Here is a 72089-nt window from a genome sequence, read left to right on the forward strand (position 1 = left end):
AAAAAAATGAACTTACTATATTTAAAAATCTGATTAGAGTAGAAATATCTCCTAATTTCTCAACTACAACATGACGTGATCAAATTCCGAAATAGATGAAGTATGGGAGAGAAAATGAAAAAAAAATAAATTAGGAGAGTGAGAAAGAAAGTTGCGTGAAAGTTTGCTCTTTGTTTTTTTTTTTTTCACACCGTTACTATTAACACTATTTTGGTTTCCCATGAATGTATTTTTTCATTAGAAGTTAGAAGTGTGTGGGATAAATAAAATTTTTAGTTTCACGAGAATTTAAGTTGAGAATGTTTTATTTATGTTTTAAAAAATAACATTCTAAAAATGTATTCGTGGGAAATGTTTTTCTAGTCAAGTTTTTAAAAAAATTGTGCAATGGAAGAAGAAAAATCTAAGTTGTCTAAACTGATTTTTTTTTCTCATAATATAATATCATATTACTCTTTTTAAATTTAAAGTGACAAATATTCTCTGGATATAGTTTTCTTTTAAACATTCTCAAACACTATGTATAAAAATAAAAAATATTTATCTATGACGGGATTCACTTTTTTAGTGTACACATTTTATTTTCTAATATAATATTAAAATTTAATATATTTAATAATTATTTATATTGTATTGAAAATTTGAATTTTAAAACATTTAGTGAAATTTGAATTTGAAAAAAAAAAATCTATTTTCTCACAATTTTACTCTTTAAATATCTAATTTTTTATATTCAAATACTTCTTCCCAATAAAAAAAATCACCTATAAATAAAATAAAATTACATACAACAAAATTAGAAAAAATATTTATTTTTCTAATAATTTTTAATAAAAGATATCCTTATAATTTAATAATATATTTTTATTTCAATAATTACTTTAATAATAATAATTTTTTGTCAAAAATGTCATTATTGATCTTTTGAAAAAATAAATTATTTAATTATTTAATTAAATAAATAAATAATTATTTTTATTTCAAAATAATTAAATAACATCCCTTTCGATTACATCTATAATAATATATAAGCGTGCGATAAAATATTATGCAAAAAAAAAAATAATAAGGCAGATTCTTCCTGCACCATATCATTTTAAACTACACCCAATATATATAAAGAAAAATACTAAAATATCCTTAATAAAATAAAAATTAGGATTTTTTTTAAATGTACACCCATTTTTGTTTAGAAGCAATTTGTTCCACATTATGCAATCTTTATTTTTTATTGTTAATTTTATTTATTTTTTTTGGAATGAAGCTTCTATATTTTAAATATTTGATATATATAAAATAAAATAAAATTAATAATCATTATGTTAAGCAAGTGAGGGATATATTACTGAAGCAAATTTGGACTGGATGCAGCGCAGAGATACATACTATTTTGCTTGCAAAAACTAGTTGTAGTTGTGATAATGGTTCCAATATTAATTTTACACCGCCAATGAAAATTGGGCAAAAGTTGCATATTTATTCATATTGGCTGCAGACTCTACCTATATGTCACAGAACCTTTTTACCAACTACCTCTGGTGGCTTCAATCCTTCTCCGGCGACTTCAATCCTTCTTCAGTGGCTTCGTCTTCTTCTCCGGCGGCTTCAATCCTTCTCCGGTAGCTTCGTCTCCTTCTCCGACGGCTTCTATCCTTCTCCAGTGGCTTCGTCTCCTTCTCGGCGCATTGCCCCACAGTCTTCTCCGCACGCGGCCTCCTCACACTGATACAGAAAAAAGGGTGCAATGTTGTTGGGTTGGGTGAATTGGATGTGGGTTGGGTGCACATTTTAAAAAATCCTAATTTTCATTTCATTAAGGGTATTTTAGTCTTTTTCTTTATGTGGGTTGGGTGCACATTTTAAAAAACCCTAATTTTCATTTCATTAAGGGTATTTTAGTCTTTTTCTTTATGTATATTGGGTGTAGTTTAAAATGATATGGTGCAGGAAGAATCTGCCAAATAATAAAAGGAGTTTTTTATATATTAAAATCACCGTATCCCGTTAATTTTTCAAGTATATTTCTATATATATAAAAAGATTCCAATTTTATCCTTGAAATTTGTTTTCTGTATCCGCATTTGTGTGCAAACTGGTGTATCTTTTCCTTGAGAAAATAATTATTGTAGGATACCGGCCATACGACCAACATTCACCGATCAACACAATCAAAATTGTTACGTCTAAACAAGATTAATAAGACAAATCAATGTTCAAATGTTAGATAATACATTCTTAAGTATAACCCAACTTCCTAATGCGCACCAATAACAAAGAGTTCATGTTAATTATATAAATAGGCAAAAATTCCAAGAATCAGGTACGTCATCATACAATATTAATAGCATCGAGTGTCGAATACTGAGTTCTCACTTGAGCGTCGGAGTGCCTTTTGCAGGTACCATCCGAGTCTGGAGTTCACGTAAATGAAAGGAGAGTGAGGAGCCCGCTTTGAGAGGAACGAAGGAAAAGTTGACCGACCGACCGAGGAGTGTTTGAATCGTTCTCGGTCTTCGTCTTCAACTTCCTCGGCAGAAGTCCACGACACCACATTCTTCAAGGCTTCTAGGACGTCAAAGGGCACTAGTCGACCCTCATAAACGTCTTTAGTAGCGTCAAATGTACCGACTGGTGGTGGCTCGTTGTAGAACAGGTGGGCATGTTGGACGGCCTGGTCGAAGCTTTCGCCCAACATCACCAAGGTATCATCTTGGATCTTGTCAAGCTCGACTTCCACAGAGGCTTTCTCGGTCTCCAGCACCGAGATCCTCGCTTTGGACTCCTCTAGGGATTTCTTCAGTTCGGCCACCTCAACCGTCTTCTCTCTTTCTATCCTCTCCAGCTTGGCCGCCCTAGCCTCGGCCAACTTGAGTTCGGCCCCAGCTTTAGCCATTATGGACTCGAAGGCCGAGACCGCCTCCAAATATGACTTTAGTGAGCTGGAGGTCTCGGTCAGCTCATGTTCAAGTCGCAAGATCAACTCGACCCTCCGGCCTTGGACGTTAGTGGCCAGTCAGATCGACGAGACCAGTGCATTGCATCTCAATGCCGGCCAAGAGCAAATCCTCCTCGGGGACGGTCTCTAGAAGGTTTTTAGCAGTCGAAGACAGACCGACCTGGACACTCCTTGAGAATTGGAGATCGCCCCCAAGAAGAGCCAAGGGGGCCATGGGAGCTTCGGGGGTAGGAGCGACGACAACAGCATGACCGAAAACACCGATTGGTGAAGTGGACCCCAGGCGAATGGGAAAGCGAGGAGGCGGACGCCTCGGGGTAGCACTGTTGGAGCCTTCCTTCCTCTTTCTTTTTCTACCCTGTCGGCAGCAGTTGAAGGACCAACTCCGAAAGAGGAGGGGTTGTTGACCGCAACTGTTTCAATACTGCCTTTGCCTCGACCCCTCTCGAGGGATTTGGCACGAAAGGCAACCACAGTATTGCCCGACTGAGGAACCTCTTTAGTCATAATATCTACATTAAGAAAATATACATAACTTAAGGACCATTCACCAACTGAGACAAAAAACAATGTAAACACACCCTGATAGTCCGTCTATCGTTGAGACGACATGTACACAGTTAACAACTTTCGTGTGGGAAGCCTTCGAGGGAACTTGTCAAAAAGAGAATAAATATCTTGCTCCTCAAAACTCGGAGTTGAACAAGGTCACTCCTTATACCGGGTAGGGTTCCTTGTCCAATATAAAGGGAACTTGGACTTACCGGCTTCATCAAAGAAAAGCCCCATGCCCTCGGGCTCAACAAAAGTTTTGAAGAACTTTCCTTTGAAATTTTTGCATGAGGTGGTGTAAGGATTAACCAAAATGTTACTCGATCGACTAATAAGCGTCAACAAGCTAACAGGCTCGTTCGGGTGAGAGGTATAATAACTTAAGAAGGAGGAAGGAGTCAGGGAGAGGCGGAAGGTTTGGAGCGAAGCCTAAGTAATTGGGTGGAGTTGAGAATGTTGATCAAGAGTGATCAAGAGCTTTGAAGAAATCAAATCCAAGATTTTTTTATGAAAGACTGGTGTTGTTGTTGTGTGTGGGTGGGATCTGGGTAGAATAAAGTGTGATCCATTCCTTTGTTGAATCTAAAACTAATGTGAATTGAAACCTTTTTGAAATTAAATGTTTTTCCAACTAAGTGAAAAACAACCTGTTGTTTTATCGAATCAACTGGTTGTTTTGCTCTTAGAGGTTTTGAAAAAGGTTGAAAGTTGTTTGACTTGGTTGACTTAACTGTCAAACCAAATCAATCAGTTGTTTCGTGGTTTCAACCGATTGTTTCTTTGAAAATCCTAACAGAATTCAGTTTTGAATGGTGAATCTGTCTTAAATTATTTCTAACTTAATACGCTCATTCATTAAATGTTTTGACCAATCTTTGGAAAATATAAATAGTTTGTTATATGTTTTTGAAAGGTAAGAAACAGTTTTGAGAAATTCAGTTTGACAAATTTGATCTCAAGTTTTCAAGATTCACATCAAGCTTTGGATTTTCAAGTGAGAGTGGAATAGGATTGCAATTGTATTCTTTTTAGTTGAACTTTGATCAAGTGTAGTCCTCTCTCAATCTTCTGTATTTCTGTTGTTGTATTGCCAAGGAGTGTTGTGTGTTCTTGAGGTGTTCAAGATCAATACTCTTGGTGTGGTTTGCCAAAGGTAGTCTGTTTCTTGAGGGGTTCAAGGTTACTACTTTGGTGTGTGGTGTTTTGTAATCTAGTTTGATTGCTTAATGGATTACTCAGTGGTTTCTGGGAACTGGATGTAGCTCTTGTTGTAAGAGTGAACCAGTATAAATTGTTTGTGTGCATTTCTCTTTCTCTGATCTCTTTTAAATTTTTGTTTTTAAGTTATTTAAGATTTTTCTGGTATAAACAACCGATTGATTCGAAGAAACAACCAATTGTTTTTCTGTGTTTCACCTTAAAACAGATTGTGTTTTTGGCTAACTTGATTCCTCTTCTGGATTTCTTCACTGAGTTTCATTAAACCTTCAAAAGTTTTCAAAAATCTCTTATAAACGATTCACCCCCACCTTGATACCAATGGGCTGATGATGAAAATAAAAGAGCAAAGTTTGATTGCATTGCACAAAATATTATCACCTTTGCCTTAAATTCTAAAGAGTTTTTCAGGGTCTCAAAATGTGAATCTGCTAAGGAGATGTGGGATACACTTAAAGCAACTCATGAGAGTATCAACGAAGTAAAGAGAGCAAGGATAAGAAGTCAAGCAAGAAGGAAAAGAAAGCAAAATAAAAAAGGAGCAAATCTGTGTTTGATGGGCAAAATGGAAGATGATGTAAGTAGTGTAAGTTCTTGAACTTCTTTAAATACTGAAAACTATAGTCAATTGCTTCAAGGTTTTAAAGAAACTCATGAGGAAGCTAACTGATTGGCTCTCTTAAACAACCAATTGAAAGGGTTGAACAAATGGCTTGAAAATATAGTCAAGGCACTAGAAGAAGAGTTAGAGAATTCAAAAACTGATTTTGAAAATCTTGAAATGCTTTACAAAATCTCTTCTTGCAAGTGTGACTCTCTTGTTTGTGAAAATTGTGAATCTTTTGAAAACAAGGTTCACTACCTTGTGAAAACTGTGGATAAGCTTTCAAAGGGTAAATCCAACTTTGAGAATGTCTTGGCATCTCAAAATTGTGTTTTTGGAAAAGCAGGATTAGGTTTTAATCCACAGAGTAAGCAGAATAAGTTTTCAAAGTCTTTTTCAAAACTGTCAGAAAAACAACTGATTGAAAAATCGAAACAATCAGTTGTTACATGCTTTTATTGCTTGAAAAGAGGCCACTCTATTTGATTCTATAGAATTAGGAAATATTTTGTTCCTAAAGGTATTATGAGATAGATTCCCAAAGATTTTGAGGTTCCCAATGATAAATGTAATACAAAAGGACCCACTTTTGTAAGGGGACCAAATCTTGGTACTTTAATTTGTCTTTTGTAGGGAAATTTGATGAAAAACATGCAGTTGTGGTACCTGGACAATGGTTGTTCCAAACACATGACTGGAGATAAATCTAAGTTTGTGAACATCACTTTCAAACAAGAAGGACATGTGATATATGGAGACAACAACAAGGGAAGGATTCTTGGAAGAGGCTCTATACAAGACAAAAGCAACTTATTGATTCATGATGTCTTGTATGTGAAAGGTCTAAAACATAGCCTGCTTAGCATTAGCCAACTGTGAGACAAGGGTTATCAAGTCATCTTCAAGCCAAACTCCTGTGAGATCTGGCTTCCCAACTCAAAGGAAGTAATGTTCATTGGTAAAGAATCAACAATGTTTATCTTTTAGATATCTCTTCTTCTTGTTCCATTGGTTGTCTTCTTTCTAAGCATGATGAATCTTGGTTATGGCATAGAAGAATAGCCCACATTCACATGAATCATTTGAACAAATTAATTTCAAAAGATCTTGTGATAGGGTTACCCAGTCTCAAGGTTGAGAAGGACCACATATGTGAAGCATGTCAAAAGGGGAAACAAATCAAACATTCCTTCAAATTAAAGAATGTTGTTTCATCTTCAAAACCCCTTTAGCTGCTACACATGGACTTGTTTGGTCCTTCAAGAACCATGAGTCTTGGTGGTAACTATTATGCTCTTGTTATTGTTGATGATTTTTCTAGGTACACATGAACACTCTTCTTGGAATCAAAGAGTGATTCTTTTTTTGCCTTCAAAAAGCTTGCTAGAAGACTACAAAACACAAAAAACAGTAACATTGATTCTATAAGGAGTGATCATAGAGGGGAATTTCAAAATGAGAAATTCAGCAAATTCTTTGAAAAGATGAGGATCTTGCACAACTTTTCTGCACTAAGAACTCCTCAACAGAATGGAGTTGTGGAAAGAAAGAACAGATCTCTTGAAGAATTAGCAAGAACCATGCTAAGTGAGTCCTCCCTACCCAAATATTTTTGGGCTGATGCGGTTAGCACCTCTTGTTATGTGATGAATAGAGTGCTCATAAGGTCAATCTTGAAGAAAACTCCTTACGAACTCTTCAATGGAAGGAAGCCAAACATTAGTCACCTAAAAGTGTTTGGATGCAACTGTTTTGTTTTGAATAATGGTAAAGAAAATCTGGGAAAGTTTGATGAAAAAGCTGACAATGGCATCTTTATTGGCTACTCCTCAAATAGTCATGCTTATAGGGTCTACAACAAGAGACTCATGATTGTAGAAGAATCAGTTCACGTGGTGTTTGATGAAGTTGGTCACAAAGATATGAAGTCCTTGAAGAACAGCACAAAAGAGGATGAACAGAACATCATTCTGCAGAAGCTGGAATCCTGTCCAGAAAAACAACTGATTGATTCGTCGAAACAACCGGTTGAAATTCTGTAGCAGGATGAGTTGCCTAAAGAATGGAGAACTACAAGGGATCTTTCTGTGGAAAACATCATTGGGCAGATAAAGGAGGGTGTTTCTACACGAAGTACTGTCTCAAACTTCTGCAGGCACACAACTTTTGTCTCTCAAGTTGAACCAAAGACAATTAAAGAAGCTCTTAATGATGAGAAATGGGTGGCTGCAATGCATGAAGAGTTGAATCAGTTTACTAGGAATGATGTATGGTTTCTTGTTCCCAAGTCAGATGAGATGAACATCATTGAATCTAAATGGGTCTTCAAAAACAAGTTAGATGAGGCAAGTGTGATTACTAGAAACAAGGCAAGACTAGTTGCCAAAGGTTACAATCAAGAAAAGGAATTGATTATGGTGAAACCTTTGCTGCAATTGCAAGATTAGAAGTTGTAAGGTTGTTATTGACCTTTGCTTGTATGAGTGGATTCAAATTGTTTCAAATGGATGTTAAGAGTGTTTTCCTCAATGGAATCATCAATGAAGAAGTTTATGTTGAACAACCATTGGGCTTTGAAGATCATCAACATCCCAACCATGTATACAAGCTGAAAAAGGCCTTGTATGGGCTTAAGCAAGCTCCAAGGCAGTGGTATGAGAGGCTTAGTAACTTTCTTTTATCCAATGGCTATGAAAGAGGGATGATTGACAAGACTCTTTTTATCAAGAAGTCAAATTCTAAAATTATCTTGGTCCAAATCTATGTTGATGACATCATTTTTGCTGCTACCAAAGATAGTTTATGTGAGGAATTTGTGGTTGCCATGCAAAGTGAGTTTGAAATGTCTATGATCGGGGAGCTTTCATTCTTTCTTGGACTACATTTCAAGCAATCCAAAGATGGAATTTTCCTATGTCAATCAAAGTATTGCAAAGAAATTCTCAATAAACTTGAAATGGAAAGTTGCAAAGAAGTTAGCACACCTATGCCATCAAGTTGTTATATGGATGTTGATGTGGCTGGAAAAGGGGTAGATCAAACCAAATATAGAGGATTGATTGGTTCCTTACTTTATCTCACAGCAAGTAGATCGGATATCATGTTTTCTGTGTGTCTTTGTGCAAGATTCCAAGCAAATCCAAAGGAATCTCATCTCAAGGCTGCAAAAAGAATTCTCAAATATCTCAAAGGGACAACCAATGTTGGTTTATGGTATCCTTATCACTCTCTTATACACTTAATTGGATATTCTAATTCTGATTTTGCAGGAGCACAAGTGGCACATGTCATCTTCTTGGATTAAGTCTTATTTCTTGGCATAACAAGAAACAAGCTTGTGTGGCTCTTTCCACTGCAGAAGCTGAATACATTGTTGTTGGAAGTTGTTGTGCACAAATTCTTTGGCTCGAACAGTAGCTAGAAGACTTTGGATTAAAGATTAGCAAGGTCTCTTACTTTGTGACAATACAAGTGTTATAAATCTCACAAAAAATCAAATTCGGCATTCAAGAACAAAGCACATTGAGATTCGTCATCACTTTATAAGGGATCATGTGAACAATGGAGATTGTAAGATGAAATTCATTGAAACAAGACTGCAACTTGCTGACATATTCACAAAACCTTTGCCAAAAGACAGGTTTTTCGTTTTAAGAAATGAGTTAGGTATTCTTGATTCACAAACTCTTTCTTAAATCTGTTTTTATCTCTTCCTAATTCTATTTGTGAAGACAAATATGGGGAGAATATGGTTTATGTGTTGTCTTAAAACTGCTATAACTCTTATTTAAGTATGCTTTAAATTTCTGCTGCATATGCTGTTTGATTTGGTGCTGTAGTTTTGATGTTTTTGGCATAATTTGTGGCTGTTTTTTCTACTCTTGTGGTTATGTAGAAAAACTAGTTGATATATCATCATAACCTACTATTAGAGATGTTTTGGATTACATAGTTTCTGTTTTGCAGGTGCTGTTTCATATTCAAACAAGATCAACACAAGCAATCAGGTATTTGTTTTCATCAAATATGGGGAGATTGTTGATCAAGAGAGAACAAGAGCTTTGAAGAATCCAAATCCAAGATGTTTGATGAAAGGCTGGTGTTGTTGTTGTGTGTGGGTGAGATCTGGGTAGAATAAAGTGTGATTCACTCTTTTGCTTAATCTAAAACTGATGTTATTACAGTAATTGAAGATGAATATTCCTTGTCTGATGTGATGCTTTAATGTAGCGTACGTAATCGCACGTAATCGTAATGAAGAAAGAGAGGTTTTGATGAACCCTAATTGTAGAGAAAAATAAATATAAAAGAAACTTTTATTCACTTGTATATTAGAGAGTAAAATACATGGTGTATATATAAGAAAAAGATTAAGACCTAGCTGGAACAGAAAAAGGAAAGTTGGGTCAAACAAACAAAGCCCAATAATTTAAAATAGAAAAATAAATATATTAACACCCCCCCTCAAGCTGGGGAGTAGATATTTGTCAGGCCCAGCTTGGATTTGAGAGTAGAGAATTGTGCGGAAGCAAGGGGCTTGGTGAATATGTCAACAACTTGCATTGCAGAAGTAATGGGTAGTAGTTTGAGGAGACCAGAGTTAAGTTTTTCACGAACTAGGTGGCAATCAATTTCGATATGCTTGGTTCGTTCATGAAAAACTTGATTGGAAGCTATTTGAAGGGCAGATTTGTTGTCACAGTACAGGGTTGCAGGCTGGGAGAGAGGAAGATGTAAATCCTGAAGGAGGTAAGACAACCATTGTAACTCACATGTGGTGGTGGCAAGGGCTCTATACTCGGCTTCAGAGGAGCTGCGGGAGATAGTTGACTGCGTGTGGTAGGACATGTTGCCCAGTCAGAGTCACTAAAACCACAAAGGTGAAGTGAACTAGTGTGAGAAAAATATAGTCCTTCACCAGGGGTGCCCTTGAGGTAAGGCAAAAGACGTGAGACAGCTTGCTGATGATGAGTTGTGGGTGCAGATATGAATTGGCTTAAATTGTGGACAGCGAAGGCGATGTCTGGTCGCGTGTTGGTTAAGTAAATTAGACGTCCAAGGAGTCTTCTGTATTGAGCAGTGGCATCAGCATCGAGAGGTGAGCCTTGGTCGGGGGAGAGACGGGAGGTGTGAGTCATAGGAGTGGCCACAGGTGCAGAGTCAAGCATGCCAGTTTCTTGAAGGAGATCAAGAGTATACTTGCGTTGACTTAAATGAAGACCAGTACTGTTGCGAGCAATTTCCAGTCCCAAAAAGTAAGTGAGATTACCTAAATTTTTTATCTTGAAGTGATGGTGAAGGGATGCAGTAATTGTATTGATTTCCTCCGTGTCATCACCAGTTAAGAGCAAGTCATCAACATAAACAAGAATAACAGTGAGTTTATCATTACTATATTTAAGAAAAAGAGAGTGATCAGCAACAGAAATAGAGTAATTATTTGATAAAAGAAAAGTAGAAAGTTTGGCGTACCATTGGCGACCAGCTTGACGAAGGCCATACAAAGACCGTTGAAGCTTGCAAACATGCTGGGGAGAAGGAAGAGAGAGGCCAGGTGGGGGGGTCATGTATATCTCTTCATGGAGATCACCATGAAGAAATGCATTATTGACATCAAGTTGTTTTAAAATCCAATTTTTGGTAGTGGCAATAGCAAGCACAAGGCGGAGGGTAGTGAGTTTAGCAACAGGTGCAAAAGTGTCTAAGAAATCAAGTCCTTCAAGTTGGGTAAACCCTTTGGCAACAACTCTAACTTTGTGGCGCTCAACAGTGCCATCAGAATGGTATTTGATTTTATATACCCATTTACAACCAATAGTTTTCTTTCCTGGAGGGAGAGGGGTAAGTTGCCAAGTATTGTTAGCAGCAAGAGCTTGAAGCTCATCTTGCATGGCAGATTGCCAAGAAGCATGTTTGGAGGCTTTGTTATATGTCCGAGGTTCAGGATGAGAATTGATAGAGGAAATAACATTTCTAAAATTGGAAGATAAGGAATTGTAAGACAAGTAATTATGAATAGGATATCTACTACTTACAGTGTTGGTTGCAGTGTGGAAATCTGCAAGATAGGCAGGTTGTCGGTGAGGACGAGCTGATCTTCTTGGAAATTGGGATGAGATGCAGGCGGTGATAATTCTGATGGAGGTGCAATGTTGGATGCAGGAGCAGAGACACTATTTGTTGGAAGATCATAGGATAATGAGGTTGGTGGAGGAACAGTATTGGGTGCAGGAGTAGAGGCACATGGCTCGACAGGAGGTGCAGTATCAGAAAAAAAATCAAAAGCAGAATTATATGCATTAGAAATAGGGAGAGATAAAGTGTTAGGGTCCTTAGGCAAGCCACTGTCCAATTTATATGGAAAGTGGTTTTCATGAAAGATTACATGTTTTGATATCTCTATGCTATGAAACTTTAAATTTAAGATAATATAACCTTTTGTATTTTGCGGGAAGCCAAGAAAAATACCTTTGATAGATCTATCATCTAATTTTTTTCTATGTGCAGTAATGGTACTAGCATAACAAAGACAACCAAACACTTTTAGAAAGGAAATGTCATATGGTTTTCCAAACAACTTTTCATGAGGAGTGATGTTATCAAGTAATGGAGTAGGAATAACATTTATTAAGAAAACAGCATGATTTACAGCAAATTCCCAAAAAATAGGAGGAAGATTTGCTTGAAAAAGTAAAGCCCGGGTTACATTTAGTATGTGTTGATGTTTACGTTCTACAATGCCATTTTGTTGTGGTGTTTCAACACAAGATTTTTGATGTATAATTCCCTTTGAAGCATAAAAATTTGACATAGCAAACTCAACACCATTGTCAGTACGAATCGTTTTGATATTAGTTTTGAAATGATTTTGAACGAAAACAGTGAAGTTAATGATGTGCTGACGCACTTCAGATTTGTTATGCAACAGAATAACCCAAGTATAACGCGAGTAATCATCAACAATAGTTAAGAAATAATGAAAACCTTGCATAGAAATTATGGAACATGGTCCCCAAATATCAAAGTGTACAAGATCAAAAATAGCAGAGGTAACAGTATTACTTAAAGTGAAAGGAAGTTTTCTCTGTTTTGCACGACTACAAGTGTCACATACATGATGAGTATCAACAGTAATAAAAGAGTATTGTTTGCTTAAGACATGTAATCTTTCATGTGAAGGGTGTCCTAGTCTATAATGCCATAGTGTTTTGTCTGTGATATTACATTTAATAAAAGGAGCAAAACAATGCGGTTTAGATTGACTAGAAGCAGGCAAGGTAGTGACAAGATACAAGCCAACAGTGGCTTTAACTGTACCAATCCTCTCTTGAGTGAGATTGTCTTGTATAATGCAATGGGTTGAAGTAAAAGTTAAAGTGCATTTAAGTTGGTGTGTGAGTTTAGAAACAGATATTAAGTTTAATTGAAAATGAGGCACGTATAACACATCAGACAAATAAAACTGATCAGAAAAACGTACTAAACCAGAATATGTGGCATAAACAGTTTGGCCATTTGGAAGACTAATTAAGACAGGTTTAATTTTAGTATAAGTAGTAAAAACGTTCAAATTGTGACAAACATGATCAGTGGCACCAGAATCAATAATCCAAGATTCTTTTATAGAAGATAGTGAAGAGAGAAACTTACCTGTTGAAGAATGCTCAGTATTGGGGATTTCATCCGTAGAGATGCTGCCGACTTGATTAATTTGAGTGTGACAGGCAGGATCCTCAAGGTTTTGCTGACGCAAAATGTTGGTAAGGAATTGGCACTGTTGTGATGTAAGTTGAATCCCCTTTACATCCTGTTCTTTAGGAAAAAACTCAGAAAAAGTGTCAGTAGTAATCATATTATTGGCTTGGGATGTCCAATTGGTGAATTTGTAGCCAAGAGGGAACCCATGCTTTTTATAACAGGTGTCAACAGTGTGACCAAGACGATTACAAAAAGTGCAGACTTTTCTAGTAAAAGAAAACTTTGAGGTTTTAACATTACTAGGAAAACCCACTTTGTGAAAACAAACAACCTCAGTATGACCATATTTACCACAAAAATTGCATGTAATAGTGTGACTACTATTAAGACTATGAAGACTAGGGTTTTCATTAAACATTGCCAAAAAGATTTTTAAAACCAATCAAGATTTTGAAAGAGAACAGAAAAAAAAATAACCAAGAACAACAAAGAGGGAAATAAAAATCAGAGAGAAGCGCAGCAGAACTCTTCATTCGAAGAGCTCTGATACCATATTACAGTAAATGAAGATGAATATTCCTTGTCTGATGTGATGCTTTAATGTAGCGTACGTAATCGCACGTAATCGTAATGAAGAAAGAGAGGTTTTGATGAACCCTAATTGTATAGAAAAATAAATATAAAAGAAACTTTTATTCACTTGTATATTAGAGAGTAAAATACATGGTGTATATATAAGAAAAAGATTAAGACCTAGCTGGAACAGAAAAAGGAAAGTTGGGTCAGACAAACAAAGCCCAATAATTTAAAATAGAAAAATAAATATATTAACAGATGTGAATTGAAACCTTTTTGAAATTAAATGTTTTTCCAACTAAGTGAAAAACAACATGTTTTGTCAAATCAACTGATTTTTTTGCTCTTAGAGGTTTTGAAAAAGGTTGAAAGTTGTTTGACTTGGTTGACTTAACTGTCAAACCAAATCAATCGGTTGTTTTGTGGTTTCAACCGATTGTTTCTTTGAAAATCCTAACAGAATTCAGTTTTGAATGGTGACTTTGTCTTAAATGATTTCTAACTGAATACACTCCTTCATTAAATGTTTTGACCAATCTTTGAAAAATATAAATAGTTTGTTATATGTTTCTGAAGTGTAAGAAACAGTTTTGAGGAATTCACTTTTCTTTTTTTACATATTTGATTTTTTAATATAATATTAAAATTTAATAATGGCAATATGTGGGTGTAGAATGCAATGATCTTATTCCTATTTACTGTTTGGTTTGAGTTGCAAGTTATATAATATTACTTTTAACACAACCACACAAACAAATAAAAGTAAGCAATTAATTCAATTCACAAAGTTAAATTTTTAAAATAATATTTGTTTCCTTATAAATGATAATTAATGACTTTCAAATTTCTCTTCTCATTATTAATTAATAAAAAAATACATAGGCATAATATTTAAAAGAAACAAATAAAATAACTAAATTTGTTTAATATTAAGGAAACTCTTTCAAAATTTCAATTTACAAGGCTAAGAATGATCCAGGAATTCATGTAACTATCAACTTTATGAATCTTAACTTTAAATGCTAAGACACTGGAATCCTGATTCCCTTTAACATCTAACAAATTTATTACTAATGACTCCCTATGAGAGGCAAAACAAGAATAAATGAATATTACTTTTTACACTATCTAAAGCATATTCTGAAGTCATGTAAAAGGACTTGATGATTGTTTCTTGAGCTCAGTGTGGCCATGCTCATCCTTGTCCAAATGACGCTCAATCAATGCATCCCAGGTTTCCTCCACATAACTTTTATTGGAAGACTCACCCTGAGATCTTGTTGAGTTGGCATCTCCCTCTTCATCAAAAGTGCCATATTCTGATGGTGGTGTATAAGCATGTGGAACATCTAATGTTTTGGCCCTTTGTAGTGCTGCTTTATATTCAACATTGTGTCTAGTCATGGTTTCCTGACGCTCCATTTTTTGCTTGGCAGGGGCTTCCATTGGTTCTTCTTTCTCCAGCATCAACTGCAGTTGACATAAAACATAGGGTAATAAAGGTTAAGTTTTGTTCCTAAAACATAAGGTAAAAAGACTAAGTTTTGTTCATTTGGGTCCTATTAGTTTTATAGCACCTACATGTTTAGTGAAACCTAGATGAATTCTTTCAAAAGGCGAGTGTGTTGAAAAGAAAGAGTTTAGACAGTGTTGTTGGTATTACTAAATGAAGAAAAACAATCAAAAGATATTTTCTTAATTCTTGCTACTCCATCTGAGTGGGAGATACGTGTACAAATTGTTATTACTATCAACTTACTGTTTTGTAAACATCTTCCAATTATTTTCTTAAAATGTGGGTTTTGGGTTTTAAAACTGACTTTTAAGACGAGAATTAGCCATGATTGTCATAGACTACATAGAGCCTAACTCAACTACAACCAACTTGTAAGGTGGGGAATATCCAAGCCTTGTAGATCTTCTTCATATTTCTAGTTGATGTGTAATCTTTGTTTTTGCATCATAGTGTATTTTTTTTTAAGAAATTACGATTTTGGGTAAAATAAAATTACAAAAATGGGTAAGTCGTACCCTATGGATACGATTTTAGAGTTGAAGTCGTACATATGACTTTGGGGCAGAAAAACTCTGATGTCGCATCCATAGAGTACGACTTACCCCGTAAAAAAATTACACTTACATCCAGAGCCCTTTGGGCTTCTTTCTCAATCCAAATGATGGCATGATCAGATGTGGCATTACACGAAAGGACTATATGCTCAAACCTTCCATCTACCGGCACTGCTGTCCTCACAACTGGGGGAAACCTTCCCATTCTGCATAAAATGTGTAGAAGTTCAGGTAAGACCAAAAGAAAAGGCAGTATAAACATACTTTTGGCATGATCATTGTTAACATATTTTATTGTACAAGAAACTAGAAGAAACACATGTTAGACGATTAAGGAAAAAATGAGACTTCCAAAAACACAGATAGAATTCAGCATAAGGCATGGACTCTTCTTTTTTCTTAACCATACTTAAAAGGCTTCCTCTCAACAATGTGGTAAAGGCGACCGGGTGCATAGAGTCTTCTTGGATCTTTGAGCATTTTCTCTTCCGGAATGCATGTATCCCTCATGCACCTCATGCACAATAGGCATGGCAAACTGCCAGAAACAGAAAAATAAATTATTACAAGTAGAATTTATCTCACCATGAACAAATTAAAATTACTCAAATAATTGGTTGGGATCACCTTTACATGGTATGCCAGCCAGTTATTGACAAAGCCTATTCCTAGCATAGAACTTTTTCTACGGGGTAGGTAGCCTACTCAAATGGATTTTAGCATGCTAAAACATAAACTACAGATATGACCAAATTATAATATATAAATGGATGCAAATCTCATTTTGCAAAAACAGTTTTGTCAAGTTGAGTTAGGCCTAAATCCATTTTCTAAGATGGTATCACAGCAAGGTTTGTTGAGTTTGTTGTGTCATTTGTTATCAAGTCACTATCAAACCATCCACAAATATTTAGTTTCATACTTTAAAATAAGAGAGTATGTTGGAGATCTCACATTAATGACCAAATTATAGCATATAAGTGGGTGCAAACCTCACTTGCAAACTGGTTTTGTAGGATTAAGTTAAGTCTAAATACACTTTCTAAGTATTGATACCAAAAAGACATAATTACACAAGTCCTTAAGACATACCAGAAAAGAGACTTAAATATATCTTCCAATGGGGTGGCTGTCCTTGGTAAGAAGTCATCCTGATCAAGGTAAAAGAGTGGTCAACTTTAAAATATCAGATACATCAATCATGGTATCAAGTAAAATGGAGTATGAAGAAAGACAAGAGTTGTAATGCATCATAACATATATTGGAAGTTTAAGCAATATACTACTTATAAGGTTAAATCACCCACTAATTCATTATGTTCTACATGAAAAGTCTTTATCCAAATATTTGACCTGTGTCGAGCAGACTAACACTCAAGAAAGCTCTCCATATATTTTTTTATCTCCAAACACTTAAATGTGTTCATTCATCTCTCGCTGAAAGTTATTACTACAGATATAATGGTTTTCAATATAACCACTCAGACTGTAACCTTACCTCACATGAAGTTAATTGAATGCTTAAACTATGAAACCTGAATGTGTAAGCCATCATTCAAGAAACAGAAAATTTTATGTACAGACATCTGTAGCCCTGAACCTGAGAAAAACTGGCAACAAATTCTCCAAAAGAGAAAAACCAATGGAAGTTGTGGATTCTAGTTAGAAGTTATTGGATATGGACTCCACATTCATTTTTCATCCCTTTAACTTGTTTGTAAGTATTATAAATCTAAGGTCATTCAAAAATAAATTCATCACATTCAAAATTCACTACTCTTTGCAGAATGTTATATTTTTATACACAATGCAAGAACTTTCTATAAACACCTCAAAAGAAGGTAATGTAAAACAAACTACCTTCTATCAACATCAACAAGAGTTTGGTTTATAGAATGGGTTGCATTGTAATCTCAAAGACTGATTATTTGTTATTAGTAAGTCAGTCCCCATTATATTATATATGCTTTAGGTGTTCAAGATTTGTTGACACAGCATTCTACACTCATAGTCAACCAAATAAATAGAAACAAAATTAAACAATAACTTGCCTGCAGCACAACAGAGTTGATGACATCTGCATATCTGACTGCCAAATTCAGTGACATGCACCTAGCAGGTGCAATGGCATAAGACCTGACCCTCTTCCGATCAATATTTCCCAGTCTATGACTATTCTGCACTACAACCATTGCCAGCATAGCTGCTACACCAGATCCAAGGGAATGTCCAACAAAAGTCAGCGTGTAATTTGGATACTTTTCCACCAAATTCCTCAAAATTTCACATTCTGCATCCAAAACCCAACCAGCAGCTTTCAACAACCCATTGTGCACATACCCCCCATCAAACTTTTTCTTCCCCAATCTATTGTCCAACAGAACCGCATAATCACTCTCCTTTGCCAAATTTAGACCCCTGATGGCAAGAACTATATCTTCATGCTCGTGATCAAGATACAGTATATACGGCGGTGCCCTTCCATATGTATCTTCGTATGTCTTTTTGAGAAGTAAACTATCAAGGCTAATTCCATAGCCACCAGGAGGTTCCCAAAGGGGTTGGCGAAGATCATCTTCATACACAGCTAAAATATAGCGACAAAGGCGTGGTATAGGCTCAAATTCTTCAACTGTGGCAAAGCCCCAATTCTCACTGTCATGGCCAGCAGTATGAAGACATCTTTTCCAAGCCCAACGAGCACAAGCCAGACAGTATACACACTCAACAAGAGGAAGGCCACAAAGGAATGACATTATGTCTACAGCGTATGCATGCTAAGCTCTATAGACTGCAAAGGAATGGAATTTTGTACAAATTTACTCTCAAGTGCAATCAATTTCTTACACTGTAACAAATATCAACACAACAAATGGAATCTGAAGCTTAAACTTGCAAAGGGGGCAATATCTTTATCGCACAAACAGAACTCAGTATACACAATTAACTATCTGCCACAACCACAGTGACCAACAAAGAAACTAGAGACAACGCAAACAAACTGTAATTTCCCAGCTCCAATAATTAAATCTTCTAGAACAAGAGACGAACATCACAAGGAGATAGTGAAAATCATTACACGGTATGCCGAATCCAGTATACTCACAAAAAACTCGCACCCAGAGTGACTACAAATTATGACCCAAAGGTGATCATTGATCAAGATCACAAATTCTGCATTGGTTAAAGGACCCACCAGAGATCAAAGAAGAAAAGGGGACAAGGAAAGTCACCCAGTTCCAAAAATCAGTGGGGCTGAAGGATTAACGGACCCAGAACTCCACAGAACTCCAAAGTGGAAACTTTATTCAATGGGGTTTAATCATATGTTGTCATGGTGTGCAAAAAAGAGACATCGGAGCTTCCTAGGTTTATTATTGGCTGTGGTGTGTTGCATGAGCTGTAAACTTTGTACTATAATATTATTGCTGCAGAATTTAGGATGAAGAAGAATCGAAGCAAAGGGCAAAAGGGTAGCCAAAACCTACAATTCAAACTTCAGATAAAGGGTTGGGTCTTGCATTTTTTGCTGACAGCATTGGAGGTGTGGGTGAGAGGAAAGATCCAAACTTGGAACCTTCTATTTTGTTTTATCATCACATCAAATTATGAATTGAAGAAAACACAATATCAATGAATTTTTCAATATTGAAGGTGTTCTTTTCTTTTTGTAGTGGTAGTAGTAGCAAGACCTAACAAAAAGGAGAGGCTCCCAAAACTTTTGGAAAAGAGTCCATACATTATTTATATATAAATCACAATCATTATTTTCAATGAATCTGTTTTTGAAGTGGTCATTTTTCTTTAATGAATCTATTTTTAAAATAGTAGTTTTTTTAAGAATTGTTTGTAATATATATCTTTTATCTTTACTTCTAAATTAAATTTTAAGGCTTTTAAAAAAAATATTAATGGTTAAAAAATATCGTTTCTCTTTGCCTATTATCAATTTAAAATATCATTTATATTTTAAAAAATATTTATTACAAATTCTAACTATAGTATAAATTTATATTTATAAAAAATAGATATTTTTTCTATATATTGTATAAACAAAAATGGTAATAAATAAATAAAGTAATATGATACATTAGTCAAAATTTCAAAATATGCAAGTATTAATAGCATATATAATTTGAATTCACTTTTTAATGTGTTTTAGTGCTTTATGTTAGACAAATAACATATTTATTTGGATATCTTGAAAATATTTATGAATAGATGAGTAGTTATTTTTTTTAAACTAAAGATCATCTAAACATATATTAAAGTCAGTTATATCTTTATATTATTGTATTAAGTACACGTATAGATTTGTTTCCATATATATATATATATATATATATATATATATATATATATTTAAAATAATTGCTTTTCGAATCTTATAAAATTAATATAAATAAATAAATAGTGATATAAAAATCAAACACGGTTAACTACCCACAAATATCAAAGTTAAATGATCTTCTTTCTTTAATAAAATTATAATATAATGTAAAAGATAAAATTATAATATTATATATTCTAATTTGACATTTTTATTTAGGTTAAAGTAATAAGCCTATTTGATTCAGGTGCCAGAAATTCAGAACTACTAAATTGTCATCTTAATATAATTTTTTAAGGTATGATTGGGTGTAGAATAATTCAAAATAAGTCAATTTGTCAAATGCTAATAAATGAAAAGCACTTTTTTTAATGCATTAGTGGCAGTTGAATCTGCCTTAAAATAAGGTTAAAAAAAACAGTTAAATAATCATTATGAAACAGTGGCCTTGGGATTTGGGTAGGTATTGTACTATGGGTTAGGTTTGACTCACATTATAGTTATTATTATTATATTATGTAAACCAGAAAAATGGAAAATTTTGTCTTTTAATATAATTTACTTTTATATTATAAATTGAAAGTTTAATTTAATATAAAGAGTTTTTATAAGTCACTGTCATCATGTTAGTAAATTAAAATCAAACAATCTATCTAAAACAAAATCTAACTAACCCCAATTATAACAGATTATTAATGTTTCACATTTTCTAATAGCTAAAGGTTTAAGACTTGTTTAATGATGAGATATAATAATTAAGATGGGATGTGATAACTATTTTAATATATTATAATAAATGTTTTGATATATTAATAAGATGTAACTTTTTTTACTTATTATCTTATTTATTATTGTAATTTTTTTTTACAATAATTCTTTATACGTTAATTATATATACAACACATATTTTTATCAGTATCAATTTTTTTATATCTAAAGTGCTAATAATTATAAATTTGCGTGAGATATACATGGAAAGTATATTTTTTTTAAACCATATTTATATATTTTTAATCAATATTTCTTTAAATAAATTATATTTTTCACTTATTCATATAAACTTCATATAAAAGAGTTTTATACTGAAATGTCATTATTTTTTTTATCATATCATCTTACATATTATTATTATGTTGAATACGTTTAGAATCTAATAAAACAATTATGTTTTCACATATTTGATTTGTAATATCCTCAATATTTTTTTTTATAAAAGTTTTTAGGTTAGGCTCTCAATATTTATTTGTCATTATGTTAAATTAATTTAAATTTAAAACCAATTTTAGAAAATATATCTTTTTTAAAATTGGAATGAAACTGATTTATAAATATCAAAACTATTTCTTTCAAAAAAAAATATAATACCTATCTTATTCTTACCCTCCTAGACTCACACCATTGTTACAACAACTATCTTTATTATCAAAACTTTTTTCATTATTATCACTTCAATAATCTTCTTATGATTATTATTATCATTTTCATAACTTTTATTACTATTAGTTTCTTCATCTATCATTATCGTCTCTAACATCCTCACAACTTAATTATCATCCTGTCTTTATAATAATAAACTCAAACATTAAATAAGATTAGTATTTATTTTATTTTTAAAATTTTATTAGATTAAAATATATACAATTTATGATTTTATTATTTTTATAGTTTTATTTCTTTTATGAATAATTAATTAAAATAATAATATAATCTAACATATATATGCAATTTTGTAAAATAACATTAAAAAAATTAGATAACCATTATTTTTAAAAAGATAAGTTATTTGGTTATTTTAAAATAAATAAAAAATTATTCAATTATTTAATTGATTTTTTTATCTATTAAAGGGTAAAATTATCCCACTAAAAGATTATATCCAAAAAGAAATTACTAATAATATATACTTTATATAATTGTGTATGATCTTAACCAAATCAGATATATATGTTGATCTTAATCAAATTAAAAACTAACATGATCATAATATCTTAACTCAGACTCATAATCGATGTACTGATCTCAATTAAGTTCATAATTCATACATATCTCCACTCAGACTCATGTTATAGGAACGAGTTTTTGATAAAACCTACATAAACTCCCTTATATCTCTCTTAAGAATTAGCCGATAAAGAATTAATTTTTCGATTTTGCAAAAATACATAAAATTTAAAGATATACTAATTGATGAAATCTAATTGCTTAATTATATTGTTTTAATTTTCATTCTTTTAACTAACACAGAAATATTAAAGATATATTAATTAATAATATTTTGTTATTCGATTATACTATTATATTTTTTATTCTTTTTATATAATATTTAAGCCATATAGTTTTTATAGTGTTTTAAAGTTTCACCTATCTTGAACATAACTAAAACGTTAAAATATATACATTCAACTTTCATTTTAATCATAGTGATAGTGAATCACAATCCAATATCTTTATACAGTGAGATCACTTATTACCCTTATCGCAAGGCATGATTTGGTGGAAAATGATGTTGATGATTCATGACAACTTATACAAAGCAAAAGAAAAAAAATCCATGCCGCTTATCATTTACCCTAGATGCGATGCAGGCATGAGAAGATGTTGAACTACAATTCTTAAGAGTATGAATTATACAAGCACGGCATCACCTGAATATGTTGTGATCTTCAAAAGGCACTCATTAGAAGCGCCAATGTCCCTGCATCTCTGTCTGCTACATATCTCTAATGAAGCACTGGAAATAAATCAAAGGTAACCGCCCACTCAACAGCCAATAAGCTTGAAAAATGTTGAGGGTAGAAGATATCAGGTCTTGAACTTCTGTGTGAATTTTTGAGTGATTTTCTCAACCCCTTCTCTACAATCACCAGCAACACGCTTTGTACCTTCTTTGATACCAAATCCAACTTCAATAGCACTTTGTTGCAACTCACTGGCTGACTTACCTACCTTTGAGATGGCAGCTTCTCCAAATTCTTCAGCATGCTTTCCTGTTGTGGATGCCCATTCCCTCAATTTTGATATAAATTGGGAGACCATGTGGATGATTTTGTCAAGTATGTCTCTTGATTTTCCTCTGATATCTGATGCCATTAGTTTGAGCTTGTCCAATAAGTTTTCGGCCCTGTCAACTGTCCCTTGAACCGAAATCTGCTCTGAGGCATTTAGCCATGTAACTCCGGCCGAGGCCTCCTTGCGGAGGTCATCATCAACTACCACTTTGATTCCATGCCTCTCCCAACGATCTCTAGCCTCCTCTAAGGCTATTGCTTGCTCTCTCACTCGTTTGGCCTCATCCTCTGCCCAAGCCCTGAATCCAAGAATTAACATAACCATTTATTCAGGTGGTAATTGGGTAAGAACTATCATTTCATACAAAATATAAGTTTATCTGAACTGTTTCATTTAACTACAATAAACAATTGCCAATAAGGCATTTGCCTCACGGGACTAGATGTACTGGTAGCGCAAAGCAAACAAGATTTCACAAATTCAACCACACCTATGTGAATTCCCTGCTGCAAATACAATTGGAAGCAGTTAAATAGTTACTATAAAAGGAAAGGTGATGTAAAAACGGAAAGGAGACCATATTGATATTCAATTTATGGAAGGGTATTGATACCACACTTAAGAAAAATAAGAAGGTGAATGATAGGTCATGGGGTTGATTGTCATAAGTTGCCCTGGTAAGATCAAAATTTGGATTTTTATAACTTAACTCTCTAAAGTTCTCATATAGAAAACTTAATTTTCTCTTTTACAATTCCTATGTCTCCCTAACGTTTCATCCTTTTGTAGGCTATAATAAGGCACACTAAATTCCACACTTCCTCCAAGAGAAACAAGTAAACCAATACCAGGATAAAATATCATCCTTTTATTAGTTTTCCATTCAAAAACTGGAATACTTTCCCTCACATTGTTGAATGGATAAAAAAACAACATTTTCACAATTAGAAAAATATCTCCATTATTACTTTTTCACCTCTTTTTCTTTTATTTCTCCTTTCCTTTCTTTTTTTCTTTCCTCTTTTTCTAGAATTTACTTTTTCCTCAACTTCTTTTTTATTTCCCTTTTCCTTTTTTTCTTTTATCTCTTTTTCTAGAATTTACTTTTTTCTCAACTTTTCTTTTATTTCTTATTCTCTCAATTTCTTTTCTTTTATTTCTTATTCTCTCAATTTCTTTTCTTTTATTTCTTATTCTCTCAACTCCTTCTCTTTTATTTCTTTTCCTCTCAACTCTTTCTTTTTAATTTTTCTTTTATTTATTTTTCTTCTCTAATTTTCTTTTCTACTATTTAGTTTTGTTTTTCTTTCTTTTTCTTCTAAAATTTTCTTTTTCTACTAGCTCTGTTTTTATTTTCTCCATCTACACAATTAAAGCATGTCTCTTTCAATACTCATCAAACATTCTCTCTTTATCTCTATATATTTGCTCTCTTTTTCTGTCTTTATCTCTATATATGCATTGAGTTGATGAAACAAGTTCAACACTAGTACCTACCATAAGTACAAAAATTGTTTTTAAATCAAAAAATTGAAAGTAAAAAAAAAATCTCAATGAAAATCAAGAGTCAAAGCTCTCATACCAACTAATGAGAAAAAGGAAAAGGGACTATTCAAAAAGATGAGAAGATGAATATATTAATGTCACACTCAATAAAGACCAGAAGTTGAATGAATGAGGTTGATCGTCAGGGTTCTCACAAAGATAGGCTAAAGTATGTATCACTAAACAACCATAATAAGGCCCACTAACCTAAGTAGTCTTCAATATCATTTAGCAATTAACTCCCACTAGTGTTTCCTTTAATTCCCATTATATGCATCATTATTTCTCACCAGGAGAACATAAATGGTTCACCTTCTCTTGTGGTTTTTATCTTCTCATGTGATAATTCAGCCTTAGTTAAAAAAAACATAATAAAAGTTAAAAAGAAACTCAAAATTATTTTGACCCCTTTTAAGTTATATCAAAAGGGTCTGCAGGTTCCTCTTTAAAGTAAAAGGGGCTGATTGAGAATATATTGCTTAATGGGCGATTTCCTGAGTAAATGGAGAAAGCTCCTTTGGAGGTATACCTTAATAACTTGATCCGTGGGTTACTTTCCTTTCCCTTCAGCAATAAAGAAGTATTTTCAGAATTATTTTCAATTATGTGATTGTTCCCTAGTAGGTCCCCTATTTTTCTTATCCCACAAAGAGGAACCTAACAGTATAACTGTTTTCAATTTAGTCCTTGCTATATGCTACTGCTGCATAACCCACATTTTGGAATTTATAATATACACGGCAGACATTTTCAATTTGGTTTCTATGCTGCACAGTAGCTCCATACAAAACTTCTAGTGTTATTTACCAGTGGCAAGGAAAAAATTGAGAGCAATTATTCGTATAGAAACTAAATAAAACTGTTTCACAAAGCAATTGAAGTTTCATACTTCATTATGACATAGTTTCGTACAAAAAATTGAAGTGTGACATATATGTACCAAATATATATATATATATATATATATATATATATATATTTGAATATTTATTGTCAGTACTTCATTGATTCACTATGAACAATAATGGGCCAAGCATATCACAGTAACAATCGCAGCATCTTTTTCAAATCCAAATTTTTAACTTCAAAATTATTTTCATTGATTTGAAACTATGAAAAGAAAAGAATAATGTTTTTTCAATTTTATCCAAAAAAAGGAGGCGAATGCACCCTTTTACATAGAACAATCTATCAGGTTTCATTTTACTCATGTTAGATCTATTACTCGGATTTAAGTCCCTTCCATGTGAGTTGATACACGAGATGGAGAGTAATTGTGTAATTCATCCTAGCCCAAGGTAAAAGTGAAAGGAAAATAAAATATATTTGTCACTGTTTCTCTCCCCATATATCTGCTTTTACCAATCCTAAAAAGCTAAAATTGAAAACTAATATAACATAATTTAGTTGCCCATAAAAGTTTCATGATTTTACCTGGCCATAGACAGGGCTTTTCGTTCTACCTCTAGCTCATATTGTAAACGGGAAATCTCCTTGTTTTCAACTTCTGCTTGTTCCCGGAGTTTGGTAATCCTCTCTTTTTCATGTGCTATTTCTACCTTGTCATTCATAAGGATTTGTAATTGATCCTCAACCTCATGCCTTAACTTTGAAAAAACCTCCATTTCTGAGTCAATAGCAGCACGCTCCTTTGTCAATGCAAGGTTATCTCCTTCTCTCTCAGCTCTTAACCTTTCCAACTCGAGTCTTGCCTCCTCAGCCATTTTTTCAACAGCGCTAATCTTTTCCCTCTCTATGAAAAGCTGCTGCTCAAAACTTGCATTGATATCCTTCTCTACCTGCGCTACTAAAGCACTATGCGCAGCCACAGCATTTTCAGCAATAGATTCTGCCTCAATGCGTGCAAGCTCTTCACTAACTATTTCAGAAGCTTCTCCAGTAGCTAGAGCCATAGCTGCTTGGGCTTTTGTTACTGGCTTATCTGGCTGGAATAATCTTGTATAACCTGGAATATTTCAAGCCCCAAAAATATAAGAAAGATTGAAAATTAAAAAATTATAAATAATTGGGAGAAGAGAAACATTAAACAAATAATATGGAGATCAATCACAATTCACTATCAAGCATATCATTAAACATTTTTTTATAATTACCAAATGCAAGAGCTATTATTCCATGCTCGCCAGCCGATAGATCAGCTACTAGGGCAGGGCATGCATTCGGATGTATCTTATCAGTGTCGAGAAAACCAGAAAGTTGGTACAGTGTCTGCTCATCAGTCAATGGATTAGATCAACACATTCATTTACTTCAATGAAGTTGGAATTGAGAAGATAGCTTAAAAATATCAAACAAAGAAACAAGTTGAGCAACCTTTCTATCAGCTTCTGGAAGCTGTCTTTTCTCCAGGGCCATTTTCCAACTGACAAGATCTTGACGTGATAGAGGACTGCAGAAAATAACATAGAAGGTGGTCACAATGGTAGCCTACACCATACAAAGTTAAAATTACATCTCAAACAGAAGGCTGTGCAACTGCACACTAAGAAAAAATGAGATGAAAGATCAAGTCTAAAGTTCAATTGAAATAATCATGTATGACTGTACAGCTGCAGAGAGTACAAAAAATGTAACCACAGATTAGATAACCAAATTCAGACAGAACATACCTTCCAGGGGAGAAGTAAAATGGGTCATCATCTTCATCACCAGACAACTGTATATCTTGTCTTGAAAGCCTGCTCTCAATGAGTCCAGCTTCTGCCAAGCCTGAAAATCAATATTGGATCTTATTTAGACAGAATATGAATACAGAAAAGAGTTGTAATATTAAAAAATTATGACATCACATACTGACCTTGAATGGAAGAAAAATCAGGGTCCTCAGGAGTGACATCATCAAATGCAAGCTCAGTAACATTGTCTATGTACATGGCAGGATACACTTTCGATACAGTGCTCCTAACAAACCAGAAAAGCACATGTAATGTCAAGTACTACACATTACATATGTAACACATTTTGTTATTCACATCAAATGTAAAAGGAACAAATAAACTACTACCTTGAAAGAGTGCTGCTAGCAGAGACCAACCAGCGAGCATATTCACGACGAGTACATAAATCACTAGGTTGAACATGGGGCTCAATGACCTAAGAATGTAAAAATATCCAAGTGAACAATAACAACAAGTGGATAAAAAACTATAATTAAATTACAAATGCAAATGTCATTATAGTCACCTTTATACATGAAAATAAAAAACAAACAACTACCTTTAAAACTTGCAAAGCAGCTAGTGCTTGCCCCTGGACTTGATCAACGGCGGCAGGAACTAAAACCTTTCCAGGAAACACTTGTACAGTTGAAGAAACTACGGATGGAGCGGGGATACCAGGAACAGAGAAAAAGGATCCAAAATTTGGAGATTCAGATTTAACTTCATCAACCTCATAATTATCATTTATAACCTGCTCATCTACCAGTGTATTGGCTGACGATAAAACAGATGATTTTTCATAAACATCATTTCCAGGAATGCTCCACTCTTCAAGGGATGGCTCATTTCCCTCGGCAGAGACCTGCGGAATTTTGTTAAGATCAAGGTTTTCCTCCTTTGAAGCTGATAGAATATTCTCTTGAACAGCTTCATTGAAAACCTTAGGATCTGAAATCGTGTCATTTGACTCAGGATTGACCACAACACTAACAATTTCTGTCTCGTTATCAGCACCTGAACCAGAATAGGTTTCGGTAAAACCAAAACTTACACTTCCACTTGAACTGGTTATTTCATCATTCTGAACAGTATTAATGTGTGGTGGCTTAGCACCATCATGATTGAGCAGATCTCCTGGATCAACATTGAATACGTTTTCTTTAAGATTGGCAGTAGATTCTGCTGTATCTACAGTAGGGTTGCTATCAAAATCTCTAAATCCATAAGCATTAAAAGAATCAACAGTATTTTCAGATTCAAGTGACACTGGGCTTTTACTGGCAAAAACTTTGTTATCAAAAGCTGATTCATGCTGTAAGTCTTCTTCAACAAATATATGTTTAGTGGCATCATCAACATCATCGGAGGGATTTTTACTATCATATATCAACTGGGATCCTATAACAGAATCATCAACAATACTATAGTCACGGTGAATATTACCCAACTCAGAAGATGAATAATCATTGGACCTATCTATCTGACCTTCTATTTCATCATTTCCTTGCTCCGTCTTATCAACATTTGCTTGTTCTGTAGTTTGGTTATCATAAGACAAAATTTCCTCCTGCTGGGTAGTCAAGGGCTTCATGTGCTGTTGTGGTCCTGTATCCAGCCATACACATTCCAATTTCCAACACAGAAGTTTAGTTAAACAGAAAACAATTTAATTAACTCACATGTAAGCCTTACAAGTAACTTAATGATTACAACCGAGATAAGCAAGCGAAGATAACTTACTGGAACCAGTCCTTTTGCCAAGAGATAAGGCAGCAAAGGTAAGCCCTGAAAGAAGAAGCACTCCAGCCACTCCTACTCCCACAACTCCTGAAAGCAAGCTACTTCAAAAGTGTTATTAAGTAATGTGAAATTGCTAACACTTCACAAAACACGACTGACATTACAGTAATTCACATCCCACTGACCCAATTTCCCATGTTCATTAGTACTTACATGCAATCTAAATCCAGCAAGGCAATAATCCAATCAAATTCAAGTGCAATCATGAACGAAGAAATCCATCATGTTTAATATGACCAAACTATCCTCACTCACACCTAATCTCAAACTATCCTCACCAACAACAGCCAAATAATGAGCTTAATTTCAATGCACTCTCAATGTTGGCATGCCTTCTAAAATAATTACTATAAACTCAACCAATTATCGTGCATAGTTATTTGTTATTATATGACAACGTAAAAATCCCTAAAATACTTTTCTATTTTCCGTGCATACACTATCTAATAATAGTTTCAAACTACGTTGCATGACTTACTAATTGTTACAAACAGTCAACAATTTTACCGTACATGGTGCAATTCATGATTGGCCAACATTGTAAAAACTGTTACACCATCAATGTATTCTAACGTGATATTTATAAATTCTCCACCTTCTATTTATTCTTACATGATTTCCTACTTCACTTAATACGGCAAATATTTTTACTAGTTTGCATCATCATCATCGAAACATCACTAACACTGGCCTTTAATGTCTTGAAAACTCTATAAAAAAAAAGGCAAAATCGTAATCAAATTAAAATTGTTGCATCCAAGCTAAGTCAAACATCCCTTCATTATTAAAAATTAAAAAAAAAAACAGAGAGAGAGTAGGTTAACAGGTTTCAACATAAGCCTTTAAAAATGCATATCGGTAATCGAAACATCCATTCATCTTCATTAAACAATTATCAATGGAAATACTTCAAGTTATTTCATTATTATTGCAAAATAAAAACAGATAACTAAATTAAACAGTGAGCAGTTGCGAACCAGGAGTACAATTTTGGAGAACGCACTCACCTCCATAGGACTCCTTCTTCTCGTCGGTCCTTTGCTCGGCGTCGGTGTCGGACCATCCGGAGAAGCCGTCGAGGTTGGACCCGGTCCACTCCGAGGCGGCGCCGTCTCGCTCCGCGCGCAGAGGGCGAACGCGATTCCTGTTGAGGTTCCGCATTCGCACGTGCGGGGCGAGGGGGAATCTGGGGGCGGCGAAGGCCAATCGAAGCTGGAGGGAGGTGGGGGAGCACGTGATGGAGGCCATTCCGTTGCGGCGATGAGAGAGAGAGAAAGTAGTTAAAGAGAGAGAAGGGGGGAAATGGATAAATGGAATATTGGGATTTCTGATCCTCTTCGCTGTGTTGTGTAGTTTACTTGTTAGTATCACTTCATAAATAGGTTAACAACAAAGTGAAATAACTTCATTAATTTAATAATTAATAATAACACAATTACCAAATTAACATATTTACTAAATATAAACAACACTATTTTCTTACAAATAAAAAAATAATATTGTTGATTTAAGAGTAATAAAACAATTTTATTAATCTAAAACTGGGTCAATTCTGAAAAAATTAATAACTGAAAAATGAGTGATTTTTATATGAATATCTTTTGTTTACAATCAAAGTGTATTTTTTAATTAATTTTGTATGTTGTTGTTTCGATTATCATTTTAGAATGTGAGTGATGTGATAACATTTTATTGGAAAACAATACTTGTATTGTAAAATTGTGAAGAAAAAATGTGTAATATTGTAAAAACACAAAAACAAAAAATTGTAATATTAGAAAAATAAAATGGTTAAGTAGATTTACAAAATGTGAATATAAAATAATTTATAATTCTTGTATATTATGTCCTCGTATTTTTACAGCATAACACATTTTAATTTTTATCATATGATGATACATTATCATGATAACACGATAGGGCTTTAATATCTTAAATTTATGGATATTGTAATGTGGTATAAACTTAAATATTTTACATAAAAAATTATTTTTAATATTAAAGTTATTAAGATGAATGTTTATAAATCTTCCAATGGACTTAAAACACTCTTTGCGTCGTTGTTCAATACAGTGAGTAACAAAATCACTATAAATATGGAAATATCTAATAGGTGAAACCAATTACATACTATTTTTAAAAACGATTTCAAGCTTAAAACATTTTTATTTATTCAAAAAAGTGAAGAAAAAAAGTTGTATATATATCCTTAAACATTAATTTCACCATGAATCTAAACTAGGGGAATTAGAATTTCACACACTAATATTATCTTATCCAAAATAAGCTAAAGGACTAAAAAGAATACTTCAATTTAGTCCTAATGAGAAATTGGTAATGAGTGCTCCAATTAAAATTTGGTAAAACAAAATGGTGTTCTAGGTTAATAATTTATAACTAATTTAGTTAGATTGACTATATGTTTAAGTTTATCTTGTGCCCGTGAGAATTGAACGATCTGGTAACATATGTCAGTTGACTATGAATAAAAAGTTTAAAATAAAAAGAAATATGTGACAGATTAGGTATTTCCAATTTTATGATTATACACATTAAATATAGTTTATCAATAATATAACTTATGACAAACTATATAAATAATCACATCAGACAAAGTATAGATACGTTATTAAGATGTCAATCATTGCACCTCAAATACCTAATACTTACTTGAGTATCTTTTGCAAGTATACTCTCGATCGAGAGCCGAAACTCGTGACTTAAGAACAAAGGAAGAAAGAAACGAACCAATAACCCTTATTGTCTCAGTCACATCTATAAGAATAATTAGTATATTCTCATCATCAATTTTTTAAAATAAATTTAAAAAAATATTTATGTTGTTTGAATTATATAAATTTGTCAACGTGTTGTGACTCGGATAATATTATGTTATGCCTCAAATAATTAAGACTTATGAATTGTGCTTTAATTATTAACTACGGTTGAATAATTTAAGATGTAATTTTGTAAAGAACATGTGTATTAAAATTTTATTGGACATTTATATTAAGTCCTTATTTACTTTTATGTTTTTTAATTATAATTTTTATTTGGATATTAATTATTATTAAAATAATTATAGATTTGCTGGACTAGCCTAATTACTAAATGGACTTAATAATGAATTTCTTATCAATTATTTTTAATGGTGTTTTCCTCTTAATTCTCTAATCTACCAATTAGAAGATTAAGTATTTTATCTCCTACCTCTCTGAAAGTTTCATTCTCTAAAAGGTATATTGTTTATTCTTAAAATCATCATTATTTTTAAATAATCTCTTCCCCAACTTCTTTATTTTTTTTAAAAAAGTATTTTGAATTTCTTTTTCCTCAAGATCAAACTCAGAAAGACGTAATTTTGTATTTAAGCTCTGATTATTCTTTTAGATGTTCTTAATCATTTAATATATTAATATTTTTTTATGTGAAAGGTTGTCTACAAAGATAAACTAGGTTTTCAAAGATTCATTTTGTGTTTGACAAAACTTTTAGTTCTCCTTTATGGTTTTTATAAGTTTTAGGACAAAATGAAAAAGTTAAAGAGAAGTTTTGGTATGCTTTAATGACAAAATGTAGGTATCAGTAATCCATTTCTTAGTTTAAAGTCTCTTTATTTTGAATTATCAAAGTCTCCTTGAGGTGAAATTAAAATCTTCTTAACTTTGTTCTTCAAGAAATGTATTTGTCTATCTTGGTTTACTATATTCATAACAAATAACTTGAGTCTTAAATGTCTTTTAAATTCATGGTCGATTGGGGTGGAGTTCTCCTACTTTTGGAGTTGCCCTTATTTTCTTCACATCTAATGGATCTTCTTAAAGATGATGGAGATTTCATCTTCTTCCTTATATTTATCCTTTTTTCGAGGGTCTGTCTAATGATTCTTTGGTCATCAAAGTCTTGGTAGTAATATTCCTTTTTTATTATTAGCTTTAAATGCAATAGATTTTTATTTTCTTGAGTAATCTATCTTATTAAAACTTCAACTCATGTATCTTGAAAATACTAAAAAAAGAGAGGGTTTATATCAATACCTTTTTTGAGTGGCATGTTGTCCAAACATTTACGTGTTCTAAAATGATCACATGGGATCTTCCTTGCTTAGAATTTTTTCTCAAAATTTTATCAGTATCATAGTTTTCAGGATGTTTCCCTACGGAATAAAGAGTTTGAAACCTATTCAACATACTTTGTACATTCTCATCTTCTCCCACGTCAAAAAATGCATATTGATTGCTAAGTAAACTATTTTTTGTTATGATTGATAAGTAAATTAAGTTTTTGAGCAATTCATGACTAATAATTCATATTAAAAACTCTTTTAAATGTACAAGATCGTCGTTAGTTTATGAGTGATCATATACTAATTGGAAAAAGGTTCTTAAAACATATTGTCCAAACGTGTGTAAGACAACCAAAGTCAATACAAGTGTAATAGTTAAAGAAAAAAGACACCTAGATTTCATAAGAGTTCACACCAATTCTCATTTATAAATTGTAAAAAGTTTCACTAATTAAGTAGTGATTAAATATATTTTTTTATGTCACTTTTAGCTTACAATAAGTACGAAAAGTCACTTTTAAGTATTACCTAAATCTCTCTTAAGATAAAAAAATACTAATATTTTTTGTTCAATAAGTCAATTTTTGCTTTTTTTTTGAGTACTCTATAAGTGTAATTTTTGGCTACGATAAATAATTTTGTTTTAAAACATTGTTAGCTTTTAATATAAATAATATGCGACTAAACTCTCCCCATTGAGAGATTGTTTTATTGAGTAAAAGGTTTAAAAAGGTAGTGCACTCTCTTCATATTCTCTATTCGATGTTTCTTGATCTAACATGATAATTTGAAGTAGTAGCACATGCAATATACAATAATATTCTACATGAGGTCGTTAGTTGGTTTTGCACGAGGAGACTTATACTTTTAAACGTTTTGAATAAAACCACTAAATCTTCTATTTTGTGTTAATGTTGTAATAGAAATTGACAATTTTGTACTAAACTTTCTATGCTTTAAAGTACCTTCAATATTGAACATTATTTTTTCTATACTGATAACTTATTAACATACACTTCTAGAAACATTTGACATGTTATGTTAGATATTTGATTAGAATATGTAAGTGATGACTTCTTAAGATGATTTAACAAATTCAAACCGAATATTTAATTTATAGTAAAGTTTCATATTAAATCTTATATTTTATCATATGATTTCTTAATGAAGATTATTTAGAAGTTGTAGAGAAAACAAAACTTAACAACTCAATAAATTTTGAGTTTATTTTTACAAGTTTTTATAATTATTTCTTGTAAAACACTTAAAAGACAAACACTAATTTATCAAAACTAAATATTATTAACTATTGCCAAAATCAAAATCATAAATCATATAAATCTTCGTCTTATATAAAAATAAAAATAGTTTATTAAAATAAAATATTTAGATAATATTATCTAAGAGATTGTTTAAATCTATATAAGATTGTAAATTATGAAAACAATATCAAAAGTTACATGACAATTTTTTGAAAATTATGAAAGATAAGAAACAAAATGCATAATTAAGTTATTTCACAAAAAAATAATAACGACTTGAATTTATTATAGTAATTTATTATAGTGTTAGAACTCTATTTTTTTTAATCTTTCACATATATAATATTTTGTCACTTTGAATTATTTCCTATTTGTTTGAAAATAAAATAAAAGTTATCTACGCATCTTAGGAGTTAAAATGAAAAAAATATGTTAGACAATTAAAATAAAAATAACAAGGACAAGACTATTTTTCTTAGAGAAATGGAGTCAAATTCATTTTATAACAATTAAAAACAAAATAAGAACTATACTTCTTTTTGGTACGCTTGAACTACATTTTGAACAGTAACATCTACTTTTTTTTTTTTTATAGAAGATTAAAAACTAATTCAAACTATTAATAGTTATACTTATTATTAATTAAGATTTTACCATACATGATCTTCAAATTGTGAGAAATCAACCCTAATGCTGTAAGTTGAGGTAAATCAAATTAGTTCATCAATATTTTCTTTTAAGTGTATTAAATAATTAAATAATTATTTTTTTGAAATATTTTTGCTTAATATATAGTTACTACCGATTAATAATTATAATTAATTATGATAAAATTAGTCTTGTTCCAATTATTACCCTTTTTTTTATTAGAGAAAACATTTGCATTTCCCCCTTCTAGCTCCGACCATCTCTCACTGTCTTTCCATAAACCCCTTCTGGTTTGAGACACCAAAGGGTTTGTGTGTGTGTGTGGACGAAGTTGAGAGAGGAAAATGGGAACGTCAGTGCAGGTAACGCCACTGTGTGGAGTGTACAATGAGAACCCTCTCTCGTATTTGGTCTCCATTGATGACTTCAACTTCCTCATCGACTGTGGCTGGAACGACCACTTCGACCCGTCCCTCCTTCAACCCCTCTCCAGGTCTTTCTCTCTCTGCTTCAATTTTTTTTTTGTATGTTGAGAGGCACTAGAACAAGAAATAAGAAGAAAAATGTTATTTTTCATGTGGGGTGGGTTTATAATTATGAATGACAATGAAATTGATGTTTTAGGCATGTTTGTGGTGAACAAGATTGAATTTTTTCATGTGGGTAGCTCTGTTACAATCCCTCACCCTTCTGCTTCCTAACATGATATGAATTTCAACTCCCCAGTATTGATTTTTATGAGTTATTTTCCTTTATACCTTGTTTGTTGTCGGGGCACTAGAGTTTTGAACTAGAAAGGAGAAAAATAGTTTTTTTTTTTTTTCTGGGGTTATATATTTGAATGACAATGAAATTTGTGTTTTTGCCTTTCGGGCATGTCTACGTTTTTGTTACCTTTGATTTCTTATTGAGGTTTTGTGACTGGCATATAGGGTAGCATCAACCATTGATGCTGTCTTGGTTTCACATGCTGATATACTTCACCTTGGTGCCCTCCCTTATGCCATGAAGCAGCTTGGACTCTCTGCCCCCGTTTATTCAACTGAGCCTGTCTACAGATTGGGCCTTCTCACTATGTATGACCAGTACCTTTCAAGAAAGGTGAAATTACACACTGGTTTGTTTGGTTTTGCTGTTGAGAAGAAGATTTTTTGTGCTTCTTGGTTTGTATGATGTTGGATCTGTCATATTCTTACTATGTGCACTTGTCTTTTTAATCACTAGATAGAATTTGGAGAATGTGTGTTTTATAGCTGGATGGGTAGATTGAGATGTCTTGTTCTTTTGTAGCAAGTGTCCGAGTTCGATCTGTTCACACTGGATGATATTGATTCTGCTTTCCAGAGTGTAACGAGGCTAACATATTCTCAGAATCATCATCTGACAGGTAGGTGTTTGAACTATTGTTAGAATGTTATGCATTGAAGTGGTGGCATGCATTTTGTTTAACTCCTCTTACACCTTAGTATTTTCTCTTCTTCCACCCCACCGTCTTATTTGTATATAATATAGGTTAGTATCTGAACCATAATCCCATTCAAATCTTTATTTATTGCAATGAAATTAAAGACCATTCGAAAATCTAAAGTTCCCTCCAAACTGGAACCCTTTATCTTGGCATCAGCTCTATTGAAGCTAAGGATATTTCCCTCGAGGGAGTCAAAGATGAAAATCACTTTGATTGGGGCCAAGTTAAAAAGATCTATTTGCCTCATGTTCAAAGCTTTAGCGGGGCTGAATGCTCAAAATTGATGTCATGTAGTATAACTTTTTAAAGGACCAATGTTCAATACTGATGGTGTTTGCCTAATTTCTTACGTTCATCCTGCTATATAGTGAAAAAATATTTTTATGTGACCTCTCATGGTTATTTGGCAAATAGAAGAGGCCTCAATGATGACAACTTCACATGTTTCCAGTCTCTAGTGTCTAGAATTATTTGCATGAGCAATAATAGATTTTTTTAACGACTAGAAAAAATTGATTTGAAAGTTTAGTTTATTTGTGAATACACCCCATTTTCAAATGTTTTGGAGCTTTGAACTGCAATAAATTTAGTAATCATGTGAATCCACTTATTCAAAGTATGCGGTTAGTTTAAAATTTTATTTTCAGTAGTTAATACACATTTTTGTAGTATCAATTTACTGATTTTCACCATGTGAAATAGTTATTTGTGTTGCAGAAGTTATGATATACAAGTGTACATTAATTAGGGATGTGAAATTAAATCATGCATTATCTATTCATAAAAAACAAAGCTTTTGGTGTGAGACAAAAAATTGTCTACACTTATATGAAATAGGCAAAGTCACCCCAATGTCGCATATAACTTCTCTACCAGTGTTGTTTAATCATTTAGAGTTCCTCTCTGATTCTGATATGCCTTCATGTTTCACTACTTAATATTCTCTTATTTGGGTTTTGTTATCTTTAGTGACATTTTAATTTTTAACCACTTTTAGGCAAAGGAGAAGGAATTGTGATTGCGCCTCATGTTGCTGGACATCTTTTGGGAGGTACTGTTTGGAAAATTACAAAAGATGGGGAGGATGTCATATATGCTGTTGATTTTAATCATAGGAAAGAAAGGTAAATTACTTGTGGTTAAATTTTATATTTTATACCTTTAGAGAGCAACAGGGAATCTACTTATCAATCTATTTTTTTCTAGGCATTTGAATGGAACTGCTCTAGGTTCTTTTGTGCGGCCTGCTGTTCTAATAACTGATGCTTACAATGCTTTGAACAATCAGCCTTACAGACGTCAAAACGACAAAGAATTTGGAGGTAACCATCTTTTTAATCCTGTAACTTCAGCAATGTGACTGAACTAAGCAGGGTTTTTCCATTTTTTTTGTTTTCTCAATAGCTATTAAGAGAAAACTGTAAGAATTTATGTCTGGTACATTCACTGATGAGGCAAACATGTACTTTTTAATCTTGACCAAGAAATGGAAAAAATTTGTTTAGGATTTATATATCCTTTGGTTTTCCTAAATTTGTGATCATTTATCTTGTCGACTATATAGATATCTTAAAGAAGACTCTAAGAGCAGGTGGCAATGTATTACTACCAGTTGACACTGCAGGACGAGTGTTGGAACTTATTCTGATGTTGGAATCGGTCAGTACAAGACGTGTGCTTCTACTCTCTTTCTCCCTTTTTTTTTTCCTTATGGTGTATGCCTGAATTAATATCTCAGATCTTTGTTCTCGCAGTATTGGTCTGATGAAAATTTGAACTACCCTATATACTTCCTCACATATGTTGCTTCCAGCACAATTGATTACGTGAAGAGTTTCCTTGAGTGGATGAGTGATTCTATAGCAAAGTCTTTCGAAAAAACTCGTGAAAATATATTTCTTCTGAAGTAAGTGGTCTCATCTTTAACTTAGTTTGAAGTAAGATATACTTATGTCAATGTTTAATTTTATGCTTTCTTTTGGTTCTTAGGAATACTTTTGACACCTAATTAGTGCTTGGCAAATTAAACCTATGATTACTTTGGGTTTCTTGAGATATCTATTATATAAGCAAATGTTTTGTTCAATAATGAGTGAAAAGTGAGCTTTCAAAACCTCAGTTTAAGGATATCAAACAAATCATTAATCTCTTGTTATGATTGCTAATGTTATCTTGTATCTAAAGATTGCAATGCTTGTATCTGTAGGTATATTACCCTTCTGATTAACAAGACTGAGCTTGACAATGCTCCAGAGGGTCCAAAGGTTGAATAATTTGAATACTTTTTCTTCATTAGATCAACTTCCTCATTGACTCTGACACATATACCTTTCATAGGTGGTTCTAGCATCCATGGCAAGTTTAGAAGCAGGTTTTTCTCATGATATATTTGTTGAGTGGGCCAATGATATGAAAAATCTTGTGCTTTTTACTGAAAGAGGCCAGGTATATTCTTAGAATTTTTTTTCCTTTGTGTTTTCCTATTCATGAGAATCACCATAAATTGTAGCAGGTTTCTCTACGTTTATTTGCTAATCTATTAGCAGCTTCTCCCTAAAGTGTTAATGCCACAGTTGCATTTGTATTTCAAATTTCAATATGAATATTGTTTTAGCTTTTCCCAAGGCACCAAAGATTAAATAAGTCATGGAAAAGCTGTGACTATATTTGCAGCTGCTAGTAACTTTAATGGTCTATAAAGTATTCTTTTTTGCTTTTACCAATGACCCACCTTGACATTGTCCCTGTGAATATATAAAGTAATACTGTTTATAAGTTGGTTCTAAAAGTAATGTGGCATGGGCATGGAGAATTTAGCCGTGAAAACAGCATCTACTTCAAACTTTTCAATGGAGTTTCTTATGTTGGTTGTTGGGAAAGTGCTTGAGTTTTTTCTTACCCATTTGTAATATACCTTGGTTTTCTTCTCTCTTTCTTGAATGTAAAATGTGTGATGAAAACAACCATTCTTTGTATCCATTGGGATATATATTTTCATTGTTGCATTCAGGGTGATACAATCCTGGTTTCCACCCTTACAATCTTCTCACCAATCATTCTGTTTTCATCTTGCACAATATTTTCAACCAGACATGCACAAATATCAATACTGCTAATATTCCGTCTTTTGTCTTGTATTGTTGTCGTGTATTTTTAATTCTAGCTTAGGATGTTGTATTTTCTCTCCTAGCCTTACAGAATACAGTTGAAAATTTATTTTCGTTAAAAGAATGCTTTATACTGCTAATATTCCGTCTTTTGTCTTGTATTGTTGTCGTGTATTTTAAATTCTAGCTTAGGATGTTGTATTTTCTCTCCTAGCCTTACAGAATACAGTTGAAAATTTATTTTCGTTAAAAGAATGCTTTATATTTTTGGTAATGATGTTTTATCTTTTTTGAGCAATGAGAATGGAACAATTAGTCATGTAATATTTCCTGTCATCTATTTTCTTTAACTGCTTAAAACTGATGATTGCTATTATTTTGTTTCAACTAATCCTCATGTGTTTGGATATGCAGTTTGCCACACTAGCTCGTATGCTCCAAGCTGATCCACCTCCAAAAGCTGTCAAAGTTGTTGTTTCCAAGCGTGTTCCTTTGGTTGGGGAAGAGCTAATTGCCTATGAAGAAGAGCAAAATCGAATAAAAAAAGAAGCTTTAAAAGCCAGTCTTATGAAAGAGGAAGAATTGAAAACATCTCATGGCTCTGATAATAATAATAGTGATCCAATGGTCGTTGATTCTGGCAATAATCATGTACCACCAGAAGGTATGATGAGTAGTATAAATTATTTTGGAGATATTCTTTTGAAATGTTTCACCTTTTTTTTTCATTTGTAAGTAGAAAATATCAATTTGGCACTGTTCTCTTGTGAAATGTAATTAGACAATTAGAATTATCCATTTCAGATTCCTGTAGTAACTACCTCTTCCGTTTAACTTACTCACTCAGAGTTGTGTTATATATATTTAAAATTTTCTATGATTATAGAACTGAACTTTTTGTCTTCAACTGGTTGAGTCTTAATATGCACTGGACATTAAGAGTTTTAAAATAAAAAAACTACCATTTCAACACATAAAATGATATTGAATTGTCATTATTCATCATTTTATGAACTTTGTAATGTGAGTTTACTATTTAAGGTAATCTGTATTTAATATAAATCATGTCATATTTATTTTATGCATATTTTGAATTTGTCTGTTATTATGCATATTTTGAAATTTTTTGGATATTTCTTTTAATGTTTTGTAAGTTTTCACACAATTGTATAAAGTTCATTCAGTAATTTGATTTGTACTTGCAGTGGCTGGTCCACGAGGTGGAGGATACCGGGATATATATATTGATGGATTTGTTCCCCCTTCCACGAGCGTTGCTCCAATGTTTCCCTGTTATGAGAATACATTAGAATGGGATGATTTTGGTGAAGTCATAAATCCAGATGATTATGTAATTAAGGATGAAGACATGAATCAGATTGCAATGCATGTGGGTTTCTTTTTTTAACACATCTACTTCCCAGTTTCAATATGTAGTTTTCATTTTTAAAAATCCACCTTACTGTTTTACCATCTTTGTATTCTGAATTAGAACATAGAAGGTTCAATGGATAGAATATAATGAATTTACTTATTCAAAAGTATGCACAGAGTTCAGACTTGAGAAACATAAGGTGAGTTGCATTAATGGATCATAACATAAGGAAACTTTATAAAGGAAAAACTATGATACAAAAATCTTAAGCTTAGTAACATGTTATGGTCTATTTTGCATTTGGCTTGGTTACTTCTGTCTTTAACTGTTTTTCATTGACATTTGGATGGCAAGTAACACATGCTGCTTCTAACTATTTTTTTTTCCACACGTACTATTTTATTAGTTCTGATATAGAGGAATGCAGAGTTTTGCTGGCATCTATAATTCAAAATGTTATTAATAATATTACTTGATTATCGTTTTTCCTATTTTCTTATCAGGGAGGTGGTGATATAAATGGAAAACTTGATGAAGGTGCTGCAGGTTTGATACTTGATACAAAGCCATCAAAAGTTGTATCTGATGAAAGGACTGTAAGTAGCAGTATTTATTTATTACATTTTAGTGTTTCTGCTTCTTATGAATAATAAATTTATTTAATTATATTTTGAATTTGGACATGTTACTGTTGTATTCAGAAATTGATTAGATGAACCAAGTTGAATTTTTTAATTTTGCCCTCCACTTTTGCACTGTGAATGTTATTAAACTCTATTACTTTCCCAACTGTTTTAAATGTATCAGTTCTTGAGATTTACAAAAGATGGTATCATGTCTGGTTTTCCTGCAGTCAGTGATCCTACAACTGAATTTTTCTTCATATATGCGTGTGTCTCTGTTCTACGTTTATATCTAGGCATCTTATGTTTTCATCCCCAAAGAAATCAAGCATAATATTGAGTTGGAACCACATTCGTGGTTTTTTTATTCAAAAGTTTGTTGTGTATATTTTGAACTTTATCATGCTCTTCAGCTGTCGTTATCCATTCGTTTTAACTTGGTTGTGAAACACACCAGATAGGGAGCGTTACATGGTAGCTTCTTTTAATTATTGATGTACAGATAGATGCATTCCTATGTTTTGGATATCTAGTATTTATCACTCCACTTGTACGAATCTTAAATCTGCCAAATCTACATATGATGGTGTAAGGTATTGACATTATTTTTGTCTAGGTGCAAGTTAAGTGTTCGTTGGTTTACATGGATTTTGAAGGACGTTCAGATGGAAGATCCATTAAAAATATTCTATCTCACGTGGCTCCCTTGAAGCTGGTATGAATCTCTTTGGTGCTTTTCGGTTAAGTGAGCATATCATTAAATCTTTTATAAATTATATTTGGATTTGTCATTTTTGAAAGGGGATCTGCCTCAACTAAGTAGTTTATTTTGCCACCTTTAAAAACTATGGTATCTTAAGTGAGGGAATATTTTGACCTTCTGGCTACAATTGTTCAGTGGAAAAGGAATTAGGATTTTAGCAGGATAGTATTATAATGAGTAGATAAAGGTGTAGGAAAATATAAGGAAATTGTAGGCTTACTTGGTGGGCTTTTGTGGTTTGGAAAGCTGAATAACCTCAAGGCTTACTTGGTGGTGGGCTAGGCCTAAATCAACCACCAAACCTAGCACAATGAGGGAAGATTACCCAAGCCTTGTAAGTTGTAAGGGGTATTTCAGCCATATTTTAATATTTAGCCTACGAGAGACCTTTTAATAGACCTGAGATAATTGCAAAAGAATAGAGAATGCATGCTTTTTTGACAACATAGAATGGGTGAAAGGCTGTGCTTGGCTGCCAGACTTTAACCTGAGATATTCCTAATATTCTTTATTAGTAAATATTGATTCAATCTTATTAGATTGAACGATGTTTGCTGTCTTGCTATGAAAACCATGAGGTGAAACAGTTATTTCGAATGTGGCCAATTCTCCCACAAAAAGGAGTATTGAGGATGTTTGCACCTGCTTTGAGTAAAGGAAGGCCTATTGAAAGAGGAATTTTTAAATAATCAGAATTACAACAACCTAAAGAGTCCAAATTAACACCCACATCAACAGATCTACAATGTTAACAATCCAATATCCAACACCAACACTTATAAATCAATAACAACCCGCACCCAACAACTTGAATATCTCTCAAAATACAATGATACCGGTAGTCAGAAACAACACTTCTACATACCACATCCAATGCCGATTGTAGAAAAACAGCAAACAGTGGTGGAGCCCAAAAGACAATGGAGAGATAAACTGTGAAGAACCCTTGAAGTCACACCAAACAGTACCAGAATGAAGAACCAAGGGTGCAAAAGTGATTAGAAGGCTTCGACGAGTTGGATGGTGGTGGTGCAGAAGGATTCCGACCACGGGAAGGTGGCGTGTGAGACACATGTGTCTGGGTCAGCTGAGAAGAAGGCAACACATGGTGGTGTGTCTGACAAAATTTGAACACATGACCATCGGGGTTGGTTCGTGCTCCTTGAGATGCACCAAACCCTGACTTCAGTGGATGAAACTGCAGTGGTAGACGGTGGCCGAATGAAATTCTCTTGGCCAGACAGATAGAGACAGGCAGAGCAGGATTGACTTCCTCTGTTACCAACTTGAGAAACATACAAAAGAATAGAGAATGAATTAAGAGCTTAATTCCCTTCTGACAGTCTCTCATTTATAATATGACATTGGAAACTCAGATACAATGAATGAGTGGAAAGAGAAAAAAAATAAGAAAGGTCACATCTAGAAACTAGGTACAACACAAAGCATATAGCAACTTTTTCAATAAAGTCTATTTAAGTTGATCTATTCTAACAAATAGTAACTCTTAGAATTTGTGTTTAGTGTCTAATTCAACCTACAAAACTAACCTGTAAGGTGAGCACTATCTGATATTTGTAGCTCCACCCTTTAAGTTGCCATTAAGACACGACCCAAGGAGGCTGCCCCCAGCTTTCCAACACTCCCTCTTGCGCCCAAAAGTGTCAAATAATGCAAGTGGAACAATAGGTCTAGGATAAACTTTAATACCATTAGAATTTGGACCTAGGATCTATATTAACTTCGCAAAATTGACTTGTAAGGTTAAAATGATCCTAGCTTTATAAGTTCTACTTAAGCTACACCTCTGTATTTGACGTGGGTCTAAACACTATCATTGAGGTTGCAATTATGGCAAACCCCAAAGAGGCTGCGATTAAGGCAAGCTAGGTGGTATTGCAATTAAGATGACTTTTAAATAGTAACAATATGTGAGAAAAAAGTGAAGGGAAATTTTGTAAATGTGCTTGAGTGTATCTCTCCACCCAGAATGGCAAAATGATTTACTAGAGAACAATTAAGAGGAACTTCCTAAGATACATTGAACCTAACTTTACTAAGAATCTAGAAAATTTGCAAAACAAACAATAAAGAAGCCCTTATTTCTTAAAATATTCTTATCTCGTACAATACAAGGGACTATTCATTAGATTTTTTTCCTTTCTATTTTATTCTCGAGCTAAATTTTCACTATGGTCCCATCTCAAGTTTTATCTCCTCATTTATCCAATTCCCAACGAGGTGAATTTTCTTCGGAAATGCAATTTCTCTTACAATTTTATTTTTTACCTACTTCCTAATGGTTGCTAAAAATTGCAGATAAACACAATTATCCATATATATTAAAACTTATCTAGAGTGCTAATTTGGTAAACTAAAGGCTTTAAATCCACTTTTGGTCTCTGTAGTTTCGTGAATGTGCAATTTGATCCTTATAAAAGCATAACTGTAGATTTGGTTCTCCAGTTTTCCAAAATTAAGCAATTCAACTAATATATCATTCATTGGTGAATAAAAGATGTTAACTTATTTGTCAGATTAATATGTATTTGAAGTTAATTGTCAAATTTAAAATTAATATCTTACTAGAATGAGTAATTGATACTATTATCACTTACAAACATGTAGCATTTTTTGTAAGTAGTTGGATGAAATATTAACAATGGACTAAAATCACATAATTTAAAAAATTGGAATACCAGATTTGCAGTTAAAACTTTATAGGAACCAAAATAACACATTTGTGAAACTACAATCAAATTGCCTGGAAAGATTTTGTTGCCTTGGTGGAGCAAATCTTCCCTCGAGTAATATTAACCCGTACTATGGTCCTTAAATGTTATTAAAGTCACTTGAAACTAATCCCTGTAAATATGACTGTGATACAAATTAATTCCTCATGACTATCAAGTTTATACAATAAAATAAACATTTGGGAACAAGGGGACAACTAATTCCCTTAGATTAATTTGTGCTTGCCAAACCGACTAATTTAGTTGTTCACTAAAATTTTAATAGACTAATCTTTGACAGACTACTTTAGTGTTTACTCGAAATTAAAAGCTAAATACCTACATAACTGAGAATTATCTTAAACAATAAGGAACTGTATATCAGGAGACATGCACCAAATCTGTGCATGTATTTTTCTAATTGCCTCCCAGTATTACTATTTAACATTTTTGCTATCTAGCTGACTGGCATATGATATTGGTTTAAGGGATGAACTAATAATACTATCGTTATTTTATCATTGACTTGGTTTAAGGGATGAATACTTATTGATTTTTCCGAAAGGTTTTGGTGCATGGATCAGCTGAAGCTACTGAGCATCTGAAGCAGCACTGCCTAAAGCATGTTTGTCCTCACGTTTCTGCTCCCCAAATTGATGAGACAATTGATGTGACCTCTGATTTATGTGCTTACAAGGTACAATGATGTCAAATTTCATACATACCCAAATAAGATTTACACGATGTCAGAATTAATCATGTTATGCTTTTCTGGGTATAGGTTCTACTATCCGAGAAGCTAATGAGTAATGTACTCTTCAAAAAGGTAAAAGTACATGTTTGCTGAACTGTTTCATTTTTATATACTGCCGTTATTCATCATGTTGAATAGCTACAACCAAACCTTTTTCCATTAGGTGGTAATTCATTATTTTGAACAATGAAAATAAATTCAACTGCAGCTGGGAGATTATGAAGTAGCTTGGGTTGATGCGGTAGTAGGCAAGACAGAAAGTGACACGCTTTCGGTGCTCCCTGTTTCTGAAGCAGCTCCTCCCCATAAATCTGTTCTTGTTGGCGATTTGAAATTGGCAGATATCAAACAGTTTCTCTCCAGCAAGGGTGTTCAGGTACTCACAATTTTAGTTTCCAATTCGTCCCTGCTCCAATCGTCTGTTGTCGACTTCATTTCCCTAGCAGACATGCTGATTGTTGTACTCCTGAAGGAAATTCATCATTTTTAAGTAAATTAAAGTTATTGAAAGTGCTGTTTACCGTGTTCTTTAACTGAAACCTGGGTAAAAAGAAAATTAGAGAACACTGACTATGAAAATATATATCATAACTCAATTAACTTCATAGGTGGAGTTTGCTGGTGGGGCTCTACGTTGTGGTGAATATGTAACTCTTCGGAAAGTTGGGGATGCAACTCAGAAGGCAAGTGCTTCTTCTGAATATTTGTTAATTTTCTGTAATCTTAGGAAACTGGTAATTTTTTAATACAGATGAGACTATTCAGTTGTTGGATCATGATTCTGATCTGTTAAGATATATTTTTTTTTATTCTTATAGGGTGGTGGTTCTGGTGCCCAGCAAATTGTTATTGAAGGTCCTCTGTGCGAAGATTACTACAAAATTCGTGACTATCTGTATTCACAGTTTTATTTGCTTTAGATTTGGTTGGACTAGTGCAATGGCTGATCATGAATTTCTTTCCTTCATTGCCCTATTTTCTGACTACACTCTAGAGCTGTTTTTCTGATAAGATAGAGAACACAAAATTGCTCGGTAAATGCACAAGGATTCAAGACTAAATACGTATGAGTAGCAATGCTGGGACAGTTGCAAACTGGTTTATTTGACACAAGATTCCCAGTTCCCCTCGCCGCAATCATGCCGCATCATTTTTGTTTTTGTATCTCTGATTTTCGCCGGCTATCACTGTTTCTGGTGGATGTGATTTGCCTGCAGATAGATACTTTTCAAGTGTGTTTGCCCTTTGTACAATCATAGAAAAGAAAATGTAATTTGTTCCTCATGTGTAGGCTTCAGATTTTTGTTAGGTTATTCATGTGTTACATTCAGTTTTCACACTAACGTGAAATTAGACTGACAAAATGAGTGATTATGGTTTATCCTTGTTAGTTTGACTATTATCACTGAACAAAATTAGAGCTTAACCACATCTGTTCTATTGATTTTAATGTCTCTACTTCTGTGCTGAACTTTGGTTTATTAGTTCGAGGACATGCTGTGACATGAAGAATAGAACTTCTTGTTCAATATCTAGAAGCGCTTGTTTGTGGAATTAACTTTTGTTGGAATGAATTAAGATATTTGCTGTTCAGCCAAATGCCATGCCGTTTGTCCATGAAATTGGGTAAATAGTGTGGACAATGACAGTATAATTCGTTTTTTCATTTGTTTTTTTGCAAGATGCTATGAACGACATTTTTATTAATTTTATAATAACTTTTGTATAAGTCGTATTGAACATGGTTTTAATTGGATAACTACAGTATTTATAAACGCAAATTGAACCTTTTTTAACATATAAAAAAGAGAAGGGTAACACTTTGGTAAAAATAGTCCAATTGAGTTGACTTCAAGAGTTCCAAAATTTCACGATCAGAATTATTGTCCCAAAAGTTTGTTAGATTGATGATAATTTACACATTTTAGCAGCAAAATAAAATTGTTTACACCTTTAAGTGTCAAACAAAACAGTTAAGTGTAGAAATCAGATACCACATCACGTGTACCACAAACGAATCAAAGCCTTTTTTTAGTTCATTTTTTTTCTGTGGCTGATAATCAACTAATACTTGATGATTGTGATTATAGAAACTTTGGTTGCTGGTGTTCTTTTTGTAGTGTCCAATGAGCCAAAAATGTCTTGAACTTTTTTATTATAGTTGTAACATATCTGAAATGCTTCAATTTATTATTTTACTCTTTGTTATAGAAAAAGAAAATAGGAAGTTGTGGTACTTAAATCCAACGTTACGTTTCTTGCAAAATGCACAAATCTAAAACCATATATTTTTTGTTGAGAAAGACCTATCCCTTATAACTATAGATTCTGAATAACTAAGTACAAACCAAACTATTAACAACCTTTCCAATCTCCTGAGCTCTCACAAGAGCTTCCAAGAATGGGCAGAATATCATGCACAACAAGCCTGATCATGTTGCTGCCTGATGATCTTGAGATGTCCATGCACTCCTGCAGGTCTGCATCGCAAGCTATCAAAACCCATTCATGATCATCATCCAGATACTTGATATCAAATGTTCCCTCCTCTAGTTTCAATCTTTTGTCAATTTCTTCTTTCAATTCCACAATAGCACAGTTCAAAGAGATCTTAAACCTTATGATATCTTCTCTATAAGTTGCCTTAATGGTCACACTCTTCACCTCTTTCCTAACTGCAAAAGGTGTCATGTTGTTGTTATTATTATTGAGAGTATCCATGTGTTGCACAGGAGTCAACTCAGAACATTGATGATTCATTCTCCAATGTTCGTGCACCTGATCCTCCAAAACAGCATCGGCTGAAGGACACAGATTTCTCAAGTCCTTAGAACTACCAACACCCTCAAGTAGTTGTCCTCCAAATGGTTCTTGAGGTTCTGTTATTTCCACAAAGTTGTTAGGCATAGGGTATGCAGTTGCACGGTTCGGTGTACTAGTTGAGTACAGTGTTGACCCCAGTGATCCCCTTAACACATGACATTGCTCACTGATGCCTGTTACAAATATATCTTTTGGAGGTGACATTTCATTTGGGGGACTACCTTGGCATGAACCACGAGGAGAAGGATTTGCACTTTCTTCACTTGAGCCGCTCCCAGTTCTAAACCTGGTTGTGCCTTTAGTGCCAGTCTCCTGAATGGCCACAACTTTTTCATTAATCACTTTCTCAGGATTTTGTGTCCTTGTACTTAGGAAGTGATCTTCCACCCCGGCCTGTCTGTTTGATTCTGATGCTCTAGAAGCATCAAAATCATTTTCATTGATCTTAGGTTCTGATGGCCTAATGGTCAATGAGGTTTGGCGGTTGAACTTGTTTGAAGTGGAGGGAAAAGAACCAGTACTTAGAGAGTTCAAACCAAATGCACCTTCAGCACCATGGACTGATTCAATAACACACTTGAGTTTGGATAGGGAACGGTTAACCTTTTTGATCTTTCGAGATGGCCAACGAGATATCCCATGTTGCCTACAGATGCGTTTCATTGTAGTAGGGCAAACTGCATGCACACCAACAATATATCTAAGAATTTCATGTTTGAGCTGCTACTAGTAAAAATGAAATCTACTAGTAATAAACAATAACCATTTTTGTGTTTTTGATGATCAAGTATATATTTTTATAACTTTGTTTCTAGAAAGTAGCAAGCAAACATAGATACAGTAAGAGAAAAATTGTTGCTATATAATGACTATATTTCATGAGCTCTTCATTGCTGTAGAGCAAGCTTGCACACAAAATTATTTAGTTTAACTGCTATATCAGAGAATGAAACATACCACCAAGGCTCTTTGCAGCATCCTTAAGGCTTCCAGTGAAGTAATGTTGCAAAACATCAAGACTAATTGATTTCTCAGCTTTTCCGCGTTTTCTCTCTGATGGTTTCTTTTTGGTTCTGGCTTCCAAGGAAGTGTTCTGATCAATATGTCCACCTGCAGTATCGCCAAGATTCTTTCCATCATTTATGTCATCAAAGTCTACCATTATTTGCTGCTCCGATGGCGCCGGTGGCAGCCTCTCCCCCATATTTGGTGAGGCATGTCTAGGTGGTGACTTAGAAGATTGAGTAATTGGAATTGATTCAAACCTCAACTGAACTCCTTCTTTTCTTGCTTCTATAATTTCAATGGAGCAATTCTGCTCAAGTTCAACACCAGCAGCAATCTTAAGACTCTGAAAATGTGGCTTCATTGTGGCCAATATTGACCCCAACAAACGTTTTTGTTCATTAAAGTCTGTGATCCTTGGAGGAAGAAAAAACTCTAGCACATATTCATCATTTCCTGTATGAGAGCTTTGTAAGCATACTGCAAAAGAGCTGGTTAAACCAAACATGAGAGCATAATGTACTAATGGATATTCAGTTTTGCAGAATTGAGTAATGTTCCCACAGAAGCACATGTTGTGAGACAAAAATGCTCTCCCAGCAACCCCTTGACCTTGTTGTAAGTGATGCTCAACACAAGCCTCATGGAAACCCCATGTATGAGCCTCTATGACATAGAATGCTACGTCAGTTATAGACATGCATACTTGCCCCATGCAACAGCCATCAAAACTTGAGCAACTTTTCTTATGACCACCACCATGTGCCAAGACACTCCGATGCTCACATGGAACCCATGTTTGTGCTAGAGGCAAACTATGAGTCTCACACACAACTGTTAGTATCTCCAAAATCTCTGCTAATGCGTACTGGCGATCTTCATTACAAATCTGGTTTAAAAGAATTTCCAAGTTACATCTGTGATAACAGAGGGGTAAGATAGAAGTCACAGAACAACATACATATTTCTTTTTTCTTTTGAGAAAATAAACAAGATAAAATATGCTTCATGTATGATAGTAGAAAACGACCTGATTGTATGGATGCTCCAAAATTTCTGAACTCCTTAAATTGACTGCCTGAAATGAAACTGACAGCAGGTAACTCAGGAATGTTTAAGAACATATAAATAATAACCTTTGAACAACCAATTCCAACACTACAAACAACAGGGTCGCATGTGACACTGCAGAATTAAAATAAGAATTATATATTCATCTTTTAAAAGTAAAGTTAAAATTACAATTGTCATATGATAATAACCCTAAAAAAATAACAGTCAGAGGGAATAAGAGATCATTTTACAATGTAGTATTTACAATATGTGAAGTGTTGGTCACATGATACACCCTTGATTTACCTTGTTGGTTCTTCCCAATAATACATGTGAGATAAACATCACATGCAATGGATCACACATGAGCAAAACATGCACTTAGAATGAGGAACAAAACTTAGATACAATACTCTAAATGTTGTGTTTTTTAATGTTATTCAACCAGAATTGAAATTTAATATAGTAAAAACAACACCTAGAGTATTGTATTCAAGTTTTCAACTATAATAAATAGTACAGTGCAAAAGAAATCCAACCTCAAGGGCTTTGCAGATTTTGTCAACCTCAGGAGCATAGTTAATCTTCGGTGAAGTCATTATCAACTCAAGTACAGCTACACATGACTGTCCTGCAGGCTCAAACACAGGTAGAGCCAAGGTTCCACGAACATTGTAATGTTGTGCATGATTTAGGCGCTGATACTCTTTGCTAGAATAGTACTGAACATTTGGAGTCCATTCTGGAATTCTGTGCTGAAAAACTCTACCGGGAAGTCCCAGTATTTCATCATTCTCTCCATCCACAGAAAACATATACATCAGAGACGCTGTTCTATACTGATAGAGTCCATTACTATGTGGATCAAGAACAAATGGTTGGCCGGAAGTTGTGAGTGCATACCGGTTTCCATTCCTCACAGGTGCCCAAACCTGAGCAAGAACATTCTGTTCAGTCAACTCTTTGAAGTGGCGAAGTGCTTGTGTCATTCTTTCCTTTATTAGACAATAGCCATCTGGGTTTTCTGAAGGTGGCACAGCTACAAAAGGTGGTGACACAGTTTTCTTGTTCTCATAACTTTCTACTGGATTTTCAGTTGCTGCTTTTGTGTTACCTGAAAGTAGTAGCTTCAGTCAGAACAACAGCAGGTTCATTAAAATCTATAATGTTCATTTTTAGCATAGATGTCTTTGGAATGAACTATGAAAACTTATTTTTGGCTCAATATTATCACATCTACTACTTCTATATTTAGAAATAATTAAAAATGCCATAACTATATTGAGATTTACTTTTAGGATCTGGTGTTACTGGAACAGTATATGAAAAATTGTACACTTATGCCAGTACCATTTTTGAGCTCAGTATCATATTATATCTAACATTTCTGCGTTTATACATAACTACAAAAGACATAAACACATCTTACACATGCAATAGTCAACATCCCAAGAAAGTAGGAATTGTTGACAAAAGTATGTATGACCTTTATATATGAGATAGGTTGAAAGTCAATGAAAAGTACAAGGAAACGAGTGCAGATAATGAAGCCTTAAAATTTTACTATTCAATTCATAAGATGGAGATGAAAAGAACTTTTATCTTTAGATTTGGAAAGGCTATTTTGTCATCTATGAAATAGAACCTCACGAACGGTAAGGGAAATGATAATAAAAAAGTTAAAATTCTTTCAATTTACATAAACTTCAGGCTAAGAAATAGAGAAAGAAACTCCAAAGAGAAACTCTAAATCTTCTTAAACTTCACAATCAATTGAAGCAAGTTCAGAAGTTAGAGTCAACTTGAAATGAATCAAGTCCTGAAAGTTGAAGACAACTCCAAAATCCAATTCAACATCCACCCTGAAACAACCCAAAACAAAAAAATAAAAAATAAAATAGGAAACTATGGCAATCAAAGTATGATACCTGCAGTTGCAATTCTGATTTGCCTCTCATCTTCAACATCAAAAGCCCAGATAGGAGAAAAGGGTTGTTCAGAGATAGTGGATAAGAGAAAAGGAGACATGGGGTTAGAGACCAAAGATATATGATCCAAGGACCATAGACTTTCAAAGCCAATGTCAAAATCCATGGCAAACCCATGCTCCTCCTGTTGCTTTGACTTGGGAAGAAGGTCAGGATTTTCTTCCTTGGATTCTGACATTTTTCACAAGGATGCTTTTCCTTGAAAACTGCGGTCTACAGAGTGATTAAGTTCGGAACTTTGTAATGATGATGAGAATGAAGAGAGTTGAAAAGTATACAATAGATAATGATGGTTGAGTAAAATTGCAGAAGGTGGAGAATATAAGAATATGTAAAAATGAAAATTTTACTATGGATGTGCCACTTGCTTGTTAAGAGAAAAGGTGATAGAATGTTGAATACATAGTGTTAAAAAATAAAGAACAATTTTTCATTGTTGGAACCAAATGCCAGTTACCAAAAAAAGATGGCCACTAGGTACTTGTCTTTTTCTATGCTATTATATGCACACATCTTTTACTACTTGTACACAAAAAAACATGTTGGGGTTAAGAACAGAGCAACCTGGTACCAGCCAGTGCTAGATTTTTATCAAGGTGAGGTTAGTTGAAGGTTACATGTGCCAAATTTATTATTATTTTTTGTCTTGTTACAATAAGACAAATCATGTAAGAGAAAATTTATGTAAGATTAGTAAAGAAGATACTGGCATAAAAAAAGTTAAGATAATCTTCCTATGTTGCTGTGTAACTAGTAACTTTTTTGTCTTGTAGCTGTACCATTGTGGATGAAATAAAATACCTTTCCATCAAAATCCGCCTTTTGTTTAATTTATCTAAATAAAATCAAAGGAAAGTCATGAGTTTATGCATATCCAAAATCACCATATTCTACTAGTTCTAACAGTGACTTGTAGTGGCATTTATAAATTTATAAATGATATTTGAAGAACTACCAGGCAAAAATTCAAATTCAAAACACTTTGAATAAAAGAAGGGCTTTGATATTGTCAAAGCAAACTTGACAGATCATTTTCTTTTGCAGCCATAATGTTCTTCAGTCCTTTTTGTCAACCATGTATTGTTTATTATGCAGGCATCAAAGGTAGTTGGGGAGGCTCTAACTCTGGGAATACAACAACTTTCATGAGAATGTAAACTCTGTGAAATGTGTAGGGTATCTTAAGATCAAATTCTATGCACCCAAAAAGTCTAAATTAAAATTATACATGGTAAGAAACTTTCTATAGGAATCTCATTCCTCAAGGAGTGGACTTCACCTTGTTAACTGTTGGAGTAGAGATATGGATATTGGACTAAGATATGGAGATTAAGGTGGTGAATCAAATATAACTTTGCAGATAAAAATGGATAAGAATCTTTCTTCAATAAGAAAGGAATCCTGGTCCACAACTGCTTTTTTCTGTAAATGGTGGAGTGGATAACTAACTATTCCGTATCATTTGATAGGACATAGTTGAGTGTGTGAGATTCAACATTGTTTCAAGTCAAATATTAGATTCTTGTTCATGATCAATCATCTATTGGTTGGCCTTTAAAAGTTGTAGCTTTACTCATTGATATTATTGATCCTCAACATTCATGTTATATAAAAAAAAAGACAATGATAATAACTTGACATAAATTCTATCCACTACTTGGCACATAAAAAAAATATTTAATTATAATATAATATTTTATTAAAAAACGGTTGTTAGAATGATTTATTTAGTGTTAGAGTGTGAAAGAAACTTTATTCATAAAAAAAATTGTATCAAGAGAAAGGGATTTAGTATTTTACAACATAACAAAATTAAGGTTTGAATTTTACTGAAAGAGATATTCACATTTAGTGTGTAATGTACCTTAAATAATATTGTATTAGAAAAAAATAATACCCATAGAAAAACTACATTGTATAAAAACAAAATAATGGTTACAATTTCAACTCATTTTCCAATTCACTTTTGTATTGTAAATTGTAAATTGTAAATTGTAATTCATTATTTTTTTTAAATGAATTTTTTTTCTTATTAATTGATCATATGTTTCCATTATGTTATTTATAAAACATATTTTATGAACTTATATATTACATCAAAGTAGTATTTCTAATTAACTAATTCAACAAATTATTTTCTTTAACTATTTTAATTAATACTTCATTTTTTCAATCAATATAGAATGTAATGAAACATCCATTCGTCACCAAAAACAATTTTTAACCTAATTTAAATCTAATTTAAATCTAAAAATTCCACATACACTATCATTAAATGAAAAAAAATTTTAAAATAAAAATAATTAATTACTATATTAACTAAATTAGATACTATTTTATAAACTAACAAATCATTGGTATTTAATGTAGTTTATATTATTAATAAGATTTATAAAATAGTTTCTAAATTAGTATCTAATTAGCTACAAATTTTTTAACTATCAATTAGATACCAATAATTGTTGTAGTCTAATAGTATCTAATTTAGTTAATATAGTGACCAATTATTTTTATCTCTAAAATTTGTTTTTATTTAATGATTTTTTTAGTGATGTTTTATGTTATAAATACTATTTTTATTATTAGTAATTTTTTTTTCTTAAATAACTCACTTTAAGTATTTTAAAATATCCATGTAATATCGAAAAAATACTCATGACTAGTAAAATTTCATCTGATGTTTTGATTCAATAAATTTACTTTAAGAATAAAAAGAATAATTTTTTGAATGAAACAATAATACAACATATATGAAAGTCAATGTGATACTACAATGCTTCCAAATTAGTGGGTAGTTTTTGTTTAATTAAGGACAATGTTTGCTTACGACATGCAACCAAAGGATTATTTTATGGATTGCACATTCAAAAGGTGAAAAGAAAAAAGAAGAAAAAAATAGTCAGATTTGAAAATACTTGTTTGATTATGGTTTAATGTGTCATTAGTGACACTAATTAAGTAATTTGTTTATTCAAAAGTAAGTTGCTTAATTACTTAATTTGAAATAAACAATTGCCCTCATCACCAAATCTGCCAGAAAATATGATTTAATTAATTGAATATTTTTTTATGACAAAACTTGTCATTTTCAACGTTCCTCCCTCGAGGAAAAATAAATGAAAAATTTGATAGAGAAACAATTGAATAATTTATAGTAAAAACTATATTCCTACTTATATTTATTTAAAATTCTAGAATATTTTTAAATTAGTTTTTATCTTCTTTTTAATTTTACAATGATTCTTTCGACTAACTCTGGTACAGTATTTGATATAAATAACTCCAATTATCCATGTTATTTTCAGACTTAAAAGAATATTATAGAAGAACTTGTAAAATCTATCATAAAAAACTTTATATGTTGTTAGTGAAAATCCAATTCATATTCTTTTGAGACATTAGTGGAATCTTTATCAACTGGATTAACTTTTATAACAACTTTTTTTCATATAAATTCAACTTTCATGTGTTATTTTTTCATTAATAAAAAATGATCAACTATAATATTATAATCATTACTATAAGATTCAACAAAGTTATTTCAAACAGTTTGTGATTTAATTATGATACAAAAATATTTATAACTATATTATTCAATTATAATTTATGAAAATTATTAGTACAAATATTTTTATGCAGAAATCGAATAAAATTTGGTGAATTTATCTTATCATTTATAAATAATGACTTAAGAAGATAATTTTTTAGGATATATGATGGATAAATTAACAGGTTGGCCAATCCAGTGAAACAAATTTACTAGGATAAATTTAGGGTATAAAAAAGTCACCTATAATGCACAACTAATTCTTACAATATACCAAAACCCACCAAACACAATTCACAAATAAGAAATAGCCATTTTATTACACTTTTAAAACATAAAAAATTAAATTGAACTTTTTAAAATAATTTAACTCGAAGAAATATAACTAATAAAAAAAATAAAGAACTAAATATAGAATTCAACCTAATAAAATATATTGTTTTTAATGACTATGCATATATTTTTATTTAATATATATTTATACTTTTAAATATTTAAAAAAAAATGTATATTGTTGGAGATTTAAATCAACTAGAACGAATTCATAGTATATAAGTAAGTGTAAATATCACTGATATAAGATTTTATTAAATTTAAAATCCACTTCTTAAAGTAAAATTTAAACTCATTTATATACTATAGATTGATGTTATCTTTATTTGACATAAATTTTGTTGGCTTTAATAGTGCCAAAGTTCAAGAGGGGGTGAATTGACCTTTTAAAAGTTTCTCGCAGAATCAGTATTTATCACAGTGTACAGAAAATAAATCGATTTATTTGAAATTGAACAGATTTATTTTGGCACTGTTTGTGTTTGAAAAACGTTTATTCAGTCAAGTTAATTACAAGATTATGCAGATTGATTTTCCAGATACACACACTGATATAAGGAAGAAAAACAGTGAATCACAAAACAGCAAGCTTTAATTTTAAGCAAGTGGTTAAGGTTCAATTGATAGCTTGACACTTAATTGAGTAACCTATCACAATCAATCTGTTTCAGTGGCTTTTAACAGGTTATTTATGTTCTTCTCAAAATCAAACAGTTTTCCAGAAATTAAGAACAGTATGAACCGAGCCCAGAAAGAACAGATTTATTATTGATTGAACAGATTTATTTCTTGACAGTTTTGACAGATATGCAGAAATTTAAGTGCAAAGATTAAGGGAGAATGAACACAAGGCAATTATACTGGTTCACTCAACTGAGCTACATCCAGTCTTCACCTAAACCAAGGTGAAATTCACTAAATCACAATAGGTACACTTGCTGAAAAACCCTATTTCAGCACACACACTCTTCAAGAAACCCTATCAAGAAGAATGTACAACCAAACTTTTACAAGAAAAGAAATGTGAAACGACTACACCTGATTGAGGATGCAGAAATATGCCTTAAACCAGTAGAACAGATTGCTAGAACAGTAGCAACACCTCTCACCAAGCTTTTGGAGCCAAACAAGAACAAACACTTTGTGATTTTCGAAATCTTTTAAGAACAGATGCTAATTCTTTGTAAATCCCCAATTCTCTGATGCAAAACTTGTTTTTACAAATGTATGATCGATGTTTAAGCTCAGAAACAAGTTTTCATTTTATAGAAAACCAACTTATAACAGATTTTTGAAAAACAGTTAAAGCTGTTATAAAATGAACAAATTGAAAATAAAATGAACAGATTTATTTTCAAAAAGCAGTTAGAGAATTTGTTATGTGAGGAGACTTAGTCAGCCATTCTGGTGCAAGGACGAAACTGAAAACCGTTTAAGATAGCCATGGCACCAGAGTAAAAAAGAATCTATTCATCTACAGATGAACAAATTTATTTTTCAAAACGATAACAGAAAACGCTTAACTATTAGAACACATTCGTTTTGAAAGGTAGAAGACTTAGTCAAAATACTTGATGCACAAAATCTAATTTTCACAAGACTTAGCCAAGACATTAGTTTAAAAATGAATCTGTTTATTTAGAAAAGAACAAATTTATTTTTATGCAGTAAACGTGTTTTTTTTTTGTAAAACATGTGAAAAACAGTTTAAGAAACCTTATGCTTGTTCTTATCACATGGCCAGTGGTTAGGAGGTGAGTTACTCAGCAAAAAGCCTACTCTTAAACAACCTCTAAACACTACCTAAGACACACTTAAAGCAAAACTAAATATACAAGACTTGTACATAAAAGTTTTCATCAAACACATGTCTTGAAGGGGCAACAACCATCTTCAACAAATTTAACACTTCTTATTTTTACCTATAGAGTAAAATGAAAATAAAATAAAATAAGAATAAGCATTAAATAATTTTAAATTATATTCAAAACTTAAAACACTACAAGAAACAATGCATGTAGCCTCCACCAAATACGAACTCAAATGTTGGATTGTGTAAGCTAAATGTCCTTTAGTGTGGGCATAGCTTGGACTGCCCAACAAAAGCTAATCTTCATGCGAGGGGTTGTAGCTACTAGTGCATAAGCTAGTAGAGACGACCTAACCCTCACCGTTAGAGTAAGGTTAGAGTCATTTCGTCGTTGTTAAGAGCAGGCTTCCTCCTAAAATAAAGATCATTCTTCTTCAAATTCTTCTCCAAATTCATTAAAATATGTGGAAGGTCCAAACAAAAATAGTATCCCTAAAATTGACTTTGGAAGGCCAAAAATCACTCAAAATTTTATACAGCTTAAAACAAAATCATGACAAAACAATAAAAATAATACAAAGATACTTTTTAATTTAATGAAAGTGTATCATATCATATGGAAGTTTATTCTGAAATTTAAATTTAGGGATGCTCAAAGAAATTTTTACCTGGGAGTGCCCTTGAAGATGGAGATGGAGCTGAAAATTTGGAAGTAAAAAGAACTTAACAAAAATAACATTCATAACATCATAAACGTTAGAATCAACACTAATTAATGCACTCATGGTAATTAAAATATACTCAATAAATCCATCAAAATTAGAAACATTGTGAATAGAAACCCCTAAGCGGAACCAATATTATATTAAGAGACAAAAATCACCAAAAATAATGTTCTCAATAAGCTCAACTTCTACCATACAAAACACCAAACCACACATTTCAACACATAACATTTAAAAAAGTCTCACCCGAGATTCGTTTTCGTCTTCCACTCGCCAGTTTGAAAACAATGGAACTTATGACATAACATTGAAGAAAGAAAACCAGAGATAAACTAAAACGAGAGGGAGAATGAATGACAGGAAGAGAGAAATGAGAGGGAGAACGAAATTTCCTTACGAAATGAGAGTGAAAAGAGTTGCAATGGACCAACTCTGAGAGTAAAATTGTGAACGAAAGTGAAATGGACCAACCATGATAATGAAATTGAGAGCGATAATGAATTTTTTGTGAAATGAGAGACATCCGGGAGAGTGAAAAAAACATGACAACATAGTGTGAGGAAAAAGATAATTTGGTAAAGTTACAGTACATACGTGGCAACAACGTAGCTGGCGTACCTCACTCATAACGTTACTCTAGTGCTTCACCCTTTCACTTTTCTACACTTTTCTTGTCCACACTAGAGAATGTCTCTACTTCCATTGCCACAATGTTTTTCAATTATTAACATTACATTTTTCATTATTATTCTCAATCCACCATTCATTCATTTTATTATTTAAACATAAACTAAATATGATCTGTCTTCTTTTATATTTTATAAAACATTATTTAAAAATGTAGGTAAAAATGAATGGTAAAATACGATAAAATTAGAAAAATAAAAAAGCTTTTGTCACTTTAATCAACATAAAATATAATTTTGTTAGCATAGCACTTTTTGGTGTGAAATCCAACACATTGCTTGCTTTAGTTTCAAACTTTCATAAAAAAGTCGAATATGAGGGAGGAAAGAAGTTATTGACACGTATTGATAAAATGTATAATTTATACTGATACCTTCCTAATTGAACCTAAAATACCATGAATGTAATATTTTGGTATAAATTAAAAAGATAATATTGAATTTTAGTTGAGAAGCAAGAAGAGTGAGAAGAAGATGATTCCTTAGCATTGATGGAAATGAATAAATGAACTAGAAATGAATAAAATGAATAAATGAATTAGAAATAAATAAATGAGAGAGATGAACATTGTTGTAGGGGTTGCATGTTAAGTTGATAGGAGAAAGAAGTTGAGAAGAGGATCCACCTCTGCTCTGTCTACCCATTATATCATTACCGCTCACATGTTACCTTGCCCCACTCCTCAGAATGGAGACGATTCAACCTATCTTTATTCTAGAGTCCACACAATTAAGCAAAATTTTCGCATGTAGCTTTTGCGTGCGTCGGTTTCCTTCACATTGTCTTCTTTGCTTCTATTTGTGTTCGTTTTGTGACTCATGACCCACACTTTGGTGCATGTATTTTTTCAACCGTTTGTGGACGCTATGGTGAACTCTAATAGTATCTACCATGTGTTGGACACTTAAATTTAGTCTCTAAATCACCTTTTTCTTGTAGTGAAAGGAAAGTTTAGTAAATATGTGTAGAATAAAGTGTTAAATTGGTGTGCTTATAAGAATTGTTAGAAGAGAAATTAAAATATTAATGAATTGAAGAAATGGAGACATCCATAGATGATATAATAGCATGTGAAGAAACAAATTTTTGTTAATACACTATATTCTCCATTTTGCACCTTCACTATTGGTTTGGTCAAGGGACCAATGGAGGAGGCACATTTGTTATGGTTGCATTCAAAAAGCAAGTTGTGACCACTCTTGAAAATACCATATTTGTCCATTTTTTCTAGCAAGGTGGGACGACTTTTAATAGGTTAAAATAAAAAAAATGTTTTTTATATTTCATTAAAGAGGATATAATGAGTTTCAATGTATATAAATAATTTATCTTCTAAAAAATTAATCAAATTACCACTTTAAAGTAACCGTCTTTTATATTTTTATATTAAAAAAATTAGGAATTTTTTATTTGAGCGTTCAATATCCATTATTATTTTATTATATAAAAGTTTAAATTTTTTTATAGATTCATTAACAATTATTATTATCTATAAAATTTGACATACATTGTACCTATTTTTCAAGTTATTAGATGACATTATTTAACTTGGCTGAAAATTGGTTATGTATATATGTTTGATGTAAAGTATAGTGGTCTCCTAAAATTTATATACATGTATAGATTAGTTTAATTCTTAAAATTGACATAATTATCATTGCAGTATATTAGTATAATTCTTAAAATTGACATAATTATCATGATAGTACATCTATTAGTACGAAAAAAATTATCTTAAATAGTTTATATAATATTAATTTAAAAAAAAATTATGTAAAAATTAATATATAATTGATTTTGAAAGTCATTAATTACGAGTCAATATTTCATATTGGTTAAAAGTATAATTAATGTTGAAAGTCATTAAAACAAGATTTTTATTGCTTTTCACTTTGTATAGTGTAAACTTTTTCTTCTCTCTATATTCTTCTTTAATCATTTCTTCCTTTAACATGACGTTGTTAATGTTTTTGTTATCCAACTCACATTTTATGATAGAAAATATTTTAATTTCATCACTTCGTATTGCACTTTCTTTTACTCTCTTGTTGTTCTTGAGTCTTTCATCTGTTCTCTTTGTTGATTTTTTTCTACAATAAACTATGTCAGCAACATATGAGATTTTGATTCATATAAGTGGTTAAATAACAAATATGATAATTTTATTGATTAATTTAGTAATGGATGAGATGAAAAAGATGATTTTTATCACTTTCAATATTATTTAATATATAAATATTTTCACATCAATTAGATAACCAATTATAATATTAGTTTTAACTAATGTAATATATATATTATGCAATAGTACCTTCAATCTCAAGTTAAAACAAAACAAAAGGTTGTAACCTTAATATAGTACATATGGATATTTTTTTTATCAGCTAATACAATTAACAATGGAGTTCAGTGCATATATGCTTATACTATATATTAAACAACTAAACAATTAATTTAATTTTTTAAACTTTTTTCTTCTGAATTTTATTTCATGATTATCTTTCTTAAAATAGAAAGTTAATGCTCTAATTTGATAATTTTTTTGGATGGTGACGCTGTAAAACTATTGATGTTGAGAGATATGGTTTTAATGGTGTGCATCCACAACATTGATGTGAGTGTTAGGTGGTGGTGGTGGGGAGCAAAACTTAGTGTCCAACCAGCAGCGACCATCAATCTCAAACGTTGGTTCATGTTTTTCAGTCATACATTGTACGTTCAAAAAGAGCATGATACCATCAACTTTAGGATTATTTTTTTAATAAATATATATTATAAGTATAAAACTTTTAACAGCTTTCGTGAAAAAAATTGTGTATGATACAATGATTTATAATTATGTGATACTATAAAATATTTTATATTGTTAATACAGTACTTAAAACAATGTTAATAAATAATTTAAAGAGCTTAGTTGAACAATAGTGCAGAGTAAAGAAACCTTTTAAGGTAAACTAATATAATAAAACATATCAATTAAAATATATTCATCACCTAATTTTTTATATTACCACACATTTTCAATCCAGATAACATCAACACCCATTTAGAATAAGTTATAGCAAATACAAATTATAATTGACTCATTATCCAAGACTATAGGAAGTTTTGACTTCTTAATGATATTAGAGTAATTATTATTTTTTATTATTGGTAAAAATAACTTTAATTTCCTATGTCAAGGTTGTTTCTTGCACTACTATAAAAATTATTATGTAATATTTTTTTTTTAAAATTTTCACCACTTGATAATTTATGTGATTTAAATTATTAATAAAATAAAAATATTTTATTTTCTTAAAAAGTTCTTAAATTAATGCCATAACCAGTATCAAACTTTTCTCAACCAAACCATCTCATGACATACATATATTTTAATTATACACATAAATTCAACACTTCTCTCTCTCTCTCTCTCTTTATATATATATATAATCTATTAGATAATAACACTTTATATGTTTTACAACTAGAGCAAAATAAAGCCAAAATGACATGTTTTTTAAGTCGGTTAACAAAAAAATTAATGGAAACTTATGCAGTGAAAAATCTATAAAATTGTGCAACTTTTCGATGTTGGTTGGAGAACGTGTAGAAAGTGCTTCTATGTCAATTAATATTTCAGTAGATTAGAATTAAAAGAGAAACTTGTCATGATTCAAATGGAATTCAAACTAAGTTATGATGATTAGTTACTAGGAATGACAATAGAGCGGAGTAAGTTTGACTTTCACTATCTCATTTTTATTTATTTTTATTTTTAGAGTAAAAATGTATCTTTATCTTACGGGTATGAACGGATGTGAGTTTGACTATCTCATTTTTATCTTTGAAGTAAAAATTTATCCTTATCTCCATCCTTATATCTAACGAATATGAATTTTTTTGTCTCATCTTCATCCCCATTAGGAAATGGGTATACCAACCCCTTTATTGTTCTAAATATTAATTAAATAACTTTTTTTTATAAAAAGTAAAAATCACAATAAAGAAAACATGATATTATCAAGTATTTAATGTTAAAATGATACACCTTTTCTTTTCTCCAAACTCAAATATCAAGAAAGAAATTATAATTGTATAAATATCAAATGAGAGTATTAAAAAGGTCAAATAATTTTAGAAAAAAGTAAAAATGATCAAATGTATGACCTAGAAATAAGTTAAAAATTTAAGAAGAAAAAAGAGATAATATGAGTTTTTTTAATATGAGTTTTTTTAGATTACTTAATAAATTAGAGATGTTTTTGTAATTTAAAAATAGAACAAATATGAGGACAAGAATAGGTATTGAGATGAGTATGGGGATGAGACGGATATGTACACACTCATCCGTGTCTCCATACTTGATGTGAGTTGATTTTAAGAGTTTTCATTTAGGTGACACTTTAGTTTTAGGATTGAGGTTTTTAGGCAATTATGAGTGAAAAACCTAAGGAAAATCTCCACTGGACATTAACTTAACCAAGTGGTTAAGTAGATGTGAAGGTTCATTTCACAAAGGCAAAAAGAAAAGATAATTATAAAGTGACAATGATGACAAGAATAGGTGCGAAATTTAAGCATGGAAAGCAAGAGTAAATGACAATATCCGAACAGACTTAAAGAAACCAAACAAGAACATATTTATGAATAGAATGGAATGACAAATGAAAAGGAAAGATGAAGGAGTAAGGAAGCTTATGAGAATGGAGTTGAGAAAGTGATCACGCCACTTGGAGGATGAATTTACTCCAAGATAAGTGTTGGCAAGCCTCACTTGAGAGCTCTCAAAACTCACAAGATAAGACTAAAGACTAAGAGGAACAAGCCTCACTAATCATCACACAAATTGTGCAGAGTAATTTTTCTTCTATTCAATTCAACTTGTAAATAAAATGAGGGAGGCCTCCTATTTATAAGAGGAGAAGCCTTGGAGAACAAGTAGTGAGGGTAGGAAGGGAAAGGGAAATGTGGTGTGGCCTAGGTCATTGACTAAGGTCAATGCCGCACCATCATCCTATAGTTCTAGAAGCTAGGTTAAGCTTCCTCCCTTACAAGGCTTCATGATCTAAAAACTAGGCACCCCCCCCCCCCATTTGTACTAAACGACACCTACTCTACTGAAATTAGAAATAGGGAAACCAACTGATGCTCAACACCCAAAGTCTGTGCTTTGCTCCTAGTAATCCTTTGAGGTATGGTGGGTGCTGAGGTCATGGGTTGAGCCTGGTCAGTAGGCGCCCTCTCTCCTAGGTCCTCATCAATACCCAATTCGAGTATAATCTATACCTATACATATACATACTCAATATAACGATTGCTCGTCAAAATTGGGTCAGGTTCAGACAATACACGTGGAACGAGTTCATTTACCATCTCTACTAGTTATGTCACTCAAGCAACGAGTTAACAACTTGAACAAGACTTAAGGAGTAATATTTAATGTTATGAAAGAAAATCACCACTCAAGCAACTAATGGTTCACTCAAATTGTATTTGGTTATTTGAGCAAAAGAGACATTAAGACAATTTTCTCTCTTGTGAGAGTTAGGTCATTCAAATGCTCAAATTGTCACTCAAGTGATAATGTGTGAATGCTCAAACGCAAATGAGACACTTAAATGAGAGAGAGGTTAAACCATTTATCTCTCATCTTGAATGAATGACACTTAAACACCACAATGGTCACTAAAATGGTGTTCCTTTGCATGTAAAAATATGTTTTGAGAGTGATTAAAAGATTCATTATTAAAAAGTATATTATGGAGTTGGTTTAGAATGATGGAATGAATTGGGATGTGAATATAAAATGAATTGTGGCTTGATTGAAAAGTAAATGTTACCTTTTATGCAATCCAAACTTGATAGTGATTGTAGTCTTTAACAACATTGGAACTTATATATTACTGGTAATAGTCCTGACTCCACTAATAATCTATAATTAAGATATCAAGTGTTGTAAAGTTGAAAAAGATTTTTGCATCAGGCTTCATAGAGTAGATGCAATGAACTACCTTAACTATATCAAGGTTCTTGCATTAAACTTTAAGGAGTAGGTGCAATGAAATTATACTCTGTGGACCAATATGTGAACTCTAAGAAATGAAATTTAAGCCTAACTCAACCTTACAAGCTGACTCATAAGGTAAGATTTGCACACCCACTTATATACTATGAAATATTCTTATCTCTAACCAATGAGAGATCTTCGACACACAATCCGCACATCGAGATTTGTCAACTCGTACATGAGACTATATATTTATAGATGATCCAATTACGGGTGACATGATAAGTCCAATAAACTCTCATTAGGATAGACTTTAAATGAGTCTGATACCATATTAAAATAAAGAAAAAAGAGATAAAATTCCTTGTGCATTGAACACATGGTAGTTAGAACTGTTCGAATCGTAAGATTCAAATCACGATTTGAATCAAAACTTGACTTTGTCGATTCAGTTCGAAAGATGAATTTTTTTGGGTGTGAATCGTGACATGAATCGAGTGAAGCGTGTGATTCTCGATTCTATTTCATTATTTCCAATTCAATCAAATTCTGGAAAAATCTCAAAACTTAATAAAGAAAATGAAAAGTCATAAAAAGAGACAATCAATTTACCAATAAATCAAGTCAAGAACGACGATGGATAAGAGAAGAGAAGAAGAAGAAATGTGAGGAACACAAAAAAAAAATATAAATTTATTGGCACCGGAGCAAATGAGAAGAAGAACCGTGAAAAAAAAAAAGAGTGAGAAACACGGAAAAAAGTTCAGTCACGAAAGAAAAGGGAGGTTCATTAGATAAGATAAAAAAGAAGAAGAAGGGTCACGAGAAGAAGATCTCGGAAGAAGAAAAATTTATTTAGTAAAATAATTGTTGAACCATGTTTTTAATATTTTAACCACACCTAATATGAACCATTTTTTAAAAGACTAAACACCTTTTAGAAAAGCTGAAACATCTTTCAAAAAAGTGAACCATCTTTCAGTAAGACTAACCCACCTTTTAAAAAACCTGAACCATTTTTTTATTTTATTTTTTATATATTTTTTAAAAACTATATTTTAAAATAAAATTGTTTATGTTATTTTTACTTTTTTTATAAATAATTATTCAAGTTTTTGTTTCTTTTATTTTTTTATATAAAATTATTTTAGTACTTTTTTAATTTTATTATATAAGATTTATTTATATAATTTATTTTTATTTAAAAATATATTATATTTTATTTATTATGTATCTTATTATTCATAATAAGATTTAATTCATAATTAAAAAATAAAAAAACAATTTATATTCGAATTTTGATTCTACAATGATTGAATATATTAGGTTATGTTTATATATATATATATATATATTTATAAAATATAGTGTGAGAGGAAAACTAACAGAACAATACTAAAAATTTATACAATGTCATACTTACATGACTAAAAACATATCTAAAAAAAACTAAAATGACAAAAATATAAAGAAACCAAAATCGTAAATTAATTACTAAAAAATCAAAATTATAAGTGCATCTAATATATTTAATATATGAGTTAAATTAAATTGGAGATGTTTTTAATAATAAATTACATTAGTATATACTATTATATACTATATAAACTTACATTATTGTCTAAATAATTAATGCTTCGTTAACATTAAAACTAAACTCACCTAACCACGGTTATGTGCAGGACAATGATGGTTTTCTGATAATGAAAGGGCCTACCAATTAATCAACGACAAAATAGATATTTAATTAATTAAATATTCTAAACTGTAAGTCAAATTTAACAATATAAACATTAATGGGTCTGTAAATATCTACAGACAAAGTATTATCAATTTGACAGTGAGACTTTTCTATGTTCAAGCCAACATCATATTTTCGAATCTTTTTTTTTTTCTTTTAAGATCAGGCATAATTTTATTGTAAGGTGACAGTGACAAGCACTAATAGTCAAATTGTAATGATAATGAACACAATCATTAAGAAAAAAAATTGTCATTTTTTCCCAATAAACTAAAGGCTAATAATAATGTCAACTGTAGTTTGTGGTGTCTCATTTGAAGACCTATTACAAATTTTATCAATCATTAAAAATTGGCATATTTTAAAATTAACATAACTTGGCAAAGTTCCCATATATTCTAACATAATTGCCTTTTGATAACTAGGTTTTAACACAATCTTCATTAGGTTTAGGATGCTGAGTAGTTTCTTCATTCTTGCATTATTTAGAAGCTTTTTTAGGGTTTGATGAAGAGAAGAAATGGAGTAGAGTTAGGGTTTGATACCAAGTTCATTCCTTAATTGTGTGAAGCAATGAATGGAGGATTGGGCACAACTAAATTAGGGTAGATATATAGTTTGTTGGTTGTCTTTTCTATTTAAAATTTTAATATTTGTTAATTATAAAACATCTTGGATGTTTTTTTCTTTTTTTTATACAATTTCAAAATATTTTCTTAAAGAAATTAAATACAAAAATTACAAATTAGTTCATATATAAACTAATTTTAATTTATGAACAAAATTATTTATTTTCTTTATTTTTCTCTTTTAAATGTTGAAAATTTGTTCAATCAAATCCTTACAGATTACTTAGTTTAATTATTTTTTAGTTTATATTGTAACGTTGCATTTAATATAACCATATTAGTTCTGGTTATGTAACTATATAACTTATATATACTATATTTTATACCTCAATAGAACTTGAGAACTTGAAAACTAAAATAATTAAAAAAAAATAGATTTATGTAGTTGCAATCTCTTTGTATCAAGTATGGTCATAACAGTTTATACATAGATAAAATTGAATTTATATTGTAAATTCTTTTCATGTTTAATTTTTTTTAGATTTAGAAATATATCCCACAATTTAGAATCTATATATCATTATAGATAGTGCATTCCAAAATATATTTCCCAATTTAGAAATACATTATGGATTATGCAATCCAAAACGTATATATTAATTTTTAAAAAAAATCATTCATTGTTCGTTATTATTGTTGCCATATATATGGTCAAGACCAGAGATGGATAATCATCGCAAGCGCAATTTGAACAAAGACTGATAACGTTGATCCGTAAAAGGGATAGGGAAGAAGTTGTCACAATCATTGATGGTGATGTGTTGTCACCTTCTGCTACAAAAGAGCATGAGGAAGTTGGAGTAGGATTTTCTGGCGGACTTGTTGATACATTGTTGCTGCAAAGTTACACCGATCACATGCTTGTAGACTATGGGAGGAATAGGATTAAGGGGAACTAAATTTGATCTCCCATGGATGCAAGCTAAGTAAGTTTGGGATCCCTCATCCCTACATACATCCTTGGTGAACGAAGATCGACCGTATGTACTGTCATGTCATTGATCACATAGTTCAGATGATGGTCAAACACGATCATTGTCACTACACGAGCATGTTTGTCTAGTGAGTTATTTCTATTCTTATATTACCTTTTTTTTTATATTTTACAAGTGCCTAATGCACTAGTTCAATGAATGCAACGTATATTCAAGATAATCATCGATATTTTGCCACACATGATCGATTGTGGACATTTATTTTAGCGTGGGACGAAATCCTCAATGCATTGCATTTAACCTGGGGTGTTACTGATGAGGGGGCGTTTATGTAACACCCAAAAAATACATCTAATTATTACAATACAAGTTTTACATGTTTCTCTATGAGCTTAGATTTTTTCAAAACATTCCTAATACATGATTAAGACTTATAGATATAAATATTTATAATTCATAGCTCAAAACAAAACTCTAAAGCCTTTTAGGCTCTCCTGCACCTGTATGATCGTCTGGTCGTGTACATAGTATAGTCATCGTAGTTCACAATACAACAAGAAAAACAAGTGAAAATAAAATTTTATAATATACACAATTCAATCAGAAGAGCAAACCAAATTACATGAATCAATTTCTCAATTATTCAATTTTTTTCAAATCCCAACATAAAATAATCACATAAATCCCACATGGATCTACACATCCAGGATATTCAACAAATAAAATAACAATTAACGTCTTCTAGAAGAACCGTATTAAGTAAGTCCTACCATATACTAACACCTAATCCAATACCCAAGACTTAGATTACCAGTGAATCCAAGAGAAAAGATCAGGGTAAGTTCAATACAAACCCAAGTCGTTCATCTCATATGTCACGGTGTGCATGAACTCCCCCATCAACTACTCACCACATGATATCTTAGTCTATGTGACTTAGATCATCAGTGAAACTAGGAGATCTTTGTTACCACATTTACATCAATACTTAATACACAAACAAACATCAGTTCATACGTTATCCCAAATGCATGACTTCAATTTCATACAATTTTCATCATACAATATCATTCAAAATGAAATCCACAACATTCAAAAGCCTATTTAACATAAAAAATAACACTTAAATACTAAACCATCATAATCTAATATTTCTACAAGTTTAAACAATATATAAACAAACAAAATCCCTACAAGATAAATTGAATATTGGGACCATGTCCCCTCCACATCTAGATCTTCTAGCCTAGGGTACTATTAAAAACTAAAATTAGCTTCCCTTACCTATCTAGGAACCTTTAGCAAGTTATCCAAATATCACCAAAATTCATCTTATGATAAAACAAGTTAAGAGGAACATTTTTCTCAACATTGATGGCTAAATTCTAAGGAAAAACATCTTTAGAGTAAAAATCAACTTACTCTATTTGAAATTTGATCGGGTAGAAATGTACCCTGACTTCTTAGCTATAACCTGGCGTGACCAGATTTTGGAATTAATGAGGTATGTGAGAAAAATTGAAGAGAGAAAGGAGAGAAAGGGAAGGGAGAGAGAAAGGATAAGAGGGCCTATTACCTTTTCTTTACCGGGGTTACAATTTATACCAAACGTCCACAGGTGAACGAAGTAGGTGATAGGGACATAGTTCTAGTAACTTAGGTTTTGTATTTTTAAATTTAACAATAATATTATATACAAAATTGATTATTTCATAATGTTTATTTTTAGTGAATATCATTTCTATTAAAAAAATGCATTTCTTTTAAATAAATGATTTGTGTTTAAAATATAAAAAAATACTCTTTATAATAAATTATTACATTTGAAATGAACTCAAATAAAATATAAATATATTTAAAAAATTAAAAAATAATGCATATCAGAATGTACATATGAAATACAAAAAATCATTCTAAAATATACAAGTATTCTTAATTATATATATTTCAATATACATCTTTTTTCTTTCAAATTACATATTTTGAAATATAACTTGAAAATAGATTTTCAAATTTTATGGGGATGCAAAATATAAAACCTCCAAAGAAGAACTCAAGCTTGACCAATGATGCATGAGAGGAAAGAGTAAGCATGAAGCGTGACTCCTATTTTTAACTAATAGAAGATTTTTTTATTTTATTTTTTTAATCAACCATTACTTATCATTTAAACAACTAGTAATGTATTAGTTTATAAAGTTAGTTTTTGGCTGATTTTATATATATTATTCCGTAAGAGGAATCAATATAAGTTTTGCTCACACTCAATTATGCCTTGCTATAAATCATGCTAAAAATTTAACTCTTAGATATTATTATTTAGAGTAATACATTATAATAACTTTAAGTCGCTTTCAGATTTTCCTAAACTAATTTTACACTTTTTTTTTAACGATTACTCGTAGCATGGATGTAAGTATAATGTTTTTAGAACATAAGAAGTATATGTGTAATGTAAACATTTTTGTTAGTGTAATATTTTAAAAATAAATAAAAGGTTTGTGTAATTGTTTCTAAAGAAATTGGGATTAAGTCCAAGAAAATCTTAAGAAATACTAGACCACTAAGAGGACTAACAATGCTAATATAAAAAATAAACTTAACTCCATAAGAAAATGCATTTCTAGGTTTACAAAATTTATAAAAGACGAAGATCTAATTACCTTTGTTATTTCTTATGATTCCACCTATTACTACTACATCATGTTTAACGATACTCCATCGATATATAATTTAACAATGAGGAGAAGTTCAAGTATTACTCAAAGGCTGATTTTTTTTTTATAATGTTTCAACAATAATATCTTGATATAGTTTATTGAATACAATTTCATATGTCATGATAAAATAATATTATTTTATTAATAAGAAGTAGATTTTTAAGTATAACTCAATCTTATAAAATCGGCTCATAAGATGAGATTTGCATTCACTATCCGATACCATATTAAGAAGCAACCTTTAAGTTCAACTCAATCTTATAA

The 72089-nt window shown here is 31.9% G+C and overlaps 4 protein-coding genes across 12 annotated transcripts; 1 reads left to right on the top strand and 3 right to left on the bottom strand.

The window, feature by feature from the left end:
- Positions 1 to 14509: 14509 nt before the first annotated feature.
- On the bottom strand, positions 14510 to 19449 carry LOC137837620 (uncharacterized). 2 transcript variants are annotated; one of them, XM_068646681.1, is made up of 5 exons: positions 17726 to 19449; positions 16767 to 16825; positions 16084 to 16212; positions 15745 to 15880; positions 14510 to 15074 (listed from the first exon to the last, which is right to left on the bottom strand). In XM_068646681.1, exons 1-5 carry the CDS (start codon positions 18428 to 18430, stop codon positions 14751 to 14753), a joined length of 1353 nt encoding a protein of 450 aa, XP_068502782.1. In that variant the 5' UTR covers positions 18431 to 19449; the 3' UTR covers positions 14510 to 14750. The 2 variants fall into 2 exon arrangements, with proteins under 2 accessions (XP_068502782.1, XP_068502783.1); XM_068646682.1 differs by having other exon boundaries at positions 15723 to 15880; positions 17726 to 19309.
- Positions 19450 to 22381: 2932 nt separating this feature from the next.
- Positions 22382 to 30413, bottom strand: LOC137837621 (uncharacterized). Of its 8 annotated transcripts, none has more exons than XM_068646688.1 (11): positions 30047 to 30413; positions 28980 to 29066; positions 28683 to 28844; positions 27796 to 28373; positions 27584 to 27672; positions 27377 to 27480; positions 27189 to 27288; positions 26893 to 26968; positions 26673 to 26787; positions 25993 to 26524; positions 22382 to 23311 (listed from the first exon to the last, which is right to left on the bottom strand). In XM_068646688.1, the coding sequence occupies exons 1-11, from the start codon at positions 30285 to 30287 to the stop codon at positions 22807 to 22809; spliced, it is 2589 nt and encodes an 862-aa protein (XP_068502789.1). In that variant the 5' UTR covers positions 30288 to 30413; the 3' UTR covers positions 22382 to 22806. The 8 variants fall into 8 exon arrangements, with proteins under 8 accessions (XP_068502789.1, XP_068502790.1, XP_068502785.1 ...); XM_068646689.1 differs by having other exon boundaries at positions 28725 to 28844; positions 30047 to 30392; XM_068646684.1 differs by having other exon boundaries at positions 27796 to 28637; positions 28725 to 28844; positions 30047 to 30392.
- A 4770-nt stretch (positions 30414 to 35183) lies between these two features.
- Positions 35184 to 47218, top strand: LOC137837622 (cleavage and polyadenylation specificity factor subunit 2). The gene is made up of 18 exons (XM_068646692.1): positions 35184 to 35508; positions 35948 to 36116; positions 36306 to 36402; positions 37481 to 37607; positions 37690 to 37805; positions 38048 to 38142; positions 38238 to 38389; positions 38690 to 38747; positions 38821 to 38928; positions 40005 to 40254; positions 40796 to 40980; positions 41469 to 41561; positions 42205 to 42303; positions 45649 to 45780; positions 45865 to 45909; positions 46046 to 46213; positions 46446 to 46520; positions 46656 to 47218. Exons 1-18 carry the CDS (start codon positions 35360 to 35362, stop codon positions 46755 to 46757), a joined length of 2220 nt encoding a protein of 739 aa, XP_068502793.1. The 5' UTR covers positions 35184 to 35359; the 3' UTR covers positions 46758 to 47218.
- Positions 47219 to 48074: 856 nt separating this feature from the next.
- Positions 48075 to 53267, bottom strand: LOC137837623 (protein NLP6-like). The gene is made up of 5 exons (XM_068646693.1): positions 52647 to 53267; positions 51258 to 51832; positions 50696 to 50743; positions 49618 to 50554; positions 48075 to 49337 (listed from the first exon to the last, which is right to left on the bottom strand). The coding sequence occupies exons 1-5, from the start codon at positions 52882 to 52884 to the stop codon at positions 48193 to 48195; spliced, it is 2943 nt and encodes a 980-aa protein (XP_068502794.1). The 5' UTR covers positions 52885 to 53267; the 3' UTR covers positions 48075 to 48192.
- Positions 53268 to 72089: the final 18822 nt, after the last annotated feature.

The sequence above is a fragment of the Phaseolus vulgaris genome, chromosome 4 (assembly GCF_000499845.2).
Source record: "Phaseolus vulgaris cultivar G19833 chromosome 4, P. vulgaris v2.0, whole genome shotgun sequence".
NCBI lineage: Eukaryota > Viridiplantae > Streptophyta > Magnoliopsida > Fabales > Fabaceae > Phaseolus > Phaseolus vulgaris.

What these genes read in the sequence shown, in the direction of transcription:
- LOC137837623 (XM_068646693.1), bottom strand. Translation starts at nt 52,884, where the DNA reads ATGTCAGAATCCAAGGAAGAAAATCCTGACCTTCTTCCCAAGTCAAAG. An exon ending in TGGAGCATCCATACAATCAG is followed by an intron (nt 50,555 to 50,695) that starts GTCGTTTTCTAC and finishes CTTTTAAACCAG; the next exon opens with ATTTGTAATGAAGATCGCCA. An exon ending in TGCTGCAAAGAGCCTTGGTG is followed by an intron (nt 49,338 to 49,617) that starts GTATGTTTCATT and finishes GTGTGCATGCAG; the next exon opens with TTTGCCCTACTACAATGAAA.
- LOC137837622 (XM_068646692.1), top strand. Translation starts at nt 35,360, where the DNA reads ATGGGAACGTCAGTGCAGGTAACGCCACTGTGTGGAGTGTACAATGAG. An exon ending in ACCAGTACCTTTCAAGAAAG is followed by an intron (nt 36,117 to 36,305) that starts GTGAAATTACAC and finishes GTTCTTTTGTAG; the next exon opens with CAAGTGTCCGAGTTCGATCT. An exon ending in TTTAATCATAGGAAAGAAAG is followed by an intron (nt 37,608 to 37,689) that starts GTAAATTACTTG and finishes ATTTTTTTCTAG; the next exon opens with GCATTTGAATGGAACTGCTC.
- LOC137837621 (XM_068646683.1), bottom strand. Translation starts at nt 30,287, where the DNA reads ATGGCCTCCATCACGTGCTCCCCCACCTCCCTCCAGCTTCGATTGGCC. An exon ending in GAAGAAGGAGTCCTATGGAG is followed by an intron (nt 29,067 to 30,046) that starts GTGAGTGCGTTC and finishes GCTTGCTTTCAG; the next exon opens with GAGTTGTGGGAGTAGGAGTG. An exon ending in GCTAGCAGCACTCTTTCAAG is followed by an intron (nt 27,481 to 27,583) that starts GTAGTAGTTTAT and finishes CTGGTTTGTTAG; the next exon opens with GAGCACTGTATCGAAAGTGT.
- LOC137837620 (XM_068646681.1), bottom strand. Translation starts at nt 18,430, where the DNA reads ATGTCATTCCTTTGTGGCCTTCCTCTTGTTGAGTGTGTATACTGTCTG. An exon ending in TCAACTCTGTTGTGCTGCAG is followed by an intron (nt 16,826 to 17,725) that starts GCAAGTTATTGT and finishes TACCTTGATCAG; the next exon opens with GATGACTTCTTACCAAGGAC. An exon ending in AAGCCCAAAGGGCTCTGGAT is followed by an intron (nt 15,075 to 15,744) that starts GTAAGTGTAATT and finishes TGTCAACTGCAG; the next exon opens with TTGATGCTGGAGAAAGAAGA.